This window comes from Oreochromis aureus, linkage group 15 (assembly GCF_013358895.1).
Source record: "Oreochromis aureus strain Israel breed Guangdong linkage group 15, ZZ_aureus, whole genome shotgun sequence".
Lineage (NCBI taxonomy): Eukaryota > Metazoa > Chordata > Actinopteri > Cichliformes > Cichlidae > Oreochromis > Oreochromis aureus.
Window position 1 is genome coordinate 26,077,566 of NC_052956.1, and position 71,673 is coordinate 26,149,238.

The window sequence follows — 71,673 nt, forward strand, 5'->3', positions numbered from 1 at the left end:
CGAAACTTAGCAAGCAGTTTCCTGTCTGTAGCATGGGAGATGGGTGGTCTCGTAGGGTGTCTTGCATTGAAATCTGCTGCAATGACCTGGTTACTGCGTTCACCAGATATCAACACAATTTCGATCCGCTCCTCACGTGTTAACCTCTTCGACATGTCAATGGCTGTGAACAAAGAGAAACTTGTAAATAACTCATGAAAGAATAAAGTTACATTGAAACCAAGCACACCATTGTTTTTCTTGTGACATTACCAATAAGTTTGATGTGTCACATGGCCCTCTTCCTATTGAAAAAGCAAAAAGTTGTATCCAAGATGGCCGACTTCTAAATGGCCACCATGGTCACCACCCATCTTGAGGAGTTTTCCCCCTCACATATACTAATGTGCCACAAACAGGACTTTAATATCACCAACCATTCCCATGTTATTGCGGTGTATCCATATAAATGGCCCACCCTGTGGAAACATATGAAGACAGAAATGTGAAAATAAAAACACATGAACACAGAAACACATGACTCTAGAAACACATGAACACAGAAAAACGTGAAAATATAAACACGTGAACACAGAAACACATGAAAATAGAAACGTGAAAATAGAAACACATGACCATAGAAAAACACAAACACAGAAGCATGTAAAATTAGAAATACGTGAACGCAGAAACGCATGAAAATAGAAACACGTGAACACAGAAACGTGAAAATAGAAAGATGTGAACACAGAAACTGTCATGGTCCTGAGGCTGTGGACTCAGTGGTTTTGGTTTTTATTCTTATCTTATGTTTCAGGTTAATTCTTGTTAGGATTTCCTTGTTATTAGGTTTGGTTTCTGTTTTGTATTTTGAGCTCCTTTTGTTCTGTGTCTGCCCTGGTCCAACGTCTCTGTCTTCTCTCCCTGTTGCCATGTCTGATGTTTTGTGTTAAGCTCGTGTCTGTGCATACCTGTTTCCTGTTTTACTTTGATAGTTCATGTCCTGTGTGTAGTGTGTCTGGCTTTGCTTCCCCTTGTCTCATCAGCTCTGATTTCTCCCGGCTGTGTTTCTCTCCTGTCTCCCATTCCCTGATTGCTCCTGTGTGTGTATATAAGCCAAGTTATGGTTTCAGATTTGTTGGTTAGATTGTGGTTTGTTCATAGTTTCCGTCCGTCCCATCTCTGCTCTGTCTGTATTATCACCTCATGTAAATAAAGCCCACTCATTGCATCGCTAGTGCCTGCGATTGGGTCCTTTTCCCTTCAAACCCACACGACTGCTGCCGGAGCTGTGACAGAAGCATGTGACCATAGAAACACATTAAAATGGAAACGCGTGACCAGAGAAACAAGTGAACACAGAAATATGTGAAAATAGACACACATGACCATAAAAACGTGGAAATAGAAACACATGAACACAGAAACACGTAAAAATAGAAACATGTGACCATAGAAACATGAAAATAGAAACACGGGACCACAGAAACACATGACCACAGAAACAGGAAACGTGAAAATAGAAACACGGGACTATAGAAGCAGAGTTTTATTTTCTCCCCTCTGCTCTTCTCACCACGGAAAATAAAGATGAGTAAAGCCTTTAACTCCTAAGACCTGAGCTCTTTCATGGCATGCATTTTTAATTTCTCTTTGCTATTTAGGCTGATTGGGACCTGATGAATGTAAAAACAAAGAATTATCTTTTTACCTGATGTAGTTTCTGAGAAAAATGATATCCACATATGAGGACATTCGTTTTAAATTTCAATAGAACACTAAGCCACAATTGAGTAATGATGTCCAAAACTCTTTATTTGGTGTCTGAACACAGCAGCATTTTTCCTGAGTACAAAAACAAAATGAGAAATAACAACTGTGCCCCTTTGAGCAATATAGCTCATTTGGAGTGCTGCTAAAAGTTGCAGGAAGACATATGTCTGTAACAAAGTACAGCATCTTTTTGAAAGATTTCTGAACATCACATGAACTGCTACTTCAAACGTGGGAACATGTTTACACCTATGTGTGTAAAATTTAGTATTGTGGTAGACAACCCAAAATGTGATGTCCACATGTGGACGACAGGTCCTAGGAGGTTAATAAACGACTGTCCTTCTGATGGTGCCAGAAGAAAAGTTTAAAGGCTTCCACAGCTCAACAAGCTGTTTGAATCATACAGAAGTAAGAAAACCGTGTTCTTTAATTCCAGAAACATAATGCCGGTCTACTGAAAGATATTGATGAAGACACCTCGAGTAGTTTTTCTAAATTAATTCGCTCATTTCAAGTAAAAATATGTTCATATGCATCATCTTGTTCATTCTTGTTCATTTAAGGCTGGATGTAGTAGATGTTCCTTCCCTGCTAACCTCAACTAAACCTCTGACAGGATGTTCTCAGGGCTACAATGTGATTGGATATGAATGTAAATTCGTGCATCTCCAGTCTTTTCCAAGAATAGTACTTTTAGAAGAAAAGGAGAAACCTCAGCTGCTCTCAGGCTGTGAAATCTGTCTGCTGGGTCACAGCCTCAAAGAAGAACCTTAGATGTTTGATTGAAGGTCACATATGTTGCATGTTTTCTGTGAGGGTGAAGATGTTCCTGTTACAGCTGGTGGTGTGAAGGATGGAGTCAATGAGCGGGTCCTGCAGAGAGCATCATCAGTCTCAGTCTGTGCCGGCCTGCATTAGCAGCTCAGCATGGACTCCATTTGTTGTCTCTAACAGATCTGGGGCTTCCCTCTGAGGAGGTGGAGCTTCATCCGCCCTCCGTCACACAGTCGTTTATCTTAGCAGGCCTCCTCGGGGTCTCAGACTCTGAAAGAAATGGTCTTGTATGCAGTCCGCGTTTCAGAGCATTATGCTTCAGTGTCTGTGTCCCTGCAGTCAGACAGCAGGGTGGAGCTTTCACTGACTCTGATGCTTATTTAAAGCTTCTCAGGCTGCCTTTGAGAAGAGGCTCAGACTCCAGATCAGCGCTGCCAGCTGCTTTTATGTGCAACACACAAACAGGCTAGATGTTTCTCTTTAAGCTGTTCTTTCATGCTCTGAAAATGATGTGCAGCAGTGCCCCCTGGTGTGTGGATGCAGGAGTCCACAGTGTGTTTGCCTGTGAAACCAGCTGCTAATTAATCAAACCTATAACCTGAATCATAGAAATTATTAGCAGCTTGTAAGCTCTGAGCATCAAAAACAGAACACCATATGGAGAATCAATGACGTAAACTGGGTTTATATATTTAATGATGAAAGAACTTCATGAAACTACGATCCTGGTCACATGACCCGTTTGAAAGCATTAAATTGGGTTTTTAAAGTCTGAAGACCCGAGCTCAGAGTTTATTCTCATCAAAACCTGCAAAACCATCATCACCATCATGAAGTGAGATATATGCTGTGGTGATGATCAGGATAATATTGGGCCTGAATGCACAGGCAGAAGTGACGCTCAGCACTTCCTGTCGGGCTCTTGAGGTCAGGGTCATAAATCTGCTGCTGATTGCGTCACCTTTCTGCTGACACAGCACGTCCTCGGGGCTTTTACTGCAGCCGGACCTTCACTTCCTGCTCTGGCGACCTTGGTATCTTCGGTTATCTCTACACACCTTCCTTCTATAAATCCTTCCAGTACCCCCAGTAGTAGAGCATACTGTAATCAAACAGGATTCAGGATTAAAGCAAATGTGAAAACTTGTAGAGATTTAGTTACAGTGCAGATTTACATGAAATCAGAGAAGAAGCTGATAAAATTGTTTTTGCTTGCTTTAAATAAAATACCCATCAGCGAGCACGAGCTAAATCAGTCTGACACCAGGAGACGTTTCTGGGTCCAAACAGCCAAACCAGTCAGATCCTTTCAGCTCTCACACAATGATCAGTTTATTCTAAATATCAGAGATGTTTGGCGGGCGGGTGAGGTAAGGGCAGATGATGATGTACTGGTGGCTAACTAATGAGCTATGGATAGGCTAACAGGAAGACATTAACAGGAATATGGAGGTTGAGGGTTAAATTGTTCACATTGAGGGTCCCTGACGGGCAGGAAGAAGACGCCAACGATGGACTGAAGTCCAGCAGAGAGAATGTCTGAGGCGATCCATCCGCAGCACGAGGTCAGCCATGAATCTGCTGCTGATCCTCACGTCCACACTGAGAAGGATTCTTTTCGGATATTTGGTGTTCGGGACACCATGAGTCCCACGGCTGCAGTTACATTGTGCTTCCTTTAAACTCGGAGCTAGAGCGACCACAGAGGATTTTCTGTTCAATAAAAGAGACAGAGATGGGAGGCTCATCCAGCGCTGGAGATGCTCGGACTGGAAACACTTTAATCCGTCGGGCTGTCAGTGAACAAGGCTGTTCTAATTCAGCTAACAAAAACTGGCGGTCAGTGCTCATTTTAAAGATTTCAGTATTTACAAGTAATAATTTACAATTTTTCCTTCCATACATGATCTAAATACTTCCTGCATACCAGGAGAAAATTATTTTCTCTGGACATACATACTTAAATACACATAACAACAAGATGGAGGGGAGAAAGAGTTTAAAGAGGCGAGTGAAGAAACACAAGTGATTCAGACTTTGTGACATTATTGTGTTCAGCAGAGCGAGCAGCGACTCGGTGACCAGAGTGATCATCATAATAATCACAGCTACCCGCTCTGCAGAGCGAGCGAGAGCGAAGAGCAGAGCTGGCTTGGCCCAGCAGAGACGTGAGCCACTCTGATGTTCATGCATTGATATAAAAAAAAAAACTGACAAAGGAGTTCAGTGTCAAACATTCACCAGGACAGGAAGTGGACCTCCAGATCTCCCAATCAAAGTTCACAGCAAATACAGAAACATGAACTCCATCAAATTAGATGATCAAAGGAAACAATGAGAAGTCTGAGAGGACGGCGTTATCAGAGACTGCAGGCCTGCCTGCATCGACATGCACACAAATACTGACAACAAACTGAAAACAACTACAGAACAGGTGAGTGCAGTGGTCACACACAGGTTAGTCCCTGTGAATCCCAGCCAGGAGCCAGCCTCCTTTTAATGGGAACGTTTTTCCAAACATCAATAAAACCACAAACTGTAGCGTGTGGAATATACAGGATGTATATGACGTATCTGTGTGTGCTACAGAGTTTAACGTGTATTCATGGGAGCCTGTGGTCACGCCTCAAAGGCGGCTGTGGCTCGGCAGGGGCTGTTATTCGCCCTCGCCACAGGCTTAAAGAGATTTTCAGAAACTACATCAGTTATGTCCTTGCACTGGTGCCGGGTTTCGTGTGTCCGAAACACGTGTGTGCAGATGTGTTTCTGACCTTCAGCGCTGTGGTGTCAGCCAGAGCAGCAGCCTGTCGGTTCAGCTGGGACGCCATGATGTGGCAGCGCTGGCACAGTCTACGTAGCTCCTCCTCCTCAGGCTTCCCATAGCGGCTCAGCTCGCCGGCCGACAGGGAGCCTTCGGGATTGGGCCGAGATGCGCAGCTCCTCCTCACCTCCTCCTCCTCATCCTCTCCTGCAGAGTGAAGGCGCTTCCTGCGACACGTAGAGCCCAGAGGAAGAGGCGTGTCCCCCTCCACCACCTGCAGACAGGTGTGCATCTATACATTTAATGTGGAGTGTGTAGTACAGGCCATGCATTCAGAGACACAGAAGTATAAGGATATAAATACTGAGCACACGTGACAGAAAGGGAGCAATAGACTGTTGATCACTCATACCAGTAGAAACTGTCTCTACTTTCAGCTCTAACTTTTGTCTTGTCTGTTGGTCTCGGGTTTTCTACTTTCAATAGAAAACATCTTTAATCTAAACTGACCAGGTAAACTGTGCGTGAACAGCATTCCACTGAGAACTCAGAAGTGTGGATACCTGAAGAACAGAAGGAACCAAACCCCCGGCGTGCTCAAGTCATGTGGCATCCTCTGCTGAAACGAGTCGGGTTTTGGTCAGAGTAAAATGGGTTGTTGTGATTGGTCAGGAATTGGCTACAACAGCACATATTTATTCTGTTGTTTATCAAAATATTTATTTTAATCATTAATTAAAACGAAAACAGGTAGTGGTGCAACGGATCACGGTTGATCCATAATCCGAACCGATCCCACTCCACGGTTCGGGACGCACGTGATCCGAAGATTTGAAAAAGAAAGAAAGAAAGAAAGTATGTGTATGGTGCACGTGGTCAGTCTGTCAAGCGATAGTTATGCCCAGTTATGCCCGGTCCAAGGGGAGGAGCAGAGGAGTTTGGGGCATTTAAGCAGCCCTTTGCTCCCCAATCCGATCGGGCTAAAGCTATTACAAAAGCTACTGGGGTGTTTAGCTGCAGATGGGAGGCCATATTCCCTTGTGCAAAACAAGGGGTTTAAACTATGATGAACGTGCTTGAGCCACGCTATGATATCTCGTTGTGCGTCCGCTTCAGTGACAAGATCGTACCCAGGTGTGTATGAGCAGGAAAAGTTTAAAGTTATGGCTGAACTGTATCAGGCATCTTTTGTTGCCCAACTACAAATGGGTGGACCTCCAGGTCAACGGAAAGCTACGTGTCCGTGACCGCTCATTATGTCACAGCGGAGTGGTAGATACAATGCCCTGTACTGCCCTATACTGCACCTTAATTTGTTTTTATAATAATAATAATACTAATAATAATACTAATAATAATAATAATAATAATTATATATATGTGTATATATATACACATATATATACATATATATAATGTGTATACATGTATACATATGTATATATGTGTGTGTGTGTGTATATATGTATATATATGTGTGTGTGTGTGTGTATGTATATATGTATGTATATATATATACATATATATATACATACATACGTATGTATGTATGTATGTATGTATGTATGTATTAGAGATGGACCGATCCGATATTACGTATCGGTATCGGTCCGATACTGACGTAAATTACTGGATCGGATATCTGTGAGAAATTAAAAATGTAATCCGATACATTAAATATAAAAAAAAAAAAACACCTCACAAAACTTGCGACACGGCGTAACTCGGCTCATAACCGTAGCACGTCGGAGCAGTATGCCTCATGTGATAGAGCGGCTGTGTGTATTTGTAGCCTCGCTACCAAACCAGCATTTCATCTCCGAGGAAGTTATCCCAGAGAGAAGTAAAGCAAGTGTGTAAGTTCATCTCTGAATGTTTGTAAAGCGTTCCCATGTTAAGCTTAACAACCGATATATGGAGCGACTTCCTCTCTCTCCCTCACCTTCCTGCTGCTACTTCAATCGTGAAACTGCTTAATGATCAGCTGATCGGCTTTTCTGTCCCGAGTCCGTCTCTCTTCTTTGTTTTTGGCCCACTTTGCACCAGAAAGAGGAAACCAGCGGCTGAACAACAGCAGCACGTTTAACCTTGATAAGCTGCTGTTAGAATTTTTATTTAATATTACTTTCTACACCAGGATCCTTTTCACGTAGCTGACGGCTGGTAACTGTGCAGGGGCGGATCTAGCAAAGTTTAGCCAGGGGGCCGATAGGGCATGAACAGGGAAAAGGGGCACAAAGACATACTTTTCTTTCTTATTCTCATTTAAAATGTCTAGCTTTTAATAAATAATTATCTGAATCTTACACCCAAAGTTTTAATCTGATGTAAAATGTATAGAAGTCCATTACTGTATATAGTAACTGTTAAGTCTAATATACCCTAGTAAGCTATAGTACTTTTTCCTTTGGGAAAGTACCATCTGTGCAGTCTGCAATTCTGTTGAAGAAAGATGTTGAATCTATTTAATTATTCTTGAAAAATAATTTAATTCTGTGCATTTTTTTTCACCCTGCATCAAATTAAAGTTGATTACATCGATTAAGCATCATGAGGTGGAGGGTGGGGGGTGGTTCCCCATTTTTTTTTGCTGGGAGTTTGCAACCCTATTAGTTAGGTTGATTAATATTTCTGCTAAGTACTCTTTAAAATACCAGAAGAGGAAGGATGGAGTAGGTTTAAGTTTATTAGATTGATCAGTTTTGCTGAAATATAAAATATTTTGGGTGCAGTGTATTTTTTACATACAGGTATAACAGAATAGCTTTAGTGTTATTGTTTATTTAAACTTGAGTATGAACTTATACAAAATGCAGCAAGATATTAAAAAAACAGTTTTATTGATTAAAAGACACACTATATCGGATTCATATCGGTATCGGCAGATATCCAAATTTATGATATCGGTATCGGTATCGGACATAAAAAAGTGGTATCGTGCCATCTCTAGTATGTATGTATGTATGTGTGTGTGTGTGTGTGTGTGTGTGTGTGTGTATGTATGTATGTGTGTGTGTGTGTATATATGTGTATGTGTGTATATGTATATACAGTGGCTTGCAAAAGTATTCGGCCCCCTTGAACTTTCCCACATTTTGTCACATTACAGCCACAAACATGAATCAGTTTTATTGGAATTCCACATGAAAGACCAATACAAAGTGGTGTACACGTAAGAAGTGGAACGGAAATCATACATGATTCCAAACATTTTTTACAAATAAATAACTGCAAAGTGGGGTGTGCGTAATTATTCAGCCCCCTTTGGTCTGAGTGCAGTCAGTTGCCCATAGACATTGGCTGATGAGTGCTAATGACTAAATAGAGTGCACCTGTGTGTAATCTAATGTCAGTACAAATACAGCTGCTCTGTGACAGCTTTAGAGGTTGTCTAAGAGAATATTGGGAGCAACAACACCATGAAGTCCAAAGAACACACCAGACAGGTCAGGGATAAAGTTATTGAGAAATGTAAAGCAGGCTTAGGCTATAAAAAGATTTCGCAAGCCTTGAACATCCCACGGAGCACTGTTCACGTGATCATTCAGAAATGGAAGGAGTATGGCACAACTGTAAACCTACCAAGACAAGGCCGTCCACCTAAACTCACAGGCCGAACAAGGAGAGCACTGATCAGAAATGCAGCCAAGAGGCCCATGGTGACTCTGGACGAGCTGCAGAGATCTACAGCTCAGGTGGGGGAATCTGTCCATAGGACAACTATTAGTCATGCACTGCACAAAGTTGGCCTTTGGAAGAGTGGCTAGAAGAAAGCCATTGTTAACAGAAAACCATAAGAAGTCCCGTTTGCAGTTTGCCACAAGCCATGTGGGGGACACAGCAAACATGTGGAAGAAGGTGCTCTGCTCAGATGAGACCAAAATGGAACTTTTTGGCCAAAATGCAAAACGCTATGTGTGGCGGAAAACTAACACTGCACATCACTCTGAACACACCATCCCCACTGTCAAATATGGTGGTGGCAGCATCATGCTCTGGGGGTGCTTCTCTTCAGCAGGGACAGGGAAGGTGGTCAGAGTTGATGGGAAGATGGATGGAGCCAAATACAGGGCAATCTTGGAAGAAAACCTCTTGGAGTCTGCAAAAGACTTGAGACTGGAGCAGAGGTTCACCTTCCAGCAGGACAGCGACCCTAAACATAAAGCCAGGGCAACAATGGAATGGTTTAAAACAAAACATATCCATGTGTTAAAATGGCCCAGTCAAAGTCCAGATCTAAATCCAATCGAGAATCTGTGGCAAGGTCTGAAAACTGCTGTTCACAAACGCTGTCCATCTAATCTGACTGAGCTGGAGCTGTTTTGCAAAGAAGAACGGGCAAGGATTTCAGTCTCTAGATGTGCAAAGCTGGTAGAGACATACCCTAAAAGACTGGCAGCTGTAATTGCAGCAAAAGGTGGTTCTACAAAGTATTGACTCAGGGGGCTGAATAATTACGCACACCCACTTTTCAGTTATTTATTTGTAAAAATGTTTGGAATCATGTATGATTTTCATTCCACTTCTCACGTGTACACCACTTTGTATTGGTCTTTCACGTGGAATTCCAATAAAATTGATTCATGTTTGTGGCTGTAATGTGACAAAATGTGGAAAAGTTCAAGGGGGCCAAATACTTTTGCAAGCCACTGTATGTATACAGGGAGTGCAGAATTATTAGGCAAGTTGTATTTTTGAGGAATAATTTTATTATTGAACAACAACCATGTTCTCAATGAACCCAAAAAACTCATTAATATCAAAGCTGAATGTTTTTGGAAGTAGTTTTTAGTTTGTTTTTAGTTTTAGCTATTTTAGGGGGATATCTGTGTGTGCAGGTGACTATTACTGTGCATAATTATTAGGCAACTTAACAAAAACAAATATATACCCATTTCAATCAATTATTTATTTTACCAGTGAAACCAATATAACATCTCCACATTCACAAATATACATTTCTGACATTCAAAAACAAAACAAAAACAAATCAGCGACCAATATAGCCACCTTTCTTTGCAAGGACACTCAAAAGCCTGCCATCCATGGATTCTGTCAGTGTTTTGATCTGTTCACCATCAACATTGCATGCAGCAGCAACCACAGCCTCCCAGACACTGTTCAGAGAGGTGTACTGTTTTCCCTCCTTGTAAAGCTCACATTTGATGATGGACCACAGGTTCTCAATGGGGTTCAGATCAGGTGAACAAGGAGGCCATGTCATTAGTTTTTCTTCTTTTATACCCTTTCTTGCCAGCCACGCTGTGGAGTACTTGGACGCGTGTGATGGAGCATTGTCCTGCATGAAAATCATGTTTTTTTGAAGGATGCAGACTTCTTCCTGTACCACTGCTTGAAGAAGGTGTCTTCCAGAAACTGGCAGTAGGACTGGGAGTTGAGCTTTACTCCATCCTCAACCCGAAAAGGCCCCACAAGCTCATCTTTGATGATACCAGCCCAAACCAGTACTCCACCTCCACCTTGCTGGCATCTGAGTCGGACTGGAGCTCTCTGCCCTTTACCAATCCTGCCACGGGCCCATCCATCTGGCCCATCAAGACTCACTCTCATTTCATCAGTCCATAAAACCTTAGAAAAATCAGTCTTGAGATATTTCTTGGCCCAGTCTTGACGTTTCAGCTTGTGTGTCTTGTTCAGTGGTGGTCGTCTTTCAGCCTTTCTTACCTTGGCCATGTCTCTGAGTATTGCACACCTTGTGCTTTTGGGCACCCAGTGATGTTGCAGCTCTGAAATATGGCCAAACTGGTGGCAAGTGGCATCTTGGCAGCTGCATGCTTGACTTTTCTCAGTTCATGGGCAGTTATTTTGCGCCTTGGTTTTCCACACGCTTCTTGCAACCCTGTTGACTATTTTGAATGAAACGCTTGATTGTTTGATGATCACGCTTCAGAAGCTTTGCAGTTTTAAGACTGCTGCATCCCTCTGCAAGATATCTCACTATTTTTGACTTTTCTGAGCCTGTCAAGTCCTTCTTTTGACCCATTTTGCCAAAGGAAAGGAAGTTGCCTAATAATTATGCACACCTGATATAGGGTGTTGATGTCATTAGACCACACCCCTTCTCATTACAGAGATGCACATCACCTAATATGCTTAATTGGTAGTAGGCTTTCGAGCCTATACAGCTTGGAGTAAGACAACATGCATGAAGAGGATGATGTGGACAAAATACTCATTTGCCTAATAATTCTGCACTCCCTGTATATATAATGAGGCTTGAGTTGAATGTTTTAATAGGCAAAAAATACTTAAATAAGTTAATAAGTAAATGTTAAAATTTTTTCTTTTTTTCTTTTTTTGCTGATCTGAAAATTGATCCGATCCAAACTGTGAGATTTTTGATCCGTTGCACCACTAAAAATAGGGCAATCAGGTTGTTTTCATCAAGTCAAACAGAGCGAGACATGAAAGCCGCTTCCTCTTCAAAATAAAAGTACAGCAAAGCAAGTTTGACACATTTATACGTGAATTATACTTCTGTGTGAAATATACGTCGCCATAACCGGAACGCCATTTTAACCCTACACCGTAACCTGACGTGCACCTCGGGAGAAAAGCAACTCCACACCGACATGTGCCGAAAAGACTTGAGTTTCAGTTCGGACTGAAGTTTGTCTGAATCAAGCTTTCGAAATGATGCCAAGCACATTCAGCAGTGAGCTCAGCGTACACCTAGGACGGATGTTTGTGATCACCTGTCTCACGTGTGAGCAGGATCAGAGTGGTTTGCGTTGTGTGATACTCACCGTGTATCTCCTGTAGTCCGGCCCGCATCGCTGAGCCGTGTTCCAGTACTGTGAGTACATCTCTGCTTAACGAGTGCTCTGTTATGAACTCTCTGGCTCGATTTTCCTTCAGCCTCTGAGGAAATCTGTGCTTCCACTGCAGAATAAAGGGACGCAGGGTGAGCGCGGGCTGTGGGAGGAGAATGATGTCGCTGAAGCGTGAACCTTCACACTGTGGGACGGGACAGGACAGGCTCTGACATGGGCTTACATAACGGCTCATCAGCACACTTCAGCTACATAATGCTGATGGTGCTCTAACACCAACCAAAGGAGTTTAAAGTGGGGTAGAGGTCAGAGAGCGAGGAGCCGGTCCTGAGGTCATGACACCAGGTCCGGGATTAACACCTCTGTCTTGACTCTGCAGGTGGGAATGCCTTCAGGTTCTTGTTCCTGGGGGGTGGGGGTGGGAGGAGCTGGAGACAACAGACAGGGTGGTGTAGCTGCTGTGAAGCTGTCACTGACTGAAAGCAGGCGAGGGTGAATGTAAGTGGCGGTGAGCCTCCTTTGAAGGGTGCTGGTGCTCAGCCTCGACTCACTGAGAAGGAGAACCACTGTGCCTCCTCACAGCATGGACGCAGGCCTGCAGGTGGAGGTAGAATCAGAACTTCCTGCTGTGGAAACTAGAATCATCATTATTATTTCAACCTTTGCCTCCATAATCTTCAGGTAATCAGTATTTATACTGGAATATGACCCGAGTCAGACCCGAGCGAGGCCTCAGAGCATCTGCTAAGTGTTGCAGGTTTAACCTCTGGGGGGCAGATTACTGTTGATTCATCGTGATAAACAAGACTGAGTGGAACTGGGGTCACAGAATAAATATTTTTCATGTCCGTTTTTTATTGTAAGATTTGTTGATTTCGTCTCTTGACTCTTGACTGACTAGCGAACTGTCCCTTTAGTCTCGTGTTTAGTTTCAGGCTGCTCCTCTTGTCTTGTGGTCTCGATTGTCCTCACCTGTGTCTGTAACCTTCTGTGCGTACAGCCTGTTATCTCTGTCCTTTGTCGCTCTGCGATTTCTGTATTTTTCCTTCTGATTCTTTTAATTTTATTTCTTGTAATTTGGACTTCATTATGGACTCTTACAGGACATGCCCTGCGATCAGATAACAATAATGAAAAAGTTGGAGTTGGAGAAAAACTGGATGCAGAGAGTCGTTTTACACCCGAGCTGAAGGAACATAAGGCCTTTCCACCGTTAGACGTCCTGCAGTTCATTAGATGCATGAATAAGAAAATGTGTCCTATGTGAAAAAGAGAATAAATCAATGTCTCGCTCCCCTTTTGTGATTGGTTTATATGGTCGATGTCATGTCTGAACTGATCTGACTGGGAGTCGTATCACAGCTCATATTCTCACTCTGAGGTTAGACATTTAGCTGCTGATTGGCTCCATCTAGTGGCCAAACAATAGAACTCCATCATCTGCTGTGAGCAAATACTTTTCTGCAGGTTTTGATGGTATTTTATGTTAGATTTGTATTGTTTATTGCCATTTATGCTTAGAAATATTTACTCATATATGCTTAAAAGTATATAATCAATTGTGTAGTGATAGGAGGTTTGATACTTAATAGTCTGTAACAACTCTGTGTAGCATGAAGAGGGGAGTGTGTTCACTCCTCTTCAGAGTGTTCTGGCATAGATCACACACCTCCTAGGAGAAGTCGTATCTTCTCTTGCTGATATATGGTATAGCAAACACACGTATATCTGTTTGAGTCTAAGAGCCTTTTGTTTAGATGGACCGCTAGACTCCTGGCACCAGCTTTGGGGAGTCACATTCCCCACACACACACACACACACACACACACACACACACACACACACACACACACACACACACACACACACACACACACAGGGTATCCTTTGTTCACATGTATACCTATGTAAGAGGTCATATGTTAATGAACTTATGCATATTCATGTAACCACAATAAAAGAGCAGTGTTACGGGGGTGCGGACGAGAGCAACTGGGGTCAAGCGAAGGAACGGCGCCTGTCCAGTTCTCTCCCGTGCACGTGAAACATAAAGAACTTGCCTACTTGTGTCTTGCTTTGCTGTGTAATTACATTGTCTTCAACGTTCCAGCGAATAGGTTCAAGCTACAAACCTATCATTTTACACTCTGCAGTTATGAGGGTGTGATGGCGTCCTCAGATAGACTCACCTGAGGTGGCCTCAGCATTCTTCCAGGATACTGCACACGATTCTACTGTAGAACTGTGAGCCGCAGTTGTTTTAAAAGATTGCATGTCCATGTTTTTAGGGAAAGGTTTATGATTTCACAACTGTACAACACGACAGTGATCTAAGTTTAAACAACCAGCAGTAAGTTTCACAACTGGTGTCACAGCTTTGAAGGAGTTAGCTGAAGCATGGAGCCGATGACAATCTCCTTAAAGTAGTCAAAAGGGCAATGGTCCGGACTCAGAGCAGATGGCATCAAAGGCATCAAAGGCTGGAGGCGAGACACGAGTTAGTGCCGTGACTGCTGTTCTGGCTAAGAGTAGGTCAGTTAACTCTGTTTGTTCTGAGTAGGAGGGACAGTCTGGATCTACAGCAGCTTCGGCGTTGGGGTTCACTGTTGATGAACTGAATACTGCAAACAATAATGATAGCTTTTATCAGTGGATCTGCTGTTGAGATGGCCGAGATGGTTGAGATGGTCAACAGTGTGAAGTTCCTGGGTGTGCACATGTCAGATGGCCTCTCCTGCAACCTGAACACCACCACTGTAATGAACCGCTGATCTGTACCATAAGTCATCCTTGCGGGGGTTGTCGGAACTGTATGCGCAGTCGCACTAAGGACAGATGTGCTCAGAGGCATGCCCCGTAACGTGTATGAGCAGTCTGTCGTGCGGCAGGAATAAGTTGTACAAAGTCCATGTAAGTTACGATAATACCTTGAAAAGTATGATGTGTGTTTCTAATGTAAGGTATGTTGCTGCGTTTGTATTGTGAGCTATCTGAAAACCTTTTTGTTCTGTACTTACGTTACTTACATCCATGTGCTATTTTTTAGCTTAGACATGTGTGTCATGCAAGCTAGCAGCATCCCATGAGAAACGGGCCGAAGTGTTTAAGTGTTCACCGGAGTTTGCACCCTTGGCAAGCGGACTGAGGTATGTGATGAGAGGTGATCTGTTGTTATATTTTATTTAACCGAACTGTGTAACCCCTTGATGCTGTTTGAAGTAACCCCTTTTTGTTTTATTTAATCTGTGACTGTATATCTCAGAATTACTTGTTTGAACTTACCTGAATTAACTTGAGCTCATTGTTGTTATTGCTCATTGTTATACTTCAAAAGGACTGTACGGGTATCAATTTTTTCTTATTTTATAGTTTTCACGGTGCTCAATGTCCAGAGAATGAGGCGTGTGTGGTGAGGAAATAAATGGCTGCACCCGTTAGAGACTCTTCTGTCATTCTTGATGCCAAGGGCTGCTACAACCACTATCATGAAGAAAGCCCAATAACATCTTCACTTTCTTAGGAAACTGAAGAAGGCCAGTTTCCCTCCTTCCATCCTCACATCATTTTACCAGGGAACCACTGAAAGGGTCGTCTGCTGCTACATCTCTGGTGCGGGAACTGCACCTTCACTGAAAAGAAGTCTGTAGCAGATAGTGAGGACAGCAGAGAGGATCATTGGAGGCCCTCTCCCACCCATCTCCAAACTCACATCATCTGACGTGCAAACAGCAGGGTAAAGGACACTTCACAAACTTCCAAAAATCCACTACAAACTGGGCCTGGGAACAATATGCTTATTTGCACACCTGAGTCACATAGTTACTGAACACATCTACATAATGCTATATTGCACATTTTGCATCTTGCATGTCTTCGTCCTGTCTTGTCTACAATATCGTGACTCATAACCTGAACCTGTTATTCAATACCTACTGCACAATCCACTTTGTATTGTCTCTGCCTGTCTTTTTATGTATTGTACATAGATATAGTTAGTTATAGTACCTTTCTTAGTGAGTTATTATTTATTTGCAATTTCTAGTTTTATATCTCTTGGAGATATATTTTGTTATCTTCATATAAATGCACCATGGGGGGAGGGGTTGGGGGGTGGGGTGAAACTGCATTTCCGTACGCTGTATACTGTGTATATTGTTGTACTGACAATAAAGACCTAGAATCTTGAATCTTTATAATACTGGTGCTAAACTGGTGACAGTGCAGAAAACACACATTCGTCTGATTTCCTTTTAAGGCCCCACAGAGCTGAGATGTATATTTTTGTATATTTTCTGCTGCATTACAGTTGAGCTTCCCCAGGCTGTGTAACTCAGGTTTCCACATGATTCCTCTGATATTATCTGTCAGTGTTGGTGAGTTTAGACAGTGAGTGAGGAGGACTGTCACTGTGCTTGTTTTTATTACTAAATCATTTAAAGTTAATCTATGATATGATGATATGATATGATATACCTTTATTAGTCCCACAAGGGGAAATTTCATAAGGCTGTCGACCTATTGCACGCAATGGCGGCGCCATCTTACCCTCCGACCATACATACATTACACAAAAACATCACATGGGGAAGACAGGTCAGAGAGGTATAACAATGGAAAATGCACCACATGAGGAAAGATAAGGAGAAAAAAAAAAACTCCTCCCAGACTGAGCTCCAACAGGGAGATCAGTTTGAGAACAGAAAAAAAACACCTCTGCACATAGCACATGAAAAAAAACTCTTAATACACCAATATACTATAGCTCTAGTTTTCATATTTTGATATTATTTGCTTGTCATCCTGTGAAACGATCGATTGTTCAAATACCAGGTATAAGCAGCTGGTCCAGAACCAGCAGAACCAGCAGAACCAGCCCTCAGTGCGTTTGTCTCTGGAATGAATTTTTGATCCAGCACTGATTCTAGCAGACTTTCCCGCCACAAGGTCAGTCTACCCACAGACTTACTGCACGATTAGGCTAACAGATGCCTGTGTTAGGCAGAGACGCTCTGTGGAGGACAAATCTACTGTACTTTCTTACTGTTGTCTTTTTGATGCTGAGCATATTAGCCCGTAACAAAGGGAATAAATGGCCTAAACCCCCTTAGAAGCACCAAATCTGTGCCATCTAACTGGCTAGCTGGAGGCAGGGCGACTTATACTATTGTATATTCAGTAAAAAAAGACTAGATGTTACAGTCCCTGTTAATGCATTGCTTTAAATGGGGAGACTCTTGAGGGATGGCTGTTATGAGGAAAGGCAGCCCAGAAACTTTACCAGCAGCACACATTTTTGTGTGCCTCAACTTTCGGTCTTTTACCCAGGCTAATCTGCCACTTTTTCTTCCTTGGTTAGGTTTAGGGATTAGGGATTAGCCAAGTTTATCTTTTTATTCATGAACAACCTAAATTGGAAAGCCCCCAAAAATTATACAGTTTTTTATGGTTTCTAAGAAGGTATGCTGAGGTTACTTTTTTTTTTTAGATTTTTGCTATTTTTGAACATGCGGTGCACCTGTGATATAAATAGTACTGGTAAGGGTTGTGTGCTGTGGATTTTACATGTGTTCCCAGAACGGCCGGCGTTATTTGCACAGGTGAGTCCCAGCAAGTAAATAAGCTTCCACTTTTTTATGAATGCATTAAATGACCAAACAAACATTTTGCCATTAGCTCTTTTAACTGTCCTTGTATGCCTGTCATAAAGTACTCTGGGAATATTAACCTTAGCTTATTATTTCTATTTAAAATAGGTGCATAAGTCATTTATATGTCAGTTAGATTGCCAACTGGCACACCTGAGTCGCTCACTTCTCTGTTGCTGACTAATCACGTCTCCTCACAAATGACTGTTAAATTAACCAAGCTCATACAGATTATATATAACTACCAACTGTTTCTAGCTGTGCTGATCAGTTATCTAGTTTTTATTTTTCATATAATTTAGCATTTATTACAGATGTAGGCTTAAATTAAAACATTTCATTTAGTTTAAAGGTTTATGTGCAAGACGAAAACTGAAAACACTGAAAGTCACAAATGTAATGTGCATGAAACTAGAATTCAAACGTGGTGATAGCGCCAGGTGTGTGTGACAGGTTCATGTGGCTGTAGGTAGGGTATGGCTCTTGGGCACAGGTGGCGCTAGACTACATTTGAGTACACATAAAATAAAGCGTACTCTTTAGCTGTGAGGTGACAGCGCTGACGTCACATCAGAGTGATAAAATGTGGGGGAATCAAACTGAAATATAAAATTTATCTCTCAAATCTGAAATAAAACTGATCCTTCTCTGTCCTCACAAGCTTAGGATCTGAAGTTCTATTCTTACATTGTTTCAGTTCTACAGTTCTGATGACAGCTGCATATGAGCTGTTTATTAAAAAAAAGGACAAACCCTTATATAGTAACAGATTTGCCAATATAATGTTTACCTTTGAGTTGTTGGTGCTTTGTAAATGAAGATTTGCAAAGATGAAATAATGGAGCAGGTTTCCAGTCCTGGTTCAGTCTGCTGCTGCATCGTGGTCACCAACATATGGAGTTATTATCACCAGTGTTTGAGCTACTGCCTGAGTATTGGACAAATATTAATGCTTTAAATTATATCTCTTAAAGGATGTAGGCTGTACAGAGTGCTTCACATGTATCTTTGTGAACAATACCTCATTAAGAATCATCCAGACTGCTTTTTTAACCTGAATATTTGAAACAAATTCAGTAAAAAAAATACATAAATAAATAAATACACAGAGTCAGTGCTAAAAAATTCATCAGTGGAAAAATTAAACATAAATTTTAACTTGAGCTACCAAACAGCCATAGTTGGTTTAAATACATAAATATTGGGGTTTGCAATTTAGATCCATAGTTAATGATTAATGAGGGGTTACTGAAGTGCAAGCTTCTTTTTTGTAAATTTGGTGTTACTGTCTTTACAGATGTGGGAGGGACAGAAAACGCGCTGCTGTTTGCACATATTTAATAATCCGCTCTGCACAGGAGCTGAAGAGTCCAGCCTGTTGCTCTTGCAGTATAATACTCATAATAAAAGTACAGTAACGGTAGTTAGTGACTGAGCAGCCCAGTGCTTTTCGCTTGATTTCTTTAGTCAGGGTAAATTTATTCACCTGTACGGATTAGCTAAACATACTTAACAAAACAAGTTTCCCTGACAGCCAAGTGCCCATCTTAGCTAGCTAGTTCTCAGGACCTAGCTAAGGACGGTAGTTATGGATTAGATTATAAACACTTACAGAGAAAGTGCGGTGGGGCTTCGGAGCCTTCTGTTGGGTAGTCCAGTTTACTGAAGACCACCTCTATGGCATTATTTTTGTGCCTCTATTCTGAGCACACATAAATAATTTTTGCAAGTACAAATGTTGCATTTTGAGGAGAAAATTATTTTGAGCAAAGAAAAGCTTAATTTGAGTGAACAAAATTCATTGCTGCATGCAAGAAATGTATTTCAGTGTTTGCTATTATCCAAGCTTTTCTTCGCTCAAAATAATTTTCTCCTCAAAATGCAACATTTGTACTTGCAAAAATTATTTATGTGCGCTCAGAATAGAGGCACAAAAATAACGCCATACACCTCAGGCTGTCAGATTAAAACAGTTGGTCATGGTTTTGTAACGTAAACGCTGGACCTCCTCTCAGCAACCCGCTCTATCTGCCATTCCCAAACAGACATACGCAAGTTTCTCCGTGACTCCGTGGCGTTTAATAGCATTATGATTGTAATTAGAATCAAACTTATGAGAAAGGAGACAAATGAACGCAAATCGGCTTGATGAAAGCTACTGATAATGAAAAAAAGCATCTTTGAGAAAAATTATCTGAGGAGAATTTTTTTTATTTTAGTCTGACCTCACTCCCATCTGCTGACATGAAGGAGGCGGGGTTTATGACCTATACTGCAGCCAGACACCACGGGGCGATAGAGACGTGTTGGTTTCATTTTTGGCGAGCTATTAGGTCATCCATATTTTATACTGTCATTGGTCCTGACACATCTGTTTGACCGTCACTAGTTAATCTGGGACGACGGTTGTGCTTCGGTAAGAAACTTGGCTATATTTGTTGTGTAGTGAGCATCTAGTAGCTATTATGTTGGATGTGTTTGGGAACAGAGAATAATTTATTGCATAAAATAGTTCTGATTGCATCAGCTCAGTAGTTTCTGGTAACCACCTGTCACCGTCGGTCCTGAGGCACTGACACCAGTTGCCATATGGCAGAGGGTCGTTGGACCCTGCTGGGGGGTGGAGCCTGTGGGCTCGTCGCTGTGGCTCCCTGTGGCTGCTGCATCATGGCTGCTGGGTGACCCTCCTCTGAGGCTCTCCTTAGCTCTTTTCTAGGTGGATGCCGCAACTGCCGCTGCTGTGGTCCTCCTTGGGTTCTCATGCTCTCCTGCTCCATTTTGTGTTTTTTTAAACAGATTTTCACTTTTCTCTCTTCTCCTGTTTTTCCTTCCTTCTTCTTCTGTTAACTCTCTTTCCTTGATTGTAATAACTGAAAATAAAACAATCAAAATAAAGATCGAATAAACTATGACAATTACATGGACCAGTATAGCCAAAGGTCCATTTGGGAAAGTAAATCTGTTGGGCATTTTGTTTAACCTTCAGACAATAACTATGATTATCAGTGCTGAACAGGACAGGCAAAAAAAAGAGAAAAAAAGGGAATATCACTGAATGTATTTGAGCATTTACAGAGCTTGTACATACTGCTGGATTAATCAGTACAAAAACATGAACGTTACTAATGCTGTTAATTTAGGGCAGCTGGCGTGTAAACCTTACACACTGGGTGTGTAATAAATGTCTGTACAGGCTTCTTTTACAGTATTGATGACAACCATCATCAATTATTTTGCGTCATTCTGTCATACGTAAAAAAACCCAACACAAATTTAATATCAAATTATGGCGTGCACGGTGTTTATCAGCACGATAATTCTGGGTGAGTAATGTGAGGAGAGCGGTCTGAGCGCTAACGTTAGCTGGCTGCGTGACTCGGAGCTTCTTCAGTATGAAATCGAGCCTGCATCCATCAACCAATCAGCAGAGGTGTTTGTGACCTACAGGGATGTTGCAGGAAGAGAACTGTGTGCACAACACCAACACATAATACTGTGTACATGTAAAGAATGCACATACTTTTTCTTCTATATGTGGTTTTAATGCAGAACAGATGTCATACAAACACATTTGTAGACACACACACACAGTTATAGAAAGACAGTTGCTGTGTTTCTATTTAAATCTGATCAAATAAATAGGGAGTACATGACATTGTCACATGACTGTTAACAGTGGACTGACTGAGGAGCAGGATGTGCAGGTGGGAAGTCACATGTTCAAATCTGCCATGTGCCTCTGAGCAAAGTGCTAACAGCAGAGTCCAACACATGACTTATTAGGAAAATATTGACTTATATAAAAAATGATGAAATACAACAACAAGGCACAAAAACTGAAATTCCTTTAAATATTAAGTATTAAATAAACTACTAATGACTTTTACAGTTGAATATTTATGATTGTTAACAGGAAAAAGAGAACTTGGCCAAACAAACAAAAAAAAATCATTTGTACTTCACTTATTTACAGTTTAGTAATTACTGGACAATTAATGAATTCATCACCTGTGTTTATTAATTTTTTTTCTAATGAGGCAGGTTTGAAGATCCTTGCACTGCTCTGGCTGTCGTGAACATTTACTCATGGTTATGTCTTTAAAGTTTTAATCACTGGAAGGAACAGTCTGACTTTAACGTGGTGACCACAATCAATCAGTGTGATGAGAAGCTGATGATCAATAACTGACACTGTGTGCAGGTATCAGGTGCGTTCATGTTGCCTTCACTGAACTGTCTTCTAGTCTCAACAGTCTGAACCGACAGCAGACGGATCTGGGAGAGGAAGTCCTGATCATGACGAGGCCTCTCACACCAGCCCTCAGACACGATCAGCTTGGTCAGCTCCTTGCTCTACAAGTTACCAACTCACAAAGTGCAGATCACACAAACTCTGAGGGGCTTTTCCTCTTCTTTTGGAGCCAACACATCCCCCTACAGACAGTCTAAACGCAGCCAGTCACAGAGAGTTCGATATAATGTACCACTCCTTTGAAGGACGGTTTGGTCTTTGTGGTTGTGTTGTACAAGGTACTATCCAAAGACAGTGTATTGCTGCTGCTCCCCAGGAGGGATTAAAGCTGCCTTCATATCAAGCAGATATTAACACAAAGAATAATCTGACCTCACCGAACGGTGGCATTACCAACGCCCCGCTGCTCCGGGTGGCCCAAATACCCCGACCAAGCTCTGATGATTCAGAGATGACTGTTCAAAGATTCATTATCACCAAGGAATGTTTGCTCTCTGATAAAATCACCATCAAACAAGTGAAATATGAAGGCCATTATTTCTGCAACAACACCTCTGACAACAAAGAGGTGAGTCTGGTGCTGACAATGTAGACCTCCATATTTTTAAAAAACAAAAATCCATATTCTGAAATTTAAAATCAGTGACCGAGTGCTGCAGTAATCCCAAACCACTGCAATAGTCTGACCTCTGAGTCACAGGAGTTGGGGCTTCAGGGAGGTCAGGTGAAGAGGTGAAATACTCTGTACACAGCACACGCTCAACCTGGTCGCTTTTTACACCGGGAGTGAACGACGTGAGTTTAGTGGTTAGTCCTCTCACAGAGGAGCTTTAAAGAGTTAAAGTGGGTGCAGTCTGGAGCTTTAAGCGATCCCTTAGTGTATTCCTGATTCCACCTGGACAGAAGATGTAATAACCCTGTGCAGAACACGGCATCCTGCACAGAAAGGTGCTCCCATCAAGATTTTCAATAAGATATTTACATTTCTAAGATAGCAGAAAGAATTCTAACTGCAGACTTTATATACATATATGATAATTTCTTTGTTTTAATATTTCACCCCCTGAACATTTGTGCCATTACCACATGCTAAAACAGCTTTTCCTTTCATGCTCACATAAATTAAATAATTATGACATCATTAAAACTTGAGCAACCTGTCATTGTTACATCTTTTGGTTATAAACTGAGAGTCGTGACATGTAGAGGAGAGCTCGGACAACTCTCTCTTCAGCTCAGGCTCTGAAACCTTTCCCTCAGGTTCTTCACGATGCTCTGCTGACCTTCCACCTTCGGCCCAGAGGTTGATCTCATTTTCTGGGAAACATCTTGATCAGCAGACACTGCTGTGGACTTGTTCTGTTCGGTTTTGGCCTTCAGTTCCTCCCTCTGTTGGTATTCGTCAGACTCCTGGTAGGCCCGGCACCGGTCGATGACGGCCATGATGGAGATCTTCTCTCTGCTGGTGGGTGAACGGATCTGGACGTAACTTTCGTCTTTTTTGTCTCTGGCTGTTTCTTCTGGCTCTGGAAACTTCTCCATGACAATGATCTTGTGTTCGGGGTCGTTTGTTAGGGGGGCCTCAGCTGCAATGTAGTAACTGTCGTTTGCCACCTGGTCCTGGAGCTTTTGCAGATCACTCATCTGAGATTCACTCAGCCGAGGATCCAGGGAATTGGCTCTGAGGAGCCGTTTGCTGCGTTCCTCCCAGCTGGCGTCCCAGTTTCTGTGAGGCCTTTGTGAAGGAACCCTGCTGGAAGCTTCGTCAGCGAGGAAGCGGCCCGAGGGGCAGCTGGAGTGCCTCCTCAGACTGCTGTCGAACTGCTCCGGGATGGATTGACTCCGACTGACTGCACTCTTCTGGGAGCAGCTGTTGGCGGAGTACTTGGACCGGAGTTCCTGGACGTCGGGCCAGTTGAAGCCTTCGAGGGGAGGAGGTGGACTGAGGGGGCTGCGAGAGTGAGGCCGGCCTGGGGAGACGCCCCTGGAGCTGGAGGTGAAGCCGAGGGTTAAAGACCTCACGTGGTCTACAGGACTCAGCGGCAAAGAAGTTGCCTGCTTATGAGAAACCAGCGGCAGAGTCAGGCTGGGTTTACCTGCCAGAAAAAAAAAAAAAAAAAAAAAAAAAAAACATATTTAAGGTATATTTCCAGATTTTTAATCTTAAATCAATTTTAAATTTGTTTGATTTGATTACAATGTTCCGATAACCGAAGTAAATGATGAACAAAAGCCGTAATAATCCATAAACATATGTTTGGCTTCTACAGTTGGCATAAATCAAACAATGGTACCATATGCAGGTGTGATATTTTACTTCAGTTTCAGGAAAGATGAGCTCATCACTTTAGGCCGTCCAGATTATAATCTGCCCCTAAACAGCACATTTTACCGTCTTTACCTGAAGGTGGCAGTACAGTGTCATAACTACATGTGGTACCATTGTTTTTTTGTTTTTCTTTTCATGCAGTGGGCGCAGACTAAGCGTGTGTGGACAGGTTGGACTGATCGGTTGCTCAACAGGAAATGGTTTATTTGAAGAAGCAGAGTTTGCTGAAGGCAGGGCAGGCTCAGGCTGAGCAGGACTGAATATATACCCAGTTTTACAAACATGCAGAACAAACATTTACAACAATTAATCTCTTAACATCCAGCAGGTGGCCGAGCCCGCGCAGGACTCAGAGTATGGTCAGGATTAACATCACACTTTCCCCGTACATGGTATAAAAAAAAAGATAACTTTTAAATCCAGTCTCTTCTGTGTGTTATCACCTTACAGGTGTACTATCTGATTTTCTAAATTAAAATTTCATATAAAATGGATAGGTCGACGATCGATAACCCTAACTGTACCACAAAAGGTCACTGATGACTGTATTTAATTCTCTCTCAGAAGAGAGAATTAAATACAGTTTCTGAATTGCGTTGGTTGAAGGTTTAGTGGTCCTATGGTCACATAGACAATCAATAGATAGATTTCCTTGAGGATTGTTGGTTTGAAATGTTACGCAGTGTGTAAAGTGATGTACCCGAACCTTCCCTCTCCTCCACCACACTGGCTAAGCTCTTCTTTCCAAAGAGGAGACCCTGACTTCGCTGTCGGACCACCGGACTGGAGGTTTTGATTCGCTGACTGTACTGACGAGCCAGGTGGAGGACTTTGCTCGCCATCTTGTCCACTTCAACCACCTGGTCTGAAGCGCTACTGGGGCGCTCCTTTTCTGCCTCCACCTTCAGCTGGGTGACCCGAGGCACTGGAGCCCTGAGAACGGCGGCCTCTTCCCCAAACATCTTTAGCGTGTCCCTCACGCTTCCTGTCCGGTTCACCTCCGAGGCTTTGGGCTTGAGGGGCATAGGGCTTGTCGACTCTTCTTTGATGGTGCTGAGATCAGAAGCTCTGCTTTCTTGGGAAGAGTTTTTGGTTGGGAAAGAAAGGCCGGAGATTCTGGAGGTTACTGGAGCTTCTTTGGTTCGATCCTGCCCTTCATCTTCACTCTGGGATTTTGTGATGTCTCGCTCCATCGCCTGCCAGATCTTAATCATTTTAGATGAAGGTTTGAACTCTTCATCATCAGAGAGATTATCCTGCACACTTTGAGACCTGGACCTCTGGCTGCCTTCTGAATCTTCTGGATCAGTGCTTCTTTGTTCAGACTTCAAAGAGTCCAAAGAGCCACTACAGCCCATAAGATCCTGGGTATTTTGGGGTAAAGCAGAGTGTGACTCTGCAGAAGTAGGGTCCACAGTGGAGGTGGAGGAGGTCGAGGTGCTGTTGAACCGGCTGACGGAGCTCCTGACCAACCCAGATGGGATGTATGTGAGGCTCTCTCTGCGCCGAAGACTGAAAGTGGCGTCTTGGTTTTCAGCATTTTCATAGTAACTCTTGATTTTCCCAATGAGCAGCTGGTCCTGCTTGGACAGCGTGGAGTCCCGTCTTCGCCTAATGCTTCGGTCGCTATCAAAGATACTGTCATCTCGAGGAGACAGCATAGTCAAATCTGTCCCACCGAAGGTCTCTGCAGGATCAGCAACAAAGCTGCAGAGCCGCGGAGGTCGGTCGTCTGCTTCGGCACTCAGGCTGAGGCTGCTGCCACTCCTGCTGGGTAACCGAGGTGAAGGACAACCGAGCGAGCGGGCGTCGTCCTGGGCCACGCTGCCTCGCTTGATGCTGTTGGTAAAGTGCTGGGCGATGGCGCTAGCTTTGTCCAGGACGGAGGACGGGAGGATGCTGGTGGCTTCGCCTTCCTTCTCTGCTATCTCCTTCTCGTTGTCCTCATCCTCAGAGGACTCTCCACTGCTCAAGGTCTTCAAATCCAAATCAGGTGTAGCTGAGGATGGCTCCTCTGTGGGTTCTGGATCTACTTCATGTTTCAGGTCGTCTGACTTTTGACAGGAATTGGAGATGTTGGAGGGAGTCGGATCAGTGAAATGTTCTGGTTCTGAGATTGGTTCAGACATCTTCTCCTGTGGTAGCTTCTCTACAGCTGGCTGGGCAGGACAAAAATACAGAAGCAGTAATTAGAGGTGGGAAATACAGCCATGATGCAAAAGATTACAACCACCTGCAAACACCCCCCACCCCTCAAAACCAACCAGCACTGACAGCCCAGAGATCGGGCGATCTGGAGATGGCCTCACACCTGCAAGTCAGCGACTGAGTGTTACTTACCTGCTTAGGTGTCGGCTCTGTGCCACCTGGCTCTTCTTCTTCAGGGAGTTGTCCATTTTCTTTGTTAGAGTTGTCTGAAGAGACGCCACCTCCCTCTGCGTCCTTCAGCAAAAAACAAACAGAACAGGAAGTCAAGAAAAGCTGGAGGAAAAGAAATGTTTTTACAATATGATTAAAAAAAAAAATCAAACCAAGAAGTCATTAGTGTCATTCATGGAAAAGCTGCTTACTCAGTTTTAAAGAGTGTCTGTTATTATTGTGTGAACTGAACCTTTATTTATTACATGATACAGAGCAGCCACCAATGCAAATCAATGCAACAGAACTGTGAGAGGCAGCAGCAAACGTCCAGTTCATGGGGTCACCCATCGTATTCATGTTCACAGCAATAAAGACAAAGATGGATGTAAAGCTGCAGGACGAATGTTCGAAGTTTTAAACTTTGCAAAGATAAAAAGCCAAAAACAGTCAAAGAGCCATTCAAATTCTTTAATACGATAGGAAGAGTTTTTGGGAAGTCCTTGTTGGTTTGGTTTCCAGAGTCAGGTGTTTCAGTGCACACAGACAACCTTCGCTTAGCAAAAACACTCGATCCAAGGAAAACTGTCAGCATGCCTCATTAACCTGCTCACATTTCAGTTTACAATAAACAACTTCTGAAGTTAATGTCCCCAACTGAAGGAGGCACTGAAGGAGGCACCGAAGGAGACACTGCAGGAGGCACAGCAGTCACTGAGATTATTTCTCAATATGAAAATGTAGAGCACTCGTGTTGTTGGAAAACATAACAGAAAATGCTTTTGTAGTAAAAGAAGCTTGTTTTTCATGCTGCTGTGTAACAATGTGCACACCCGGGATTGTTACAATCCAGCCCTGGTGTCCTGACCTGGTACTGATGTTGTTCAGACATCAAACTGATGTCATGATCAACAAACCAAATAATGTTCGAGACAATGACCACAGTATGGCCTTCAGTGAAAAGATTACGGTGGACAGCTGCACGCTGAAGCACTTTGCATGAGGTATGTGGCATGGACCTGTTCTTTATTTCCACCTTTGAAAAGCAAACATGGGACATAATATTTGGGCAGCTGGCTCAGCGACTTTGGGCTGTACAGACACTGTGAGCTGCATTCATATCAACAACCGACCTAAAAACAGGACCTGGTCGCTCACCTCCTCACACAGACTCTTATAGACTTACAGAAGTTACACCTGTTTGTGTGTGAATTAGCTACAGTAGTAGGTTACCCTGGATATTTATGCACATTTCTGCTTTTAGTAATCATAAAATAAAGTTCTGCACCAGTTCTGCCATAACAAGAATAATAACGGCATAAAGCTCTTTCTGGTTTAGATGCTCAGTTTGGTCAGCTTTTTTCAATTGTAGGAAACATCATCTTCAAATGTTTTCTCTTTTTAAACACCAGAGGATGTATTTATTCAAATAGCAGAGGACCCAGGATGGAACCCTGTGGAGCTCCACATGTTAGCTAACCAACTAGCCATCAGAACAGGAGCATACTGCTTGTTTTTAAGTCTCTTATAATGGATTAGAACTAGTAGAACTCTTAGGTCAGGTGATAAGTTGCTGCTGATTGTTCCTAGAAGCAGACTAAGAGACAGAGGTGACCGGGCCTTTACGATTGCTGTGCCTAAACTTTGGACCAGTCTGCCTCTTCAAATGAGGATCTCTCCAACACTCAACATTTTTAAATCCTGTCTGAAAACACATTTTTACTCCCTAACTTTTAACTGTGACTGAGTTTTTGTTTTGTTCTCTTTGTGTGCGTTTGTTTCACTTTTTAGTTTGTACAGCACTTTGGTCAACTGTGTTGTTTTTAAATGTGCTTATAAATAAACAGATTGATAAGACACACAGAGCTTAGGACTTTAGAGATGATGACTGAGGTAATGAGTGCTCATAAAACCTCAACATCTTTCTGATTTGATAGATGTGAGCTTTTAACAGAGCTTGGCAAGCAGTTTGCTGTTGCTTCCAGTCTTTGTACTAATCTAAGCTAAACCTTTTGCAGAGAAAGCGATCCATCTGAAACAATCTGACTCAAGGAAAACAAAAAACAATGAACTTTATCCAAACATTGTCAGTTCTTTTAAACGCTGCCCCATGTGGTCACCCTGCGGTAGTTAAGCGTGTTGAACCCAAGCATGCAGCTCGGCTGGTGTTAGACGCCCATGCAGCAGTTACTTGGAGCTCCACAGCAGCATCCTTGTAGCGCGTTACAGGTGCTGTGGGCGATGAAGACCGGGCTGGCACCGGAAAGCCTCACCGTCCCTGCGGCGGAAAGGAAGGCCTGGACAGTGACGTGCCAGCAGGAGATGGCAGCGAGCACGGAGCTGGCAAAGTCGTCTACCTGCTCGTCCTCCAGCAGAGCATCATCCAACTGACCCACCTCTTCCTCTTCCACGCTGCACAGCAGTCGCTCCAGCGAGTCCTTCCTGCTGCCGAGCTCTGCCTCCTCCTCCGTGACAGAGTCCCCCAGCATGCTGCTGCTGACGGCGGCCCGCAGAGAGCGCCTGTCATCTGAGCACTGCAGGACGTCACACACTATGATGTTTCTGCTTCCTAAATCTAAAGTGTGGCTCTGACAGCAGGACTGAGCCTCAGTAACCCTCACCAAAACATCGCTCATAAGAACCCATCAGAAAGTTCACAGAGTCATAAACAGAACAGGAAACAGTCTGAGTAACAGCAAGCACGCGCGTGTTCAATGAGTTTGGGGTCTTACCTCCAGGAGCGCTGAGAGTCCAGCAGGAGATTCAGCAGAAGAACAAGAGCAAAAAGATTTGTTAGACACAACACCTTTACCTGCGAACATCTGCAGCTTTAATCAGCCCAGAGAGCCATAGGCCTCAGAAACCTCACAGTGTTTTCTACCACGCTAACCCTTATTAGGTCCACAGCAGGTCAATCTGTTAGAGTCCAGACATTTTATTGAATTTTGACTGAAATAAGCAACTGGAAAATCTTATAAGAGATAACCTAGAGGTCCAACTGCATGTCTGAGAAGGAAATCTAGAACCTGGGCAGAATACAACCTAAACAAAAACGTTCCAAGAGAAACTTCTGTGAGAGCAAAAGTCACAAAAGTGGACGTACTGATCAAAGATTTATCAAAATCGATTTCAATGAAATGTCTTTACCTTTGTTGCTCTTCAGGGTTTGTTTGATCGGCTCTGCAGAGGAAACAAAACCGGTCGTTACACATCAATAACAACAGGATACCCTGATCAGTAATCCAGGTAATCTGATTACCTGACTGTCGCCGGCCCTGACGAGCGTCTCGTGGGAACTCGTCAGAGTGACAGGACGTGGCTTTCTTCAGGCGCTCAGGACTGTAACGGTACTTGGAAGGATCTACAGGGAAACGGCAACAACAACACAGAGGTGCACTTCATCACATCCTTATTAATCTTTGCTTTCATTAATCTTCTACAGCAGAAGAGATGTTTACTCACAGATGGAGTCCATCTCCAGGATAGCTTCTTTTGCCTGAAACACACAACTAACCATTACTGGTGTCTGCACTGGTCACCTGGAGCGATATGGGTGAGTATACTGATGTTTCTGACCTTCTGTGGGATGATGGCTTGGTGGTTTTCCACAATGATGCGTTTGATGTGATGAGCCCAGAGCTTCTTCTCCTCCACCGTCTTAGCCTGAAACATTAAAAGACGAGAACAGGTAATGAACTCCGATCCTCTCAGGCTTAAATCTGTTGGCTGGCGGGTGGAGGTCGACTCACCTGGACGGTGTGAGGCTGTTTGGGGTTTTTGTAATGCATGACGCTGAAGCTCAGGGAGTCTTTGGCGTTTTCGTTGAGCGTCAGTGTGGAGCACTGAAACCCAGAGACAGAAATATGAATCACACTTGCATTTAAACCAAAGACCTGAAACCCTGCAGCTCTTAGATGTTTGTCTGCTGCCACTCACAGAGATGTGCGTCTTGTAGACATAGTGCTCGCCGCGACGTTTGGTGATGAGCAGCACCCGGTCAAAGAGAAAGAGCGTTCTTTCATTTTTGGCTCGATGGACCTTGAAGTTTCCCTCCAGAACCAATTCTCCGTATGTGGTGAGATCAGGACCTTTCCAGTTCAGCAGCAGTGACTGAACCTCCTGAAAAACCAAGTACAGAAACACTCATACACTCCTGCCTTTGGTTGTTTTGGTTTGTTTTTCAGGAAGGAAGCCCTGAATCAACTTTATAGAAAAAGTAAGTTCAACCTTTCCAAATTTAATTTCCTTTATCAGAACAATTCAGTGCAGGGCTTCTTGTTTGAAGATGTCACCACTGGGAGCATACTCTCTCTAAACTGTCACAAGATGTCAGAGCTAATAAATAGTTCTTATCTGGTACACGCCTTCTGATAAGAACTTCATCTGCACAGCCTAAAAATATGAATGTATTCATTTAAAGTTATTTTTAGATATAGAAGTGTTTTTCTTTGCGCTTTATAGCCATAATTACAGTGTGTATAGAATAAACTTTATTTCTTTTGCCATTAGTTACCTGGAGTCGGACGGCGTGTTCATGTTTCCTCTTCATGTCATTAATGTACCATGCCACTCCTGTCATAGTGTAGAGGGCCTCCTCTACCACCTCATAACCGTCCTCCTCTGGGTCAAAATGCTTCTCTATCTCCTAAAGAAAACCGAAAACCATCACAAACACAAACAAGTCAGCATAAAGTCATGTTCAGTTTAACCCGTTCATGCATGAATTATGACAACCTCAATCTGGATATTTTTCTTAAGTATTTTTGGTTTTCTTTAGGCATGAAAAAAAGAACTTCATTTTTTTAAACACTTAGGTGGACAACTGATGTGTATGGAGTGACACATCAGTGTCCAATGTAGTGGTTTATGTGCAAGTATACCATCAACACTGACACAAATACAAGAAAACAGCCTTTGAATAGCTGTCCACTGTAGTGGCCACTATGCATGAAAGGGTTAAAATATACAGTTTTATGCAGATGATACCAATTTGTTTATGTAAAATGAAAGAGACACAATCACGTTGTAGCTTCAAACCAAATAACCAAAAAGTCTGACAAATATTCCCCAATACATGCTTGAAAGTATATATAGTCTAAAAAATAAAAGAAGACTCCCAAAAGGTTGATTCTGTTCATCTGGATGTTTTCAGGGGGAGAAATTGTCACTCATCCAAGTGACTTCTTCATTCTCAGCTGACTGCAGGATGGGCTGTGAGGTCAGTTCCTTGATCATTAATATGCAAATCGTCATGACCATGGATCAACAACCATTAATCAATCAACACTGATCAAAGCCTATTGATCAATGGCTATGAGTACCATTCACAGAGAGTTGGGGAATGGCTGCAATCACAGCATTGTAAGATGGTGACAGATGTACCCTTAGGCCCCCTCCTCAATTCAGAGATGGGCTTTCCCTTTTCATGTGGCCTTCTTGACTCCCTTCTCAAACCAACATTCCTCCCTGTCCAGGATGTGTACATCCTCATCATTAAAAAGAAAACTACCTCAGACTCATTAATGACATGCTAATCTAATTCCCAACCCAAACCAATCATCCACATCTGGACGTTTTTTCCAAACACCGTGGATATCAACTCAAACTTCACTTATGTGTCGCTCATATAGTTTTCAGTTAGTTGGCTAAAAAAATATAACTAAGAAGATAACTTCTGCTTTCACAACAAGAAATGTCTGAAGACACTAAATCTGACTGATCCTCCTGGAATCCATGTGAATCCTCGTGTGAAGCTCTGATCAAATGTGATGTAAACGTGGCCTTAGACATATTTGCTTCATCTCAGTCCTCTGGTCTATTTCTACAGGTTTGGGTGCAGGTGTGACTGGTCGTCAGATGTGCTGGTGTGGTACCTGTAGCAGCAGGTGGTATTTAAGGATCCTCTGAACAGGTTTGAGCAGGTATGAACCCAGAGGCAGCGAACGTTTAAGCGAGGACTGGCGGTCCCGGAAAAATTTGGCAAGAGATTTGTTCCTCATGCACTCTGTCAGCGCCGCCACCGAACTGCAACAGGAGAGAGGAGACAGACAAGTGTGGACAGGTGAATGTGAATGAGACGAGGTTTTTAAAACGTGCTCGAAATCTGACGCATGGGAAAGCAGTACGGCTGCTGTAGGGCTTACTTTGGGTAGTTGGTGCAGTACTGTGTGTAGATGTCAAAGTACTCGCTCTGAAATACAACAAACCAAGAGTTTTATCAGCCACTGCTTGTACGAACCATCCTCACCCAAATCCAATCAGATCCAGTCTCACCTTCATGACGAAGCACCTGGCAATGGCGACAGGGTCGTTGTCACACTGGTCAAGATCCTGAAGCAGCTCGCTGTGAACAGGAAACACTGTCACCATGATGACACCAGCAATAACAACGCTTTGCATGTCACCAGGAGCAAACCAAAGGAAACCTGAAGCTTTTCTCTCGTTTCAGCAGTTTCCTTGGTTCTCACTTCAGAGTCTGAACCCTAACGCTCATTTGAATATTTCATGATGTTCTTCTGATGTTTTGGAGTTTTTACCTTTAACCATGAAGACAGACAAGAAGGAGGGAGGAGAGCAGAGGAAGGACATGCAATGAAAGTCTCTGTTACCTTCTACTCTAATGACTCGACTAACAATAACCAAAGGCTGACATCATGGCGGTCATGGTTATTTTTATATATACCATCTGGTTTGTGTTACGGTGCTCAAGTGTGTCTGCCTGCACCGTTCAGGAGTGAAAACGGGTGAAACGGTTTGTCCATATTTAACCTCCTGAATCGTTTCTAAACATGAAGGAACTCAAAGCCACAGCAAACAGAGCACTCCATGCTGTGCAGCAGGACAGCGCCGGTCTGCAAAGCAAACTCACCCCTCAACAGGAAACAGCAAGCGCTGACATGGGGGAGACGCAACATCAACGTTAACCATTTTAGACAAAAAAATCGTTACAGCAGTGTTAACGGACACTTTAAACTTTCTCTTCTTCACCTGTTGAACTCGTAGATGTCCTCAATGTTTCCAAAGAGAGCGCAGACCAGCTCAGGACGGATCGACAGATCCGACTGGTCCGACTGATCGATGATGTGAGCCAGGTAGTCCTGCAGGACAGGAGGGAAGGGTTAGGAGAGAGGAAGGAGGAAGGAAGAGACAAGCAGGGAAGAAGAGGATAAGAGGAAGTGACAGAAAGGTCAGGGGTCACTTTTTAAAAAGCTCAGCGTCAAATAAAACACCCTTTAAATTAAACTGTAATATCTCCATTTCTCCAGCAGGAGGCAGACTGAACTCATGCTGAGCTATACCACAGTAATCTGATTACTTCTGGCTTGATCAGAGATGCTTTCTGTTTGATTAAATATATATACTATATTCCATATGTTTGTTATTTATTATTGAGGTAAGTACATAAACACATTTATTGTTTTAAATAAAAGTGGTTAAGTATTTCTTTATGTTTATTTTTATAAACTGAATTTTAAAATCTATGTATCAGTTTATGTTTAATGTGTCAGAGTTTACTTGATTTTTAAATATTTTAAAAATGGAGAAAACTCGTATGTCTGATGTGTTTACTGATTTCATATTAAATATTCTATCTCACTTTTTTAGGAAACCTAAAACTTGTGCCCTGGAGGACGGGGCTGTGGCTCCCCACAACCTCTAGCAGATCGTTATATGAAGGAACCTTTTAAATACAAGCGCGTTCATGCTCACAGGTGTACACACGGCTGCTCACACACACAAACTACACCCTTTTTGGCTCCTACCTCAAAGCACACTGTGCGCTGTCGATCTTACGTGCTGCACAAAAATGTTTAATATTTAGTATTTACTGTTATATTCCCATAGATCATCGTGATGTTGTTTATTATGTTGCTCTTTTTTTTTCTTCTGCTTGTTTTCTCTTTTTTCTTTCGCAACAGGTGATCCAGGTGATTGATATATGTATTTTTTGTCTGCTTATTTTGTTGGTTTTTGTTTTTTGCCCTTTATCCCCGTCCCTCTTCCCCGCTATTTTTCTTTCCCTCTTTCTTTCTCCCCTTTCTTTTCCCCAGTCAAGTCTGTCCTGTATTTAGCAAGTGAAAATAAAATAAAATAAACAATAAAAGGTGAATCAAATAGACCATTACGGCAAGGCTGGGATGGTCCATTTGGCAAAGTAAATCCGTTGGGCATATTTCTTCGCCTTTAGACAATAATTCTGATGGCAAAAGAGACCTGCCCTTATTTTATTATAAGGGCAGGTCTTTGTTATTCTCTGAAACCTTGATAAACAAATCATAATAAATATCTCTTATAGTATTTCTGTCGTATCTGTGGCTCCTTCACTGGTTTGTTTTTTGCTTTCCTAAGTTTTTTAAACAGTCTGGTTTGATTGAGTCGTGCTTCAGACACTGAAACAGGTGCGTGCAGCTTGGTGAGCCTGACTGTTACATAAGCAGCTAATCCCATCACTGCAGGACGTCTTAGCCTGTTAATTATAGTCTGACACTGAGTCACGGCCGGGGTAACAACTGACACCGCGAGCTGTCCTCTGTACGTGGAGACGCATTCAGGAATGTGTATGTTTCACAAGCCGAAAATGTTCAGACTAAGAAAAATGGGTCAATTTTTGTCCTGCGTGCTCCCAGAATAGAAATGAAACATTTGAAGTTCAGACAGTTTTACTTTGGTGAGTTCAGATTAGAACTAAAGGACGAGAAGCTCATGTGTCAGTAGCTTAAAAACCAAACCCTGTCCAGCTCCATCATCATTGATCATCGTTTGAAAATGAGACGCAGAGGATCGAAGTGTTTTTACTTCATATTCTACACCATGGAAACGATCCAGGAATCATCCACCGCCACCCTCTGTGGACATCTAGGTGTTTTCATGGGATCACAGAGTAGACTTTCAGAGAAAAGCTTAGAGCCTGAAGTTACTTTAGAGCTAGCTTCAGGCTAAAGCGTCAAACCATTGGTGAGCGTGATGGTCAAAGCAAACCCGAGCAGCGATCGATGTTCCAGGAATTCAGCGACAGATTTCCAGGAGCTCAGGAGGCTGTCCTGAGTTAAACTACCAATGAGAACGAAGGATATGGTTGGACGGGTGGTTACCTAGGCAACCACAATGACCAACCATCCACTACAAATTGATCTGCGACAAATTTGAGCCCGCAGAGCCCACGCCTGTTATCATGAGACCTACAGGGTCACACAGTTAGGTAACTCACCTCCACGATCATGCGCAGATCTCTCACGTACATCCTCTCTGTCTCAATGATCTCCATGACGACGCGGTCCAGGTAGGTCAACTGAGGGTTGGGCGCCATGCTGGCACGGATAAATGGTGAAGCCGGCTGCCGGCGGCTCGAGGTATGACTCGCCTTCCAGTCTTTGTTGTTGTTGTTTTTGTTGTGAATGAAGCTCTGCCCCTTCCTGTTGGGTTGGGGGCTTGACCCCTGGAGGTCTGCGGCGCCCTCCTCAGGGCTCAGGTTCAGGTTGATGTCGGGGTCCGAGGAGGAGCTGGTGATAGATGGAGGCAGGGCGAGGTTGTCGTCTCTGGAGGATCCAGACCCGGAGGACAAAGTGGAGATCAGGCTCACAGGGCGCCGGTAACATGCCAGCAGGTCAGAGGAGTCGGAGGGTGTGGCCGACGGAGCACGCTCATCGCTGCTGATGGAGGCGGTGGACAGGCGGGGGGACTCTGAGGAGGGGAGGCAGAGAGATGATGTCACTGATAGCAAACTTCTACATCATCACCTTTCACAATAAAAGCACTGAGGTTTTTCCACTGTCAGAGTGAGGGCAGACATTCACAATAAAAGCTTGTGTAAGGAGACGTTAGAACATGATGAATGTCTGTCTGCAAAGATGAAGCAGTGTGTTATTTGGTCCTGGAGTCTGAATCAACTTTGAGGAAACACTCACGCCTCACATCCACAGCTGCAAACATCTGGACAGGTTGTAGCCTATTAACCACACCTAAGGAATGTCAGGAATCCAAATGTGTTCGGATGTTTTTACAGTGAAGAAACAGTTTGTACTCTGTGTGAAGCAACCGAACACATGAGCAACATTTCAACATGTACATGTGGGCTGCTTGGCTGGGAATCAAATGTTCAGGAACTGACTCATCAGGTGGTTCGAGCTCCGGGAGTTTCAAAGTGAAACGCCTCAAACGCCCATTTCTTCCATCGACCTGCAGTTCCTCGGCAACACAGGTGGGTGTAACTGCTAGCTGTCTTGTTTGTGCTGTTTTATCCTTTTGGAAGAGTTTCATGACATCATCGTGACATTAACAACATGGCTGCTGTGCAGTTACTTGCTGATGCTGGCAGATGTTTACAGGTATGACACTGTGAGAAAGTGGAAGCTGCACATACGTGTTTCATGTGTGTAACCAGATTCTTAGATCAGGTGTTCAAACATGGTCCAACCAGCCAATCACAGCAGGTTCCCACAGACTCATTCAAGGAAATCAGCATGTAGCAGATCAGCAATCGTCACTGATTCCTCTTTGATTAATTGGTTTAGCTTCACTGACAGATTTCTGGAAATCGCATACTGAGAGATTTGGTTGGCGCACGTACCGGCTAACCAGTCCTCTGAGGGTTTGGCTAAATATCTGAAGAGCAGCGACACCGACAGTCCACCTGAGACACAGACACACACATTCAACACATGGACGCCAACAGTAGGACAGCAGAGCGCTCCTCAGACAGGAAGTTCCTGCTGCCACCGTCTCTGATGTTCCTGTTAAACATGCACAGAACTGTCAAACCTGACTTCAGAACACAGACAGAGCGTGCTCCCCAACAGGTGGAAAAGCAGGCACACAAAGGCAGGGGCTAATCAGCTTTGAACCCGTCCCCTCTGCTTCGCTGCACACAGATTACAAACTGCACTTGAACACAACAGCAGCTCAGGTCTGAATCATTTCAAACTTTGGAAAGACGGAGTAACTCTCATTTTTACAGTTTTATATATAAGGCAATACTTGGGTTGCTACCTTCTTATATATGTTCCCTGCTTGCAGTGAAGCATGCTGGTCGGTATGCTCTTCGTCCGCATGGTTACTTGTTGCTTTCTGTTCCATTTGCCCGAACTGAATTTGGTAAAAGAGCTTTTGTCCATTTAGCACCCTTGGCTTGGAAAAAACTGCAGAACGACTGGAAAATGACTGAATTCATTTCATTAAGTGCTTTTAAATCTAAACTAAGAATTCTTGAGGCCAAGTCCATAACATGCAACTGTTTCAATTAGATTGATTGTCATTTTAACTGATTTTTAAAATTTTTATTTGAATTTTATTGAATTTTGTTGAACTTTATTGAATTTTACTTACTTTATTTTTTTATTTTTTTTTTTTTCATTTATTTTTGCATGTGTGTTGTTGCTGCCTGTGTTTAATTGAGTAATTTCTGTAACTGTGAGACAACCACTGCTGCCTATCTTGGCCAGGTCTCCCTTGAAAAAGAGGTTTTTAATCTCAATGGGATCTTCCTGGTTAAATAAAGGTTAAATAAACAATAAAATAAAAAAATCAGCTATCCAATACTCAACAAGGATGACTGAGAACCTTCACAGACAAATACTCAACAAGCTCAGACACAAACACTGTTTCCTGTATTTACTTCAGAATAAAAGTCAATTAAAAGCTTTTAATGTGAAGCTGTGGGTGAAGTAAATTAACCCTGCAGCACTTTCAGCAGGAGGATCAGACGGACCTCCTCTGGCTCCGAGGAGCAGCTCATCCGGAGGGTTTCACGCTGCGATCACTTCACTCTCCCACATGACAGGAATCTCGGAAGCCAAAACACAAATCCTCCCTGAGAGGGAACACAGGAGGAGGAGGAGGAGGAGTGTGTATTTGAATGAAAACAGCTTCACACACACACACACACACACACACACACACACACACACACACACACACACAAAGATACACTGAGTGGTCCGTTAGCTCTTTGGCTTCCTGCCATTCTGCAGCCAGGGAGGCGTTCACTCACCAGGCAGGAAGGGAGTGAGTTTATGGATGTGATAAGAGGCCCAGTGGGCCAGTCACAGCTCAGAGTTTATATTCAAACACCTTCAAACACACACAGGGTTGACCTTTGACCTCTGCAGCCGTTGGACCAACAGGAAGAGGAGCTTTTCTAGGACCCTGACCCGAGTTTGAAGCCAGAAAAAAAATTCAAACAAACAGAAGAGAAATGAGCTGAAAACATCTGAAACCTCTTCACCTGCTCCGTTTAACACCTGTGAAGAAAAACGTGTTTAAGAAAAAATTAAAAATAAAAAAAAAAAATTATCCAGTTCACTCATAGCTTTAACACTAATGAGCATTATTCAGACCTCTGACATCAGAAAACAGAAACAGTCTCTTAGACCTCACTCCATCCAAACTGCTGCATCAGGAAAAAAGTCTGAGATTTTCAGGGACCACCTGATGTCGACTCACCAAACCAGCGGCGCACAAACACTCGTCTGAGCCGCCGATCCTCCTCCACACTCCTGAAGGAGATCTTCACCTGTTCCTCTGAGCAGAAACACCTGACCACAGTTACATCGCCTCCTCCTCCTCCAGCCAGACTGCGCCACATGCTCCTCTGATACCCCATCGACCCTGAACGCTGGCCTCAACAAATGTCCTCAAAAAAGGCTCAAAAATAAAAAGAGGATGAAAGAGAAGAGGTTGAGTTTTCCTGCAGCTCTAAAGTGCCCTGAATGCCCCACATGTGCAAACTGTGACTGCAGCACTGAACAGAAACATGAGGAGGAAGAGGAGGAGGAGTTACAGGAGGAGGAGAAAGGGCAGACAGCACGAGGAGTCGTCACTGAGGGGAGGGAAAGATTTAAAAAGTGAGGAAGATGAAGGTCCTTCCTCCTCTCTGTTTGATTTCAAATGAATAAAAAAAATATTTTAAAAAAATCACAAAGAAACGCTAGCAGAGGGCAGGACTACAAACTGACCTGACATGAGCCGGAAATACACAGGAGGGCGTTACCGAGCAACCGCACACATACTCGAGATCTGATCAGAAACATCCGAACAAACGCAAGAGCTCACTATTTAATGATGACATGCAACAACACAGACACAACAACACGGACACACAGGTAGCAAAATGGCAAAACAGACACACAACAACACAGCAACACAGACACAACAACACAGACACACACAACAACTCTGCAACACAGACAGCAACATGGCAACAACACAGACACACAACAACATGGCAACAACACGGCAACTCTGACACAATAACACAGACATACAACACAGCAACACTGACACACAACACAGACACAAACAACACAGTCACAGACACACAACAACACAGACACACAACAACATAGACACACAGGCAGCAACACGGCATCACAAACACACAACATTACGGCAACACAGACACACAGGCAGCAACACAGCAATACAGACACACAACAACACAGCAGAACCATGGCAACCTCGCCGTCAGATCTGATTTACTCGTCGCTCACAGGTTGGCCCTGCCCCTCTGGACAACTTTAATCACTGGACTCGATTGAGCGCCTCCCTCTGCGCCTCCTCGCACACTTTCTCTTCAGCTCTGTTCAATGGGACCTGAACTGCAGTCTGAAGATTACCCAGTTGCACCTGAACTCATCACTGATGTCATCCGTTGCTGTTCCTAAAAAACTTTATTAGCATCATCATTTATTTTAGGTCCTCTTTTATTTCATTTTAAAGAGTCACATGTTCACCGGGGGCAGAGCCTAAAACACATCACTGAGTGTGGTTTCATTTCAAATACAAACGGAGCTCCGCCTTAAAGGCAGCACTTCCTCCTTGGCAGGAGACAAGGAAGGGAGGAATCTAGATGAGGTTAGGCCTTCAGTGAAGCAGCACAGGTTTGTCCCAGAGTAAAGTGCTCTGTGGGTGGTTGTCCTTTCCACCGGTGACATCACGCTAGCTCCTTCCTGATCTCCAGCCTCTCAGTCCAGTTCACCTTCCGCTCTCCTCTCACTCCAACTCAGCAGTAGAGCCACCTCCAACCAACTGTACCTGATCCCATCCAGCTGCTCCTCCCTCCAGACTGAACACAATCAGCTGTGCGGCCTTCAGGACAAACTCGGGGAACAAGTGACCCCCATAAACACAGAGAGAGGCGGGGCTCATGACAGCAAGCTGGGCGGCGAGGTGAGCACCATCACACCAGCAGGCGACATCAGGTGTCAGCATTCACCGCCTCACAGCAGGTCTCAGCACACTCACACAGGAAGTAATACATTAAGTGTAATACACATACACTTATTCTTCATTTTTTTATTACTAAGTTAATATACTGTGTTGTGTTGTTTGTCTTGTGTTGTGACGTGTCGTATCGTGTCGTGTTGTGTTATATGTAGTGCCGACGTAGGACGGTTTTCCAATTTCATTGTACTACTGTACTATGTATGAACGTGCAATGACATTAAAGAGTTATCTTATCTTAAGTAAAAGGCGCTCTCCTCTGCCTCTAACGAAGAGCTGCTTCCTGCTGATGTTGACCTTTAGCTTCACTCACTTCCTGTTGACCTTCAGGACACTTTGAAGTCCGCAGGAGACGAACGGCAGGAGGAGGCTTGGAGAGGATGGGCAACACGCAGAACACAGCGACCTGCACGAGGTTTCATTTTTCAAAATAAACGTCTGCAAGGCACCAAAAGACACCTTTTTCAGTCTGACAATGACGTTTCCCGTCACAGAGTCTCTCATCATGTCTGCCTTTTATTATTTGAAAGCATGATGACCTCACCTGTTTCAGTGTGAGCCTGACATCACCGCGCTGCTGCTGAGGGTCTCAGGTTAGCGTCTGCAGCAGAGGAGCTGGAACCTTCTGCGTAAATCTGTTCTCCTCTTTCTCTGGATCACAACAGATGTGTGATCGTGTTGAAAATACAACATCCAGAATATGGACTACAGATCACCTGACCTCAGTGACGCTCCATAGGTCACAGAATAAATTGTCTCACCATTCCTGCAGAGATGATCTGGGGGAACTCATTCCCTCCATCCCCTCTCTTTCCCAGCTGACCTGAAGTAACCCTGATCAACAAATGCTGCTTAGAGTCCAGATTCACAGCGTTTCCATGAATCAAACGTCCCTACAGCCTCGAGACGTTCAGGGTGTGAAAATTCAAAACATCTTATGGAAATGGAAACGCTTTGAATGAACATTTACATGATCTGAGTCACATTCGTCCTCTCCAGCACGCTGCGTAGCTATGAATAAATGAACATTGTTTTCTCCTCGTTGCTCCTCCAGCTCAGAGAGGTCAGAGGTCAGAGCTGAGATGCGTCTCATTTTCACTGACGTTGATGGCTAAGCTCCAGTTTGAATGTTTTTATTCCTCCACCTCCTGCTCCTCCGTTTTGTTTGGGCCTGTTTGTTTGTGTCCCGAAATGTCTTGGGGGGGGCGGGGCTACGCTGTGGGATAATGGCCGACTGTTCTTGAGACACAACGGAGCCGTTTAACCACAGCGTCTCGCCATGACGCCACAGACACACGCCACTTGTAACCAGCAGGGGTGGACAAAATATCAGGAACACCTGTTGCACGAAGCATGATGCTGTGAGGCGTGAACGGCAGAGTTACGGTTTGTATCATACATGAAGCATGTGTGAGAGGAAACAGTGAGTGAAGCATTCATCACATTGAAGGTCCTGATCTGTGCAGCTTATCCTCTGTTAGAGGAACCAGATGGGACAGAAACAATCTTGATCTTCCTAAAGATCCTTCAAACCTCACACAGCTTCAGCCCAAAAGTACTAAAACTTTTTATTGTTTGTTGTGATGAAAGAAAAATGTGTAAGTTCAGATAGCAGGGGTGCTGCTGCTGCACAAGTCAACATTAACTGAAAACCTTAGTTTCCTGATATTTTATTTTTATTTTGATTGGGTTTCTTTAATCTGCAGACGAAAACAGTACAGGAAGCTGAAGAGCCGATTGGCTACATCTGTCTAACGTGTGGCGTTCCACAGCGTTCAGTCCGAGATCCTCTGATGTTTCCCATGAAAATATTTCATAATGTAACACTCAGTACTTTGTTTTACTGGTTTATAAAAAAAAAATAAAATCAGACATCTGAGATGACTCATGATTGGCTGCTTTCACACAGTAACTTAGGAAGTGGTGTCTGAGGATATGCATCACTTCCTGTCAGAGTGCTGAGTCAAACAGCAGGTAAACAAAACATCTTCCGCCTCTGAGAGCAGGATTAGCGTGGAGCATCAGTGTTCCTGCACGCCTCAAGTGCCTCACTCTAACAGAAATAACCCCTTGTTTCCCATAATGCCCTTTCACCTCCCTCCTGAACCCCGACCACGAGCACGGAAACACAATCTATAATCTGTCGTTGTGATCGATCAGCAGCTGCACAATGAACAACTACAGTGACATTTACACCTGCAGATTAATCATCTCCTTATTGAATGAGCATGTTTCCTCAGTGACGGAGCCTCAGCTGGAGGCGTGTGTGTGTGTCTGTGTGTGTGTGTGATAATCTTGAGTAATGGGGATTAAAGCTGTGAGTTAATCCATCACAGATTACACACTGGAAACAACAACAGGAGAAGCACAGCTGAACACTGTGGACCTGAGCCACTGTAATCTGCACAGGTGAGATCACTTTAAAACACCAGCGAAGAAGAAACTACATTCAGCACAGTGACCATACTGCTCAGGTGCGCCCAGGACTGCTGGCCTCACGTTATGTGATACTCAGATTCACACCTGCTGACAAACAGCTTTATTTGACGTGTTTTTCTTAGCTGATGTTGGTGAGCCTCGTGGCCAGCCGTCACTCACTTCTCCCGTTTTTAATAATCTGGGTAAACGTTGATGTTTCACACTGTAATGAGGCAATCAGTGACTACCATGCTCAGGGTTTCTGTTATTGAAGAACTTCTCTGATGTTCCAGTTTATTCATGTATGAGTATTTAGGTCAGTCGTCCACTGAGACAAACCTGCTGCACACACACGGAGGTCTGACAGACAGCAGGTAGCACATGTTCATACCAGCGTTTCATGAACATGAACATGCACATGCACAGCTCTCTGAGTTGGAGCTGTAGGACAGACGGCCTCGCGCTGACTCCACTGTGTTTACAGAGAAGCTGATGGTCCACTCTGATCATCACCGTCAGTCTGAGGTGTTTGATTCTGTCCATGATGGACCAACACCTGCACTCTGGTTTCGTCTGTTCCTCTGGGCTCTGTTCAGGTGCAGCTGTGCTGCCCTGTTCTTTCACAGAGGAGAGGCTTTCTCCTGTGAAGTCCTTCCAAGCAGTTGTACCCGTTCAGTCTGTTTCTCAGAGTGCTGTCATGAACTCTGACCTCGGAGTAGCAATGATGTGCTGAAGTCAATTTGTAGTCCACCTTTAGGACATTGTAGTTTCTCCACCTCAGAACACGTCAGTAAGATCCAGCGAAAACGAACAACCGGACTCCTCACACACAGGAGCCAGTCTGAACCAGTCCTGTGTGGACCAGAACCGCCTCAAAGCAGTTTAAACTAAGCAGTATGATGATGTCATCGTGATAACCCCACCACCTGTCTTATGCAACACATCAGCTGGTTCCTATAGTGATTAAGAGGCACGTGACTTGAGATCATGTTCGAGTCTGACACACACACACACACACACACACCTCTCCTGCTGCTGGGATCAATAATAATCTATAAGAACTACTCAGCAGACTGAATCTAGAGACTTCAGTTCCCATGATGCTCTGGGGCATGACTGCCACATTCAGCTGGTTTGAATCACACAATCAGGTTTAATCAACATTTTTTCTACCTGCTGCTCCTACACGGAGTGATTTGATTGGCTGTTAAACAGAAAGGTAACCTTCACACAGTTGTTTCTACAGCTTATCCAAGTTAGAGACCAGATCCCTCTACACAAACAGCTGAGTCACCTCTGCAGGAAAAACATCTCTCAGCAGCCTCAGCGCTTCACCCTTCACTTGCAGAAACACCTGAGCTTTCTGCTGAAACTCTAGAATCCCAGCCTACCTTAAAGGGAGCGAGAAGCAGAACCCAAAACAGGACATCTCCAGACCGAGTCTCGTCAGGACTGCCAGGTCTCACTGATCCACCTACTGCCCTGACGCCAGGGGGTGGAGCCTAATCCAATTAGCCTCAGAGTAACGTGGAGCGCCAGATGCCACGTGCTGGTGACTGACCTGCCGCACCCCGCCACCTGCCCTCACAAACACTCTTCTCATTTTGATATCTTAGTGAGGACATCTAATTGATATAATGTTTTCCTGCCTAAACCTAATCATATCCCTGGCACTAAAACTGCATTCTGAGTCTCAAAAATGTCTTCAAACCCGTGGGGACAACCGTTTTGGTCCTCATAAAGGACTGTTTATACAAAGATGTCTATACAGGTACACACACACACACACACCCAGTCTCTTTCATTTCTCTTTGTTCAGGTTTAGTTTCAGAAACTTCATCACTCAGATTTTATTATTTGTTATTATTTTATTTGTTATATTATTGAAAATCAGATTAATATAAATATTTAAAAATATTATTTTTTTAAATTCTTTTTTATAATTATTTCAGTTATTTTTTCTTTTTATTTATGTTATTATGTTTTTTATTTATGTTTTTTCACTTTATTCATTTTAATACTTTTACTTTACAGACTGTAATTTTGTACATTCAGTGTTCTTCATTCTCAGGTTTTTACGTTATTGTTTACAGTCATTATATTAATTATTAAAAGATTATTTGTTTTTATTATTGATGTTTATTTTCTTTTTATCATGAGTCGGTGGATGTTTGTTTTTGTGAACGTGGCTGATTTTAATCTCGCTTCTGCTTTTTCACTTTTTGCTCTCCTGCAGCTCGGAGCACCGCGCCTCGAAGGACACAGCGTCCGCTTGCAGCTTCGTGTGCGCACAAACAGGAAACAACAGGCCTGACGTCACTCTGAGGACAGACACCCTTTGTCCTCCGACAGCGCCACCGGCTCGTTCCAGCACGCAGAAGAAAGACGCCTCACATCCACACTCGCTAACAAAGACTCATCTGTGGTCGACCAGGACCAGAACCAGGACTGGGACCAGAACCGGGACCACGAAGCAGTCCTCAGGTCCACCTGGGGGAGTCTCACAGGGACACCCTTCTGCAAGTTAAATAAAGTTTGTGTCGCCTGGAGCGGCTCCAGAGAGTGCCCCTACAGAATGGGAAGTCCAGATGCGTTCAGGGAGCTCATAAAAAAAACACGGAAACATAATTTAAGTCAGAACTAAAACCAGGGTCCAAGAGGAATAGCAGGAGCGTCTTACCTTCATCCATGGGGAGGTCTGAGGAGGAGCAGAGAGATCCTTCAGGCATCACCTGCATGCACGCGCACGCGCACACACACGCACACACACACACACACATAGGAGACTGATGAAGACCTTCAGCTGTTTAACATAAGTGGCAGCAGTCAGTAAATGCATCACCAGGTGAGTGTGGTCATGTGATCAGACTCACCTGAGTGTGCAGAGTGACGATGAAGGCAAAACAGAAACCGAGCAGAGCAAGGAATGAAGAACCAGACCAACAGAAACCTGCAGAGATGACAGGAAATGACACGATTCAGAGTTCACCTGTGATGCATCCACTGATTCCTGTGTGATGATTTTATGTTTAAAGCTTTCGAAGCTTCCTGTTCACAGACTTATTACAGTTATTATTTTTACTGCTCATCTGACTGTCCATCACACTCACATCTGAAATCTGGAGGAAATAAGCATGTCTGTAAACCACAAACTCAAATATGAACATAAGCACCAACAAATTCATGTTAAAAATAATTTAACTAAAGACTTTGTCATTTCTTAGGTTAACAATATGACTTATGTGAAAAAAAAACAGGATTTAGAAATGTATTTATTTATTCAATGAATTCAAATGTTTACTCTAAAAATACCTACAATAAATAAATGACATTTTTAATTATTTAATCTGAAGTCTTTCAGCTACTTTCAGTTACTGGATTAATCTGGTTGGTTGATCTGATGAATCTGGATTATTCATCAGAAATAATTCATTAATAAAATGTTTAAAAAGAGAGAAAAAGTCTCAGTTATGAGTTTTAATCCCCCAGGCAAAGACACAAAGCATGTGCAGACTGCGGCCCAGCGCAGGTAGGAACTTTGGATGGTTTCCATGGCAACACATGAACGCGCACTGGTTAACTTTCCTGACATGGTTTTCCAGGTGAGCCTGATTTGAATAAAGTTTTGCTGTTCATAACCTCTAGATGAACAAAAGTTAAGTGTTTATTAAACAAACACAAACAAACATAAAGAAAAAAAAGGCAGCAGCGAGGATCAGCTGTGATATGAGCTCATTACAGCTCGGGCAAAGCGGCTGTTTCCTCCGCGCGGAGCTCCGTTTAAAAGCTTACAATTTGGTGTTTTCTGATTTTCTCGGCAGACACAAACATGTCTGAACTTGATCGTGTACTTTTTCTGAAACATCTGGGCTGGTCGTTGTTTTTGGCTCCACGTGTTTCATCACACAGCCTAAAATCTGGACCGATAATCTGTGAGTAGTACAGACTTTCTCCCTGGTCTGACTGCTCCGACCGACAGCTGTAAAAGTTAAAACGTCCAGGAGGAGACGCGGTGCCGTGGATGAGAGGTGCCCCCGCCCTCATCATACCCGCCCCCCGAGTGTCTGTAATAACATTTGCGCTGATCAGCTCATCTTTAAATGTGAAGATTTCCTAACGGACTTATGATTGAGAATCCCACCTACACGCTGCGTGTGCTTTTGCTGTGATAAAGAGGAGCTGAGCTGAGCCTGGGCTCTTCCTCTGAGGCAGACACTTCCGTGAGCACAGCCTGGAGAGTGACCCGGAGCCCAGGCAGGACTCGGAGCTGCTCCCGGAGGACTCCTGAACCTTTTCTGAGTTTGAGAGCCAAAAAAGTGAAAGTGTGGACTCACCTCAGTCTCATTTACAGCTGCCACAGCCCTCCAGCTGCCCGTCGCACTTTACAGGAAAAATAAACTCTGCAGCACGGCTTCCTGACGGTCTGCGCCGACTCCCACTGCGCATGCGCACGGGCTCCCTTTGAAAAGTAGAAAAGCGACTGAAACTGCGCTGACGCGTGAAATACACCTGAGAAGTGGAAGGTGAAAGAAGTGAAAGACAGACAGACACACACGCGCGCGCGCGTTAATCAGTAAGAAGAGGACAGAGTAGAACAAAGAGTTGAAGGCTTAGGTCACTACCTGTCAGTACAGGTGCCTCTACATTTGGATGGCCTGAAGGTGATAAGCTCAGTGCTGTCCCTGTTTTACTGGAGAATGTTATCAGACATCCAACATCGCCACAATAAAACACATCAGAGCTCTGCAGGTAAATACAGGAGGCAAAATAGATTTGCATAAACGCGGCGTGTCATTCAAGCAGCAGCAATGGAGGCTGAAAACGTCTACATCTGCATTTCTGCGTCATCGATTGAAAATACGCCGCGGAAGAGATTAGCACAACCTCGTTCAGCTTTTAATTTGAAATCTGTGTGTTTCAGTAAGATTCAGTTATCCCTGTCACAGCAGCACAAACAGAAATCATATTAGTAAGAAAATAATTCATAAAGTAGAATAGCTAAAAACAAACAAACAAATAAATATGACAAAACCCCCCCATCAAAATAGTTTAATCTTAAAAAAAATGACAGAAAAAAGGAAAACAGTAAAAACACACGCAAAGACACACACTGTAAATGTGTGCACGGATCTGACACACTCAACTGCACTGACCACTGGGGGGCAGCAGAGCTCCACAACACCAGAGGAACTAAGCCTGTGGACTTGTTCATTATTAGCTTTGAAACATGATTGATTTGGATGTATTTGTGTCTGTTTTCCTGCTCGGTGGACTCGGACCCTCACAAACGTTTCCTCTGATGTTAGTAACAGTTTTAGTGCAGCAGGCTTCAGATCTGCCCATCAGTGAACTCAGACACATTCCTTCAGGTGGAGATTTGAGTCAGTGACTGCTGTGCGAGTCTGCAGTCATCTGTGACTCACAAAACCGTCAGTTACACAACAGCGAGCCTGAAACGAGTCCCGACCTGTCCGAGGGCAGAAGAACAGCTCGTGACTCTGGCTGCAGCAGTGCCGAGTGTAACGTCTGAGAGTGCAGGCAGAAAAGTTTTCACCTCCGTTCTGGAGTGCAGTCTGACACGAGGCAGGACATTTGGTCTGATTAAAGTGAAATCCACAGGCCGAGCTCTGGATCTCGACCCTGACCCACATCCACGCCTGTCACCCTGTCTGTAATCAGTCCAGACTCGATTTCCTGCAGCTGCTGGTTTCCACATTCTTCCACCCCATGATGGCTCTGGGAGATGTTCATTGGCTCCCGGTTAAATCCGATGTTTCAGCGAAGCTGCTAAAGGACAGCGCTGATGTGACTAATGGAAGGAGTTGTAGTGATGATGCGAGAGGCGGGGTTTGGGGTCAGCTGCAGGTATGTATGGGCCTGAGAGGAAGACCACAGAGAACACAGTTCGAGTCATCGATGTAACAAAGGAGTGAAAGAAAAAGGCAGTGCTACTGGCTGTGAAAGGGGCCCAGACTGAAAGTGTGCGGTCAAACCCAGACTCAAAGCCGTCAACGCCATGCGTATCATATATGTTTTAATAAATTTTTGAGACTTCGACATCATTGGTGTGGGGTTTTTAAATAATTGGCGCAACACGTTTTAGGTGATAAATTGCAGGAAATATGATAGAAATTAAAGTTTATATAAACAAATTCCTCTATATTTGTTTCAATCTGTCAGAAGCTTTAATAAACTATGGAGGAGTACTAGAGCCACATTAAGAAGATTTATTGATCATTCTGAGAAATAAAAGTGGTAATGTGATCACAGTTGTTGTTTCAGGACAAACTGCCGCTGTGCCCTCTGTGTTAGTGAGGTCGTACTTTCGGTTTTAGTAACAAGGAAGGAAATTCTTCCTTGTATTTTGTATTTTCCCTGGAACATTCTCTCACAGTCTGTTCTCTAAAACCTAAAAGAGGAATTATGGATTGGATCAACTGGTCCCTAAATGCAATTGTGAGCCTGAGTGGTGAAGATATCTACCTATTCGGAACCATGGTAACAGGGTTCTGGCTGATCGGAGCTGGCTTGGCCCTGACTTATCGAAGAATTAAGAAAGCGAAACCGGCTGTTCAAACCCCCACAAGGCTGCCCGCTGGGATTGGAACGATGGGAGAGGCGTGAGTTTCTCAAAATGGGCTCATTGAGTCAGCACGGATAAGATCTTGGAGAGGCTACGGCTGCTGTGAATACTCAGAATAAGATCTCTGACTGCAGACTGGATACATCTTGGAAGGACTAGCCCGGAATAACATCTCTGGGCGCAAAATTGGATGACATCTCGGGGAGGCACACTGCCGTGAGTTCTCAGACATTGGCTCCTTGAGCACAAGAAGTGACAACATCACAGAACATAAGTATGGCGAAGCTCGCGGCTCTCCAACGGGAGATTGAGAGACCAGTGTTGGACTGTAGAACTGCTTTTGAAATTCATATGAGCTGTTCGCACTAAAGTAAAAAATAACATCACTTATGCGGATACCCCTTTGGCGCCAGCTGCAAGGCTGGAGCTGAACAAAACACCCTGATAACGACTGTGTTTAGTCTGTTCCTTCCCATTCCATGCAAGGCCACCTGGGTTGGCTGGAAGACTGTTTACTTAGCCTGGCAGGGCGAAGGACACTGTCTCAGCTGAACTCTGGACACGCACACACATACATATACTGATACTGATAAGCACTCACCGACGCATCACCCTCCCTACCCCGGATCCAACGCCACCTCCAACGCTTACCTCCCCTCTGATGTGGACATCGGGTCAGTTGGAGGCACAGTCGAAGATTGCAGCGGTCCCAGATCAGATGTACACACTGGAACTCTTTCCCATGTTGCTTGTCTGTGTTTATTGTGCTATGGTGTGTTGATATCTGTGCATTCCTGTATTATCCTTTTGTGTTACACATTTCGATGTTTTTTTCCTCGCTACCTAGCCTGACCTGTCTCCCCAATGTGATGTTTGTGTATTGTATGTACGGTCGGCAAGGTCTGTCATCTCTCATCATCTCATCATCAATTTGTCTTTGGACTAATAAACACAGGGTTGAGATCAGTGTGAGGAAGATGAAGAGTGGTGCAGAAAGCTTTGTCTGATCAGAAGAAAAATAAAAATGTAGAAGTGGATTTGTGCAAAATTAAATGTCTGGTAACGGACAGATGCAAGGTCATCGATGGTTACAGCCTCATGCATTAACGAGGACGGATGACGTATCACTGTGGGACTGATCACTTCGTTTCACTGACTCATCTACACGAGGCATTCTTAGAAGGGACAGCAGGTGGTTATCTACACACTTTTTTCTCAAAATAGATTTTAGAATTTAATATTTAAATTTGAACCTTATCCTCAAAATTATCAACAATATTATTTTTTCTCAATGTGACCCTAAGAGTCAGCTGTAATAAATGCTCCATCTTCATATAATTAGAATGTTCTGACTTCATGGGTCAGACTAGAAAGGGTCTGAGGTGGTATCAGCAGGGAGGCAAAACTGTTAAATTTTAATAAGGTGGACTGTTCAGTGTGACAAAGTTGCAGGAGAACAGGTTTGATTCCCTGGAGGCAAACACAGAGGGCAGTGGGGTTTGGCAGACAGGTAGAGCAGGGTGTCTTCAGCATAACAATAGAAAGTGAGAGAAATGAAACACCAGCCCCAATCGGTCACAGCAGATGGCCCCCCCTTCCTGATCCTGGTTCTGCTGGAGGTTTCCTCCTGTTAAAAGGGAGTTTTTCCTTCCCACTGTCACCAAAGCACTTGCTCATAGGGGGTCATATGATTGTTGGATTCATCACGTCTTCCATTTTGGAACTACATTTCTATGGAGGACCACAAGAGCCACGTGCATCAAAATAAAGAATTCTGTGCTTAAATAATGAATTGGAGAATAAATTCTGCATTTGTAAATTCATTTTTGAATTCCAATTTAATAAACTGATTTTTAAAATGCTTTTCAAAAACTTCATTTCAAAAACCTTTTTCGAATTCCAATTTAATAAACTGATTTTCAAAATGCTTTTTAAAATTGCGATTCCACTCCTTATTTCAAAATCCATTTCCCTTTCCTGTTCGCTCAGGGATTAACATTTGGATTACCAGTTGGATTAGCAACTTCATTTTAAAAAATCCTGCTGCAATGCAAATTAGCCACACCGTAGGATGTAAGGAGCTCTCTGATTGGTTTGACAGACACAGGCTGTCTGCCTCATAGCTTTGCTTGTACAAAGGCTGTTGAGCCTTGGGATTTACACTCGGATCGACACAGATATGTGAAGAATGAAGGGACCCTGCAGCGAAACGGGGAGCTGAACCTCTGACTGTGCCCCCCTTTACTCAGTCTGACCACTTGTTGAAGGTAACGTCCTAACATGGCTAATGCCAGCATCACCGCACATAGCCCCCTTATTTTAAGGTAATCTGTGGCAAGCCATCAGGGCCAAAATTCGGCACTTTTCTAACCCGTTTGGTTAAGAAATGGCGTAAAAAAACGCCATTTAATTATTCAAAACGCCGTAAAAAACAGTGTTTGTCCCGACAGAATGCCGCTTTTTACATCACTCGGCAGAAAACGCAGTTGAAAGACGGATAAAAAAGGCGTTTTTTACGGCATTCTGTGTCAGCTGTGATGGTATTTAAAACATCGTTTTCTTGAAATTATGCAGGGCACTCCTCATGGTGCCCTCATCCAATTACTTTCAACTCATTTCACCCAATCAAAGAAGAGGAAGTGCAGACCACAGATTCATTACAGATTCACCTTGCTGCTAAGTGATTGCCTATTCGGTACCAATGCTTGTCACAGTATTTACGTCTATTATAATCCCACTATGCATTTTGATATGTTTAAAGCATGATCAAGCAAACAAACGACAGAATGCTTTTTCTGAAACCTTAACTGTGTCTGTTACAACAGCTCTGCTCATTTCTGAGCTTTTTTCTTATGTTCCTCTTTACTTCTCTTAACCTTTAACTTACGCCTTAGCAATTAGATTCTGCCATCATGCACTACCGTTTCATGCTAGTTCTGTTTACTTTTCTCTTCTTTTGTCTCCACTTTTTTCACCCGTATTTGGAGACCTGGCGCATGGCTCCTTTGTTTACGTGAGGGATCAGCTGTTAGCGCTGTGCCCTGCAGCTGCAGCTGCACTACTGGCAGACAGACCCGACATCCCCAGTGAAGGGGAAGAGATGGGGGTGTCGTTGCTCGAGAAGGAGAAGTTACAGACCATCTCTCCCTTCTGTAACCATTTGAAATGTGAGATCGCTCTCTAATAAGATTGAGAAGCTAATGACACTAACCCAATCACAGTGGCAGTACCCCGGCACTGCCCGGTACTCCCACTGTGAGTAGGCTGCCCAGCTTCCAGCTGCTGCGGGTGGACAGGACGAGAGACAGTGGTGAGAGGAAAGGAGGGGGACTGGCAGTGTTTGTTAAAGGACAGATGGGGTATCCCTGGGCACATCGCTGTGAAAGAATAACTCTGCGAAGAATACATTGAGCTGTTAGCCGTTAGCATGCGTGGATGCAGCCTGTGACTCTCTCCACTCTGTGGTCAGCAGACTGCAAACGCAGTCTCCGAGAGCCCTTCTTCCAATATCAGGGGACTTTAATCATGTCTCACTGGACTCCACACTGCCCACCTTCACCCAGTATGTGACCTGCCCCACCATAGATAATAACACATTGTACTTACTGTATGCCAATGCAAAATACATTACCCACCCCACGGGAAGATCTGATCACAATCTGGTGCACCTTGTCCCTGTGTACAGCCCTTAGTGCTCAGGGAGCCACCAATCACCCACACAGTGTAGAGATGGCCGAAGGAGAGCATGATAAAGCAAATAAATGACAGAATGATTTTTCTGAAACAAGTGGAGACCTTAACTTTTATCAAAATACTGTTTCATTCATGTAGTGAAGTAGATTTTGGGTAGGCTTTTACATGATGTCCGCGAATGCAGTACTAACATCCACACCTTCCTAGCTGATAATTAGAGACCTTATAAGAAACAGTTGCGCTTCACTACCACACGGAGCCATTTGTCATTCTTTTCCCATCCAAGGTGGCCGAGAGCGTTAGGCGGCTAAGGACTGCAGAGCGGTTTGATTTCTTCAGGAAAGCTGCTCATTTTAGTATTGCTCTTTAGAGAGTGGATTGTGCCACACTGCTGCTGTCTTGTTGTAGCCTTGTTGTCATTTTACAAACGTTATTGACTGGCCTTGACTGCCTCCTGGTTTTATGGTCTTTTACTCTGAATTGTTTGATTTTAATCATGCTTTTATAAAGAACTTAGGGTGTATTTGTTTCATTTATCTCTTTTACTGACTTGTTTAATGTTTTAGATGTTTTGTTGCTTTAGTGGAGATACGGCCGCTTCCTGTGGGGCTAGGCACGTGAGGTGGAATCCCGGATGCACGAGAGTGTACACACTGGGAATAGGTAGTTTGCACCATTTAGATTGCAGTGTGAGTGATAGTGAGGTTTGCAATGGAACTACACGGGTAATTGGTGGCACCCTTGGGCACTCCTCTCTGTAGATTGCCTCCTCAAGTGGCTGGTCTCAGTGGCGGTCCTAGCCTGTTTGGTGCCCTGGGCGAACACCCCCTCTGGAGCTAGACTCCGTTAGGGTGGTGTCCGAGAGGCAGATGTTGTCTAAGATAAGGACAATCATGGATAATATCTCCCACCCACTCCATGATGTACTGGCTAGTCACAGGAGCATGTTCAGTGAGAGACTGAGATTACCAAAATGCAACACTGAAGGACAAGGGAAATCATTCCTGCCCTTGGCCATCTCCCTGTACAACTCCCCCATTTAATAATCTGTAAACACTGCAATAGTTACACCCTTTTTACACACGCTCTTTTCTACACTGGAATATTATTGTCAATTTTCTTGATATTTATTTATAATCACCTCTGTTAATTCTTGATATTTATAATTGAGTGATCCGTATATGTTAGTGCTATTTCCTAAATGTGTAAAATCTGTAACATAATGTATTGTTTTTAGTTTAGTCTATTACCATTACTATTTTTAGAATTTCTTCTTGGACCAAATGTTACTCACATAATTTCCTTAGGGATTAATAAAGTATTCTTAATATGATTCTGATTGTTTCAGGATACATGACCTGCCATTATCCAATGACACATCTGCTTACCTGTACCTTTTGCTCAGTTCTCCTCCTCTTCTTTTCTCTTTTTTTCTAAACTGAGCACCTGATGGCTTTGAACTTTTCTTGTCCATCTTCCATTGGTTTTAATTTTGCACTCCAGAATAAACACCCATCCCCCAACCCAAGGATCACAACAACATAACCTAATAGACCTACACCTTAGTTCACAGATATGCTTTGTCTAGGGTTTATTTCTGGGATTTCACACAACCCAGGATTCAGATCAGGAATACATAATGGGCTTGGATTTACAACATTATGAATGAAATGTGCTCTATTTGGAAGCAGCCGGGCCTCCTCCCCTGTCGACAGGTTGTGTGTGAGACTTTAAATCATCAAACTGTAGATTATAAATTTTAAATTGTTATTGATCCCTTTACCCCTAGTCCTAAAGTGTATATTTATTTTCTTACTCTTCTTATATTTATTGTTTGTTTACTTGCACTGCTGTAACTGGAGCCTCGTCGTCTCGTCTCTCTAATATACTGTACTGTATATAGCGGAGATCACAATAAAGTTTACTTTGACTTCAGCAGCAAGCAGGCGCACCGAGGGCTCTCGTGCTCATTTTATAGAATTTCAGAAAAAAAAATGGTACAAATTATAAGTCTGTATCATTATGTCTGGTGTTTTCGTGTTTGTTGGTTCGTTTTTATTTTGTTTTATTTTGCGAGTTTGTTATTAGATGCTGCTCCAGCCAGCCAGTGAATCCCCCACCGCCCCGCCCTCTCCTCCCTGTGCCGCAAGCAGCAGGCGCACCTCGCAAATGGAGGCTGCCCTTACTCCCAGCAAATGGGCCGCAGAAAACTGACCGGTGCCTATGCCATCTCCAAAATGCGCTGGCTGATGTTGGGGCAGCATGAGTACGAGCAACTTTTTTTTGGAGATGCCCGTGATGCCACCCCCACCACGATGCCGCCCTGGGCAACCGCCCATGTCGCCCCTATCAAAAACCGCTACTGGCCGGTCTCCACCATTTTGTTTAGTTATTTTATCGAGCTGTTATTTTACTAGGGTAGCACCGTGGCAGCGAGCCTTGTCGTTTTAATCATTGTTTGTTAATAAAGTGTTTTAATTAACAGTCTTGCATTCTCAGCCCTGCTACCTTACGAACTTCTCTGATTTTACAGTTCTATGCTTTTAGTAGTTTTTCTTAATAAATTTAATTTGTAAAATTGATCTGCCTCATCTCTGTTTGCTAATAACGAGCCTGTGGGTTTTGGTCGCTAGTATAACATCCACATTGGCTATAGAAATCTCCCCTAGGGTGTAACTCCCTCCCCAGGTGGTGTTGTCAACATCCCTTAGTCACCTTTACTGGTTACCACATTCAGTTTAAAGTAATACCACTGTATAATAGTCTTAAATTTTAATATTATTAACAGCATCTCAGGAATAAGAAAACACACATGCAGTTTTGAATCAGACCTATATGTACGTTTTCTGAAAAGTGATGTAAATGAGTACTTTCAAGAACATGAAATAATTGTTTTCCATGTAAACTGGAGATGTCCTTCTCAATGTCATCAGAGTACTCTGGAAGTCTCTGGAAGAATTTGAAACTTAACACCAGAGAGCAGGACATGACATCATTGTACATCTCATAACTAGTGCACTTGTATGACATATCTATCTATCTATCTATATATCTATCTATCTATCTATATATATACGTATATATATTAGGGGTGCAACAATACTCGTATCGATATTGAACCGTTCGATACAGTGCTTTCGGTTCGGTACGCATATGTATCGAACAATACAAAATTTTTAATTTATTTTATCAACTTTTCTTCTGACGATACTGTCCGTGTTGAGCGCTCAGTGGATCTGCGTTCAACTACTCCACCTAGGCTGCACTGTCGAGTGCAGATCCACTGAGCACAGCACAAGCTAGCAAGACAGAAGCTAAGCTCGTTGCAACATGGCAATTGAGCCTCCCCCACCCTCATTCAGATCTGGCGTTTGGAACTATCCTGGTTTTCATGTGAAGCATGACCCTGATGGTAAGCGTGTCATGGACAAAACTAAAACAGTATGTCGGATGTGCCACGCAATGCTCAATTGGTGGGAACTAGTGCGTTAGTGCAGTTAGCTTGTTAACGTGTTGACACCGTCCAGCCCCACGCACGGGGCGAGCCGTGGTAACTCGTTAACGGAGATTTGCCGCGTTATGGCGTTAATGTCATTTTAACGAGATCAACGCTGACAGCACTAGTGGGAACACAACGAATATGACTGCACATTTACGCCGACATCATCCTAGTGCAAAGACAAGTGGAAGCAGACAAAAACAACAAGCACGCATGCTACAAACTTTACCCGCGTCATTTAGACAGCCGTCAGCACATGATTCTCCTTATGGGGACCTGATATGTTTAATATGCCACTGAGAATATACCCCAGAAGAAGGGTATAGTATAGCTTTTATTTTGGAAAGAGCCATTTCTCTGTAATAAACTCTCTTTTCCAAAGATGAGTGATTTCTCGATCAGATATTTATTTTTTTAATTATTTTGTTGTTTCAGCAACATTAAATTTAAAAACTGTACTTTTGAGTTAAAATATATATTTATAATTTTAATAAATGACAAATTAAAAAGGCATGAACATTTTTTTGTATTGAAAAAATATTGAACCGTGACACCAAAGTATCAAACCGAACTGAACCGTGAATTTTGTGTATCGTTGCACCCCTAATATCTACAGTATCTATCTATCTATCTATCTATCTATCTATATATATATATATATATATATATATATATATATATATATATATATATATATATATATATATATATATATATATATATATATGAATTGAATAGAATAGAATAGAATAATCCTTTAATTGTCCCACGAGGGGAAATTTGGGTGTAACAGCAGCAAGAAAGACACATATACAAACAAACACTACACAACACACAGAACAGAAACATACACAACTTTTACATATTTACATCAAGGACAATGGTTACCAAAAACAGAGTATTGTACCGTTATTAAATTAAATAAAATTAAATACAGATAAGAGGCAAACCCTGGTTATAGTGTGAATCGGTTGATAAAATACTGCAAGTTACAGTGCTGATGTAAACATCTATGTTTGTTGGGAGCAGTTCTGATTGTACAGTCTGACAGCTGCAGGGAGGAAGGACCTGTGGAAACGCTCCTTCATGCATCGAGGATGCAGCAGTCTGTCACTGAAGGAGCTCTGCAGTTCAGCAACATTTACATGCATGGGGTGGGAGACTCTGTCCATCAGAGATGTTATTTTGGCCAGAGTCCTTCTGTCTCCCACCACCTGCACTGGGTCCAGGGTGCATCCCAGAACAGAGCTGGCCTTCCTAATGAGTTTATCCAACCTCTTCCTCTCAGCTGCCGATAAACTACTGCTCCAACATACAACACTGTAAAAAATGACAGATGCCACCACAGAGTCATAGAAGGTCTTTAAAAGCACTCCCTGGACTCCAAATGACCTCAGCCGCCTCAGCAGGTAGAGTCTGCTCTGAGCCTTCCTGTAAAGAGCACTGCTGGCACCAGTCCACAAAGTCCAGAGTCCACTGTCTGTACTCTGAGTCATCCTCACCTGCGATGAGGCCGACTATGGCAGAGTCATCAGAGAACTTCTGTAGGTGGCAGCGTGGGGAGTTGATGGAGAAGTCTGCAGTGTAGAGGGTGAAGAGGAACTGTGCCAGCACAGTTCCCTGTGGGGCCCCCGTACTGCAGACCAGCGTATCAAAGACACAGCCCTGTGTCCTCACATACTGTGGGCATTCTGTGAGGTAGTCCAGTATCCACTGGGACATGTGGTGGTCCACTCCCGATAGCTCCAGCTTGTCCCTCAGAAGTCGTGGCTGGATGGTGTTGAAAGCACTGGAGAAATCAAAGAACATGATCCTCACAGTGCTTCCAGGCTTCTCCAGGTGAGTCAGAGCTCGGTGCAGGAGGTAGATGATGGTGTCCTCCACCCCGATGCCAGGCTGGTAAGCAAACTGCAGCGGATCCAATGAAGACCTCACCAGGGGGCGCAGATGGTTTAGAACCAACCTCTCGAGGGTCTTCATCAGATGTGATGTCAGGGCTACCGGCTGGTAGCTGCTGAGGTCCTTGGGATGGGAGGTCTTTGGTACCGGTACCATACAGGAGGTCTTGCACAGCTGTGGTACTTTCCCCAGCGACAGGCTCAGGTTGAACAGATATCCTAGGATGCCACACAGTTCATCTGCACAGCACCTCAGGAACCTGGAGCTGATGCCATCTGGACCTGCAGCCTTCCGCACCTTGATCTTGCGAAGCTCATTCCTCACTGAGATGCTGAGTGCTGAGATGGAGAGAGGGGATTTTGGGGGAGGGGGGTGTATGTTGGAGTTCACAGAAGCCGGGGGTGGGTGTGATACAATACAATACAATACAATTTTATTTATATAGCACATTTAAAAAACCACAGGTACATGCCAAAGTGCTTCACAGAACGAGTTAAGAGCAATAATAAATACAAATACAAAACACAAAATACAAATAAAATATACTAACAGGCAGGTGACATAACTAACCAATAATACACCAGGCATAGTAGGCACAACCCGAAAGGCTGAAGGTTAGAACATTATAAACATTAATAAAGCGAAAAAGATAAGTTACAGTACACTAAAAATGCAGGCTCTAGGAGGCGGGGAAAGCAAGGCTAAACAAATAAGTTTTTAAGTTTCGTCCAGTAAAGAGGAGCAGGTAGAGAGAAAGGAGTTAGCAAAATCATCAACTGAAGAGGGTGTAGAACGATCAAAGTCAGAGAGAACAGATTTAGAGAAAGCAGCCAAAAATTCAGCCACAGTCCCAGGATTGATTATGCGCACAAGACGTTGAGGACCCTCAAAGTTCTGGTCCAATTTGCATAACTCAGCATCAAAGATGGCTGGGAAATGATCGGAGATTCTAATGTTGCTGATGTCACTGATACAAATGTCCAGTTCATAAGAAAAAATCAAATCAAGGGTATGTCCTTTAAGGTGGGTAGGTGCATTAACCCACTGGATAAGATTAAAAGAGTCAACTAAGGCTAGAAAATCCTTGGCAAACACATCATCTTTACAACAAATGTGAATGTTAAAATCGCCAGTGATAAGAACACGATCATAATTTAGGTAAAGAGATGCTAAAAAGTCACCAAAGTCGTTAATGAAAGTCTTATTATATTTCGGGGGACGGTAAATCACAACACAGAGAGTCAAGGGGGGACCAGCAAGTTCCTGCAGCTGAGCTTCAAAGCTAGGGAACATAGGGGAAGGCAGGTGCCGTACTCGGAATTTATTCCTAAAGACCACTGCCAGTCCTCCACCCCTGCCCGAAGGTCTCGGTGAGCTAAAAAAGGCACAATTCGGAGGAAAGAGCTCTGAGAAAGGGAAAGACTCACCGGGACGAATCCAAGTTTCCGTCATGAATAGTAAATCCAGTCCTGTAGCAGTAAAAAAAATCGCTCACAATAAATGTCTTATTCGTCAGCGACCTAACATTTAATAGCACCATCTGAGTCGAAGACGCCGAGTCGCAGTTGGAAGCACGTCTCGGGCGGCATAGGTTGCCATAGCACACGCCGCCTTTAGGAGGCTTAATCCAACATCGAGCCAGCGAGTAAACCACTGGGGCCGCATCCTCCAAAGGGCTGCAGAGGTTGTCCCACACAGTAGAATGGAAACAGTCCCTCAGGGCCTCTTCAGTCTCTGCCGACCATTTCCTAACTGTGCGTTTCACAACTGGTTCTCTGTGTACTAAAGGTTTATCCACAGGCTGGAGATGAACCAGGTTGTGATCTGAGCCCCCCCGGGGGAGGGAGAGGTGATGAGCTGTATGCCTCCTTGGTGTTAGCATACAATAAGTCCAATGTTTTATTGTCTCTGGTGTGGCAGGTGACATACTGGGTGAAGGTGGGGAGAGTGGAGGACAGGGAGATGTGATTAAAGTCCCCAGAGATCAGGAAAAGGGCCTGAGGATGTTGTGTTTGGAGTCTGCTGGTTATAGTGTGCAGGACCTCACAGGCTGCTGCAGCGTTAACAGAGGGTGGGACATACACAGCTATCATAACGACGTGTGTAAACTCTCGCAGTAAATAGTACAGTCTCATGCTAACCGCTAGCAGCTCAATGTCCTTACAGCATAGTGTCTCTTTGATAGATAAATGCCCAGAGTTACACCATCTATCGTTCACAAACATAGCCAAACCCCCTCCTCTCTTCTTACCACTCTCCGTTGTTCTGTCTGCCCGGATCAGATGGAAACGGTCTATGTTTTTGTGTGAGTCCGGAGTTAGCGCGGTTAGCCACGACTCTGTGAAGCACATCACGCTGCATTCGATGTAGCTCCTCTGATGTCGGGTTAGAGCCGCCAGTTCATCCACTTTTTTGGGGAGCGATCTCATGTTGCCCATAATAACAGATGGAATCGCTGGCCGGTACCTCCTAACCTTACTGCGACGCCCGATCCTGGCCCGAGTGCTGCGTCTCTTCCTCCTCACCTCGCGGGGGATGTTGGCTTGCTCGGCGGTAGGCAGAACAGCAGAGGCCCCGAGGGCTAACAGCTGATCCCTGCTGTAAACAATGGGCGGTGGACCTCCACGCGCTCTCCGGACACAGATGCTGTAAAAAATGTGATAAAAAACATGATTGTCCATATAATTCTGAGCTCCATTGTGGAGTAGTACAGTCCACAATAAAAAAACAAGAACAAGAAACACAACAACAAAAAAAGAGGAAAAAGGACTCGGTCAGGTTGGCGCTGCTGATACTGGCTGCCAGCTCGGAGCGGTGCCGGAAGAAAACCCCAAAAAACCCCAAAACAACAACAACAACAATATACATATATATATATATATATATATATATATATATATATATATATATATATATATATATATATATATATATATATATATATTAGGGGTGCAACGATACACAAAATTCACGGTTCGGTTCGTTTCAATACTTTGGTGTCACGGTTCAATATTTTTTCGATACAAAAAAATGTTCATGCTTTTTTTAAGTTATTAAAATTATAAATATTTCTTTTAACTCAAAAGTACAGTTTTTAAATTAAATGTTGCTGAAACAACAAAATAATAAAAAAATAAATGTATCTGATGGAGAAATCACTCATCTGTGGAAAAGAGAGTTTATTACAGAGAAATGGCTCTTTCCAAAATAAAAGCTATTTTGTCGACAGCAATAAAAGTAGCAATTACCCTGTCTATCTCTTTTGCCCTCTTAGAATGATGTGCTAACGGCTGTCTACATGACTCGGGTAAAGTTTGTAGCATGCGTGCTTGTTGTTGTTTTTGTCTGCTTCCACTTGTCTTTGCACTAGTGTGATGTCAGCGTAAATGTGCAGTCATATTCGTTGTGTTCCGACCGATGTAATTGAGCATTGCGTGGCACATCCGACATACTGTTGTACTTTTGTCCACGATGCGCTTAAGTAGGGTCATACTTCACATGAAAAACAAAATAGTTCCAAACGCCAGATCTGAATGACGGTGGATGAGGTTCAATTTCGGGTACGTTCAATTTCGAGACAGTTGCCATGCTAACTTGAGTGAATGCATATGGGCGGCGTTCAGTGGATCTACGTTGTGAGCCAATATTTATATTGGCACACAACTTGACACATGTAGAATTTATTTCATATTATACTAATGAAAAAATATACTACTATATAGGAACATAGTGAAGACCAGTGTTGGGACTAATGCGTTATTAAGTAACGTGTTACAGTAACTACGTTATTATTGTGGTAACGAGCACGGCAACTAGTTATTATGCCAAAATCAGGAACGCGTTAGTCGTTACTGGGATTTAGATAGGGTCGTTATTCGTTACTTCGTGCGGTGGCTATCGCGGAGCTTCCACAGATTCAGTAACATTAGCAAGTGGTGGAGGCCAGCAGGTGGATGAGGGAAAGGAGAGGCAGGAGGAGGAGAGAGCCGAGGCGGCCGCCGGTCCGAGTGTCAGGTGAACTGAACTTCAGGTAAGAAGTTATGACCTGCAGTCTATCTGGGTCAGATATAAACCAAGTTTAGGTGGAGTTTATTTTCGTTATGCTGACTTTTTCGTACTGGGTACTAGCTAGCATGACAGAGTTTCTATACAGCTGGGTGGGTGTTATGATGTTACTGATGTTCAACTTTATTTTATTCATAAGGTTAATTATTAGAGTTGCCAACCATCCCATAAAAAACGGAATCGTCTCGTATTCAGAGAAAATATTACGTGTTTCGCATTGAGGTGAAAAGGAACGCAATTTGTCCCGTACTTCAGCTACAATGAAAAAGACACAAAGCTGGAGTTATTCTGTGTCTTTGCTGCACAGCTGCCTCTTCTCTCATTCTCTCCTCCTCCCTCTCCTGTTTCTACTTCAATCATGAAACTGATCAATGATCAGCTGATCGGTTTTTCTGTCGCAAGTCCCGTCTCTCTTGCTTGTTTATCTCCCACTTTGCGCCAGATAGAAGAAACCAGCGGAGGTCGCGTTAAACAACAGCAGCACGTTTAAGCTTGATAAGCTGCTGTTAGAATTTATTTAATATTACTTTCTAGTATCAGCTGATGTTTGCTGGAGCCACAGCTGTAAAAGCTGCTGGTCATGATATCAGTTTGGATATGTGGTGAGAGGGAAACATGAAGATGAAACCAGGAGATGTCCTTACTGAATCATCAGAGCTGAACAGGTGATGGAGAAAAAGGTTTACCTTTTAGGTGACATGAATGAGTTGAAGGGAAGTTATGAACTGTTTCTGAGAGACAAATAACACCAGGATCCTTTTTTTATGTAGCTGACAGCTGGTAACTGTGCAGGGGCGGGTCTAGCAAAGTTTTGCCAGGGGGCCAGGTAGGGCATTAACAGGGAAAGGGGGCACAAAGAAATACTTTTCTTTCTTATTATCATTTAAAATATCTAGCTTTTAAAAAATAATTATCTGAATCTTACAACAAACGATTGATAGATTGATACATATATACCATCAAAACAGTGTACATCACTGTCACAACAGCGTTTGTTTTCATTCAAAGGCTTTATGATTTTTCCTATAATGGCAGGCTGGTCTCTAGTCAAAATGTCCAGGCTGATTTTTTGTCCCAGTCCAGCCCAGTATGCGGCTCATCTGCAGTCTGGTGTTGCCTACATCTTCCTATTCGGAAGGCAGAATTTTCAATTTCTGAGTACAATCGAAAGCACCACGACTGCAGTTTTCGTGTTGGATGTAAAAAGCGCACATGACGTAGGCTAGAATCATGGCAGCGGTCAACGACGGTCCAGGTGTGGGATTTGTCTCGTGGAAATATGCACATTTTTTCCTTTCTATTGGTAGGTGGCACAGTGCACTTGTGGCAAGTAAGCAAACTAGAAGACAGGCAAACCTGCTGGGTATCCAGTTACAGAAGCAACACATTAATAAGAGAATTCTGAGTAAAACCAAAGTTACTTTCCCTAGTAACTAGTTACTTTGAAAGTAACGAGTAACTTGAAGTAACTGAGTTACTTTTGATAGAAGTAACTAGTAATGTAACTAAGTTACTAATTTAAAGTAACTTACCCAACACTGGTGAAGACCAATTATTTAAGAGAATAAAGAGAGGTTAGTTTATTTTGAAGGCAAGCTCCATTTATTAAGAAAATTTAAAAAAGGCAGGAACACTCGACGCGGGACAGCAGCTCCTCAAACTGGGCGAGGGACAGACGGTGGTACCGCTGAAAGCGGCCGTCATCCAGACGCAGCTCCTGGAGCAAGTGGTGAAACTCACCAAACTGCTCACGCTTGTGGAGGACCTGATGGACCCAGGTACGGTGAGGACGTCCTTTATGCCGCTGCTCTGCTCTCCACAGTAAATAGAGAAGGGAGACTCTCTCTTCAAACGCTAGATCGACAGCTGCCATTTTGCAAACATACCCTCTGGCACTACTTCCTCCCACATTTCCGCTTCACGCAGGTGAAAATTGAATATTTTAAAGCACGTCCAGTTCGCTTTGGACGCGGTTCGAGGTGCGAATGTGCAAGCGACCAGCTAGGGGCGTATGGCGCTTTTTGGTCAGTCCTATTGCATTCGGTGTGTACGCACCGTAAGAATCAAAAATCACAAAATCACAAATAATGTGGTAACATTTGGACTGACGAGTTTACTGTCAGCATTTTAATCGCTAGTTTAAAGGCTGTAGGTTGCAGCCATTGCTCTAACACTGTTTAAACGTAACAGGCCTCAGTGGTGGTTCTAATAGTCTGAGCTGGTTCCAGCTTTATTTGTGAAGAGCACAGCAGCTTACAAAACATGTAGCTAGCTCGTACAGCTATGACGTAAAATTTTCACAAGCTAAAATTACCTTAAAATAACAGGGCTACGTGCAGTGATGCTAGCATTAGCCGTCACTCCCAAAACTTTCCCCTCTTCCTAAACAACCACATCTCACGTGTTGACTTTTTAAAAAATTGGTCGACATGGCACATTTTTCCACCAATAGGAAAGACGTGGCCTTTTTCTCTCTTTACTGTTTTTGAGCTGTCCTTAGAAAATGCTTGTTTTAAAAACACACAAAAATGTGACGACAGTATTTAGAAAAAAGCATGGCTTATATATATATTTTTTTAATCACAACTGTTGATTTACTGGCCTGTAATTAAAATTTAAAAACCGGTGTAAACTTTGAAGTCCGAACTTTCAATACGGGCTGAAACAGAGACTCAACGTGGCTGCAGCTTGTTGCTGTGTCAGCTTAAATCAGTCATGTGAGTTGGAGGTGCAGCGTGTCCGTGGACCACAGAGGGTTAATAACACTCACCTTCATTCCATTTCCAGAGTGTAACAACCAACCACCTGTGTGAAATCTGAAATTCCCATGGTGTTGTTCAAAATGTGCTCTGGCACAATCATAAGCATTGCTTGCTACTGAAAACAAGAAAAAAGCCAGTCTGTGCTATGGGCTGAACCATTTGTTAATAGTGGAGGGGAGTAACACAATGCAATATATTCAGTTTTAGCATTTATATTCACTGTTAACTGTAACTATGCTCAAAGTGTTAATGCTATCTTGGTTTAATAATACTGTCATATGCAAAACTGGGGTGGCACTTGGGGTGGCAAGAGATCGTTATAGGGTGGCACTTGCCACCCCGTGCCACCCTTCTAGATCCGCCCCTGATCCGAGTGTAAATTCCAAGGCTAAACGGCCTGTGTACAAGCACACACGCTTCTTAGCAGGGCAAAGCTATGAGCTAGAAATATCCAGGCTGTCGCCTGTGTCTGTCCAACCAATCAAAGAGCTCCTTACATCCCACGGTGTGGCTAATTTGCATTGCAGCAGGATTTTTAAAATGAAGTTGCTAATCCAACTGGTAATCAAGTTGCTAATCCAAATTTTAATCCCTGAGCGAACAGGAAAAGGAAATGGATTTTGAAATGAGGAGTGGAATTGCCATTTTAAAAAGCATTTTGAAAATCACTTTATCAAATTGGAATTTGAGAATGGTTTTTGAAGTGAAGTTTTTAAAAGCATTTTAAAAAATCAATTTATTAAATTGGAATTCAAAAATGAATTTCCAAATGCAGAATTTATTCTCCAATTCATTATTTAAGCACAGAATTCTTTATTTCGATGTGCGTGGCTCTTGTGGTCCTCTGTACCTTTCAACCACAAGACATCAAAATAAATGATTCAAGTGTTTGCTGGGAAATAACGATGACAACACAACTAAATGCAGACTTTGAGGTTAAACATAAAGTTACCAGGTTAAGAGAAAACACCTCAGGAAAGTACAGACCACTCATGAATACATAAAGAAATGAAAGAAGTGTGGTGTAAGCCAACAACAGAAATAAAAACAGTGATTTAGAGAAACTGTTTGCAATTATGTAGCTTCCGTAAAAGACTTGAACCCAGCATGACCTGGACAAGGTGGAAGGAGAGCAGGCGGGGACTGAGGAGTCAGTGAACACACCACAGATTCACTGTGAAGCGACCTGTTTAGCGCCTCACAGTAAGCAGGAAGATTGTTTTCAAAATAAAAGGCTCGGATCACTTTTTGTTATGTCCAAACTTTATTACTACTTTCAAACTTTTATTAAAACTTTATAAGAGCAGAAGTTAAAAACCTGAGACTAACTTGTTATTTACATGAAAACTAATAAAACCTGAGACCCAGACGCTGAAATCATAAATACTGAAACACAGAGCAGTAAAGACGCCGCGGACAGGAAACTGACATCACCACAGAATTCTAGCGTCCCCATCAATAACCAATAATCAATCATGAAAACAGCTGAGAAATAAAAACATTTAAAGGACACTTAAATAAAAAACAAGGCAGCAGATCGCCACGGTAACGGCACGGCTGCCATCACATGGGCTTGGTGGTGCTGTTATAAACGGACGTCTCCTCCTCGGACAGTGCCTCATGGGCGGGGCCTGTGTTGACGGGCCTGTGTGTGCGCCTCTTGCGGGCCCTCAGGAAGCAGTAGGCCAGGATGGCCAGCAGAGACAAGATGGCCACCGACAGGATCACGGCGAGCGTGATGGAACCTGTGGAGAGGACAGTGAGGTCATGTCCTGTTTGTACTGCACAAAAGTTGAAAGCTGAGTTTAAATCTCTCACTTGAGTCGTCGTCTACGTCCTTGTCGAAGCGCTCAAACAAACCTCTGGCGAACACATCGTTCTCTGCAGGGAGAGAAGAAAAAACAGCAGTGAGTCTTCCTGTTTCCTCATCTGAAAGTTGGCGAGTTTTATGAAGTTCTGCTGGAGCGTTTCGTTTCTGTGCTTCAGCACAAACTGCGTCAGGTTAGCGAGAAGACGTCTGAATGACGTTGTCACAGAGTCATGTGACTGCAGCGTATGTGAGCAGTTTCTGTGTGTGGAGCTCATCTCATGAGTGAAGGGTCCTAAAGTTTGATTTCCCACAGATAAAAAAATTAAAATTTTTACATTTGTGTTAGCTGGTAACCAAGGCGACGCCACCTTCAGCCGGCCAATAGAAGCCGCTCCCGTGCTTAGTGAGACGCTCACTTTCTTTAAGTCAGAGCGTTGCAGTGTGGGTGACGCTCAGGTTTGGTTGATCTTTAATCTGCTGGAAAGCCAGTGCTCTGTTGTGAAGCTTGAGTGTTTGTGTGTGTGAGTTTGTGTGTACCGCCGATTCCTTTGCAGTACTTGCTGCATGTCTGATCGTCCAGAAAGTTGTTTTCGTTCCTGTCACAGCCACCGTAGGTGAACTCGTGACACTTCTGGTCCAGGGGGTCATAGTACCAGGCAGGTAATTTGGCCCGGCACGGACCGGTGCGGGGAGGCTCCGTGCACTGAGCTGAGGGGGGGGGGGGGGTTAATTAGCATGTAGCCTGTTAGCTTTGAGTATTTCTTTAATAAAGGTAATTAAAACAAACCTTTCTTCTTGTTCACATCGATGTCCAGCAGAAGGCTCAAGGTCTGATTCACTGAGGAGGAGGAGGGAGGTCAGCTACATTCAGTGTGGATGTGTGTGTGTGTGTGTGTGTGTGTGTGTGTGTGCGCGTGCGTGTTTGCATTACGTTGGTGGCACTGGCTCTCGTCTGATCCGTCGCTGCACTGCTTCACGTTGTCACACTCCATACTTCTGTCCAGGCAGCAGCCATTGTCACAGGTTAGCTGATCAGGACTGCACGGCGAGCCGCACACCTCTGAAAAACACACACACACACACACACACACACACACTGAGCATCCTGGTTGTACTGTGGAGCAGAGATGAAGAGGTGCACTGTGGGACTGACCTGCAGAGGGCAGAGTAACACTCCTCTGCGACGACGCTGTGGACAAAAATACAGAAACAGTGTTACAATAAAGGTGTGTGTCTGTGTTCGTGTGCGTGTGTGCGTGTGTGCACCTGTGTGTACCTGTGACTCCTCTGCAGGCAGACAGACACTCTTGTCCAGACAGGAAGTTGTTCTCGTTTCCTATACAGCCTCCGAACACAAACGTTTCACAGACGCCCTTTGTGATGTTGTAACGCCAGCGAGTAAATTTCGCGCGGCATGGCCCGACCTTCACCGGAGCCTGACAGTATGCTGAGGGCGAGGACAGCGTCAGTTACATCACTTCCTGTCAGACTTTTACCTACAGAAATACAGCTGACTGCAGTGCTGAACACAAACAGGGTGTGCCACTGTGACAACACTTGTGCCATTTACTCTTTCGCACACTCCCATTTTACAGTTTTAAAGCCTGACTCTGGTCAGAGCTGCGATCAATACACACTCAGTGAGTCACGTGACCCTGAAATCAGCTGAAAGGAAGATGTCAAATAGAATTAGGTCAAGTTTCTGCTGTGAGTGTGGGGGCGTCCTCTGCGCGTGCGTGAGTCAGGTAATCCAGTCTGACCAGTTTAAGAGGAGTGAGAAAACAACCACCATTCCCTCCACCAATTAGCTGACTCTGCTTCTATCACACCGTTTAACTGATCAACAACACAGTGATTCAGCCATCTGCTGATCGATAAAGTGACGATAAGTGAAGATTTCAGAAATCAATAAAGTCAGACTGAGATAAAAACAAACTAAATGTCTTCAAAACCTAAAATTGATCAAATTCTCTATTGACTCTGGCACAGGGCTCTGCACATGCTTCAGGCTTATTGTTGGATTACATATCCCATGAGCACTCACAGCTGGTCTGTTGTGGGTTAAGAACAAGGACTGTAACGTTGGCATCATCCGATTTGCCGTTGGAGTCGGTGACCGTCAGCTTGAAGACATACGAGCCTGTCTGCAGGTTGGAGAGCTGCACCTGGTCAGGGTAATCGGTCTCCTGCAGAAGCCCATTCAAAAACAACAGCATTTAAAAGTGAAATGAGCTGGACTCAGTCACAGCTGAATGCTGCAGAGGGACCCTGAAGAACAATTACATTCACCTGGACACACCTGCACAGACACAAGCCCCTATTTTAACTTCCAAAAACCAAGGCAGAGTGAAAACTGGACAGATTGTGAATGAGATTTAGTGGGCTGGAAGCTGCTCTGCTGAATTTTATGTTCAAAGTAGCAGATACAGTAAACTACCTGTCTGTCTTCAGGTGAAGTCTACCTGTAACACAGAAGCCCCCACCCCCGTGCTGCAGCACCCGTACCTCTATCTTTACACTGCTGTCTCCTCTCTCCAGACTCCAGCGGTAGTCTTTAATTTTGGCGCCACTCAGTGCCACGCTCTCAGTGCCGTTGAGCATCACAGTCTCTCCAGGCTGAATGGTGACATCACGGCCTGCGTTGGCCACGGGCGGATGCTTCTTACCTGGAGACAGAGTGAGGGGGAGCTGAAGTCAGATGGATTCTGAGACAGGGTCAAAGATCACATGCACAGAGAGGCAGCGCAGCCTGAAATGATCAACGTGTGAACAAGAAGATTAGGACATGGCAGCTGCTGAGCTCAGCTTTAGTTCCTCGTCTTAGTTCCCGCCCACACAGTCATGGGTGGTTTCATCTCATCTCTGCCCCGTCTGTACTCAGGGCTCACAGTCGGCGAGGCGTTAGTCCCACAGTGATGATGGAGGCGAGCTGGTCACAGCGTGGTGCCAGTGGCTTCAGCCACAGATAACAGGCGTCTGTGCCATGGTTATCTGTCAGCGTGAAGGGAACATGTGACATCCTGTAACACTTAATCAGCTGATCACAGCGGTCTGAGAGAACGAAGCTGCAGATCATCTTTAACCCACTCCTCACACAGCGGAGGAACACGCCGTCTGTGCTGCGGTCTGTTTCTGTGGCGACAGCTGCTCTTCAAAAACATGACACAGAAGCTGTGTCCCAAAACCTAGGCTGCATCCTTCGAGGACCTGGCTAGCTATTGAGCAGGTGGGTAACTGAAGTCTCCGAAAACGTCGGAGCTCTTTTGCAAATATGCAATGTCTTGATAAACCAAGCAGATATTTGAAGTTTACACAGCTACTTTCTCACCTGAAAATATGTTAAAAGTTTATTTTGTGACCTAGAAAGATTAATAAGAGTAATATTAAAACTTAGTAGCGGCTGCCATTGTTGGAAACTGGGATTGGCTGGGCCGCACTATGAATTTTGGGATATCATGGGCCACGAAGGATACACCTGACCCATCCTTCAAATCTGGTGAAATGAAGGACGCATTTGTTGGACGGATTCGGAGGACTCTACGAATTGGGACAGCCTTTGTCGCATCACTGTCCCATAATTGGTCTACAAATGCGGCCTCAGGAAGATGCAGCCTACGTTTTGGTACACAGCTATAGTCCTTCTCGGTCTGTCAACTAATGTGATGGATTAAATATTAGAAACAACTGATCTGAGCTGATCAGGACCAAACATGACGTGTGGGTGTTTCTGTGTCTGTGTCCACTCGTACGTTCAAACTATCCTCAGAGCTTCTGTTTCACACTGACAGGTATGGCTTGCTACACGGGGCCGTGAGCAACTCGGTTCAGACGTGTGACCCGGAGAGATGACATCACTAATGCACCTCCTGAACTGATGAGCAGGCGTGTGTGTTCTGCCCGGCGACCCCATTGGGCTCTGAGTCTGCCCACCGACCTCTCTGCTGACACACTTGGGCCCACAGCCAGTCACCCGCCTCCATCCCTCCTCTTCTCCTCCTGCCTGCACCTTCATCTCCCTGCACATGCTCAGACCTCTCTCAGCCTCCGAGAGTCCCTCT

General features: G+C 43.7%; 3 protein-coding genes and 1 long non-coding RNA gene across 12 annotated transcripts in view; 1 reads left to right on the plus strand and 3 right to left on the minus strand.

The window, feature by feature from the left end:
• The window catches only part of LOC120432995 (kinesin-like protein KIF26A), a 53,311-nt gene extending 41,147 nt beyond the window's left edge, over window positions 1–12,164 (minus strand). Inside the window, exons 1-2 of the mRNA XM_039598434.1 lie at window positions 12,058–12,164; window positions 5,301–5,564 (exon numbers count right to left, since the gene is read on the minus strand). Coding sequence (XP_039454368.1) covers window positions 5,301–5,564; window positions 12,058–12,117 — 324 coding nt within the window. The 5' untranslated portion in view covers window positions 12,118–12,164. The remainder of the gene's footprint in view (window positions 1–5,300; window positions 5,565–12,057) is intronic.
• Window positions 12,165–14,578: 2,414 nt separating this feature from the next.
• Window positions 14,579–15,522, plus strand: LOC116335132. Its single transcript, XR_004200618.2, has 3 exons — window positions 14,579–14,995; window positions 15,132–15,231; window positions 15,455–15,522. It is a non-coding gene; the product is annotated as an uncharacterized LOC116335132 (long non-coding RNA).
• Window positions 15,523–21,250: 5,728 nt separating this feature from the next.
• Window positions 21,251–48,334, minus strand: LOC116335133 (pleckstrin homology domain-containing family G member 3). 9 transcript variants are annotated; one of them, XM_039598565.1, is made up of 21 exons: window positions 47,639–48,334; window positions 46,178–46,254; window positions 45,985–46,036; window positions 37,237–37,299; window positions 35,878–36,350; window positions 33,657–33,766; window positions 32,943–33,012; window positions 32,813–32,859; window positions 32,543–32,693; window positions 31,183–31,314; window positions 30,606–30,788; window positions 30,419–30,511; window positions 30,246–30,332; window positions 30,132–30,165; window positions 29,929–30,030; window positions 29,817–29,849; window positions 29,402–29,412; window positions 28,943–29,203; window positions 26,652–26,753; window positions 25,012–26,470; window positions 21,251–24,078 (listed from the first exon to the last, which is right to left on the minus strand). In XM_039598565.1, the coding sequence occupies exons 3-21, from the start codon at window positions 46,031–46,033 to the stop codon at window positions 23,213–23,215; spliced, it is 4,326 nt and encodes a 1,441-aa protein (XP_039454499.1). In that variant the 5' UTR covers window positions 46,034–46,036; window positions 46,178–46,254; window positions 47,639–48,334; the 3' UTR covers window positions 21,251–23,212. The 9 variants fall into 9 exon arrangements, with proteins under 9 accessions (XP_039454499.1, XP_039454502.1, XP_039454497.1 ...); XM_039598568.1 differs by lacking the exon at window positions 37,237–37,299 and having other exon boundaries at window positions 47,639–48,331; XM_039598563.1 differs by lacking the exons at window positions 46,178–46,254; window positions 47,639–48,334 and having other exon boundaries at window positions 45,985–46,151.
• An 18,714-nt stretch (window positions 48,335–67,048) lies between these two features.
• Window positions 67,049–71,673, minus strand: part of LOC116335145 (kunitz-type protease inhibitor 1-like) — a 5,240-nt gene continuing 615 nt past the window's right edge. Inside the window, exons 2-10 of the mRNA XM_031758754.2 lie at window positions 70,121–70,281; window positions 69,660–69,801; window positions 68,892–69,062; window positions 68,769–68,804; window positions 68,547–68,675; window positions 68,403–68,453; window positions 68,153–68,323; window positions 67,624–67,686; window positions 67,049–67,550 (exon numbers count right to left, since the gene is read on the minus strand). Coding sequence (XP_031614614.1) covers window positions 67,369–67,550; window positions 67,624–67,686; window positions 68,153–68,323; window positions 68,403–68,453; window positions 68,547–68,675; window positions 68,769–68,804; window positions 68,892–69,062; window positions 69,660–69,801; window positions 70,121–70,281 — 1,106 coding nt within the window. The 3' untranslated portion in view covers window positions 67,049–67,368. The remainder of the gene's footprint in view (window positions 67,551–67,623; window positions 67,687–68,152; window positions 68,324–68,402; window positions 68,454–68,546; window positions 68,676–68,768; window positions 68,805–68,891; window positions 69,063–69,659; window positions 69,802–70,120; window positions 70,282–71,673) is intronic.

Coding starts and splice junctions, on each gene's coding strand:
- LOC116335133 (XM_039598561.1), bottom strand. CDS start 39,267: ATGGGGTATCAGAGGAGCATGTGGCGCAGTCTGGCTGGAGGAGGAGGA. Junction 33,013..33,656: donor GACATCTACGAGTTCAACAG/GTGAAGAAGAGA, acceptor TCCTGTTCACAG/CGAGCTGCTTCAGGATCTTG. Junction 26,471..26,651: donor CAGAGCCGACACCTAAGCAG/GTAAGTAACACT, acceptor TGTCCTGCCCAG/CCAGCTGTAGAGAAGCTACC.